Raw genomic sequence first — 72,089 nt, forward strand, 5'->3', positions numbered from 1 at the left:
TCTTACTCATATTCCTTATCAGGTCCTGGCGTGTTACAATAATACAGGGTACAGTTCAACAAGTGTTACTTATCAATGTCAAGGGAGGGGAACTTACTGATGGCTACATTCATCAATTCTTCGGTCACAGCACCTGGACCAGTCATAACCAAGTCCTGGCTGTACCAATAAAACATTTTACCGTCCGACTGCACTGCATAGGTATCAATTTGTCACTGTGCTTCCATACCCTGCATGGTTGGGACTACTGCTATACCAAATAGCTGCATATGGTCTCTGCCCAAGAGGTTTACTGGGCATTTTGCAGAAATAAGAAGTTATGTACTCACCATAACGTTCCATCTGAGTAGGTAGACTTCATTTGTCTGCAACCTTTGGGAATCGGATCCGATCTCGGATCCGAGCCGGCAATCTTTCGTAGCCTAGATCCGAGCTCCTAATTCCTCCCCTTCACCCATAATCCCCTGCCAACCCTGACTGACCTCAGATCAAGTTTGCCCATAACCAATAAGGCTGAGAAAGGAAACTAACTACCTTCCTTAAAGGGCAGAGTAAAACCTCTGGCCAAATAACATCCGAAGGTCAGGGGGAAGGAGGGTGGGATGGCTGCAGACAAATGAAGTCTACCTACTCAGATTGAACGTTATGGTGAGTGCATAACTTCTTAATCTGAAGTAGTTAACTTCATTTGTCAGCAACCTTTGGGACAGAGTCCCCAGCTACCTGGACCTCGGGCAGCCTTCATGGAAGGATGTTCTGGAGCACTGCAGAGCCAAAGGATGCTCTCCCTCTAGAGATAATATCCAATTTATAATGGCTGATGTAGGTATGAGGTGAAGCCCAAGTGGCTGCTGAACAAATATCATCCAGGGGTACTCTAGACCGAAAGGCAGCAGAAGTAGACATGGACCAAGTAGAGTGGGCACGGACTCCCTGAGGTACGGGCCTGCCAGAAATTTCATAAGCCAAAAGGATGCATTGTGAAATCCACCTCGACAAGGTGATCTTCGACACAGATTTACCGAAGTTAAATTTGGCAAAGGAGACGAACAACTGGTCGGATTGTCTATGACCAGCCATTCTATAATGTAAAAACATAGCTGTCTATGCACAGCTACAGAATGTAGTTTGTATTCTCCTTTGTTCTGATATTCAGGAAAGAAAACTGGCAGATTAATGGATTGGTTAATATTTGCCTCGGAAGCAATCTTAGGAAGGAATGAGGGATTGGTCCTGAGGTAAACCCAATCCTTGTGGAAGGTCAAGTAAGGAGGTTTTACACATAGGGCTTGAAGTTCAGAGACCCTCCTAGCTGAAGTAATAGTGACGAGAAAGGCTGTTTTCCATGACAAATGTTTGAGATCAGCTGAAGCTGCAGGTTCAAAGGGGGGAGCTGTCAAGGCCTGAAGTACTAAAGTCAAATCCCAAGGAGGCACTACTTCTTTTATTGGAGGTCTGAGTAGAAAGGTGCCCTTCAGAAAGGTCTTACATAACTTCATGGAGATCAATGGACCCAGTTCATGTCCCATGTGGTAATGAGAGATAGCTACTAGTTGAACTTTGACTGTGGAACAGCTAGCCCCCTGATGAAAAAGCCCTGAAAGGAAATCCAAAACGGTGGGCAACGGAGCTGTGAAAGGGTCCAGGTTCTGATGCTCCACCCAAATAGCGAAACGTCTCCATTTACTCCTATAGACTTTCCTAGTAGAAGGCTTGTGTGCTGCTACTAGGATAGCTTTAACTGGGGAGGAGATACTGGGAGTCCTAGCTACGAGTGGAACTGGAGCAACCAAGCCGTAAGCTTGAGATTGTCCAGGTTCGGGACTGGGAGGCCTAGGGGGTGGGAAATCAGATCCGGGAGGGGATCTAGCATCCAAGGTGGATTCACCAGATGAGACCAGAGCTAAGGGAACCAAGCTTGACGAGGCCAGAATGGGGCAATGAGGATCATTTTGCTCCCCAACTGACTGGCTTTCTGTAGAAGCTTCAGCATCAGAGGTAGAGGGGGGTAAGCATAGAGTAGACCGGTAGGCCAAGCATGCACCAGAGCATCTCAAGGATTCCCCAGGGGGATTACAAGTAGCTGTTGCATTTAGGTGTTTGAAGGAGAGGCAAGAGATCGCAACAGGGTCGTCCCCATCGGCAAATATCCACTTCGCTACCTGGGGATTGAGAGACGGTATCCCCCCGCGGGAAAAGCCCCGAGGTGAGGGAACCAAGACCCCGGGGGAAAGAGGGGGGGTTCCCTTGGAACCGGAGGGGGTTTTCCCACAATCAGAAAAAGTTTTCAAGGGCCCCTCTTCCGGCTCCAAAGACTGAACAGGTCTCGAGGAGGAATGGATGGAGACACTGGGAGGCCTTCAAGTTTCGACACCAACTGGGTGGAAACCGAAATAAGTTTGGACAGGGCCAATGCTCCAATAACTTCTGCACCACATGATCCACATCGATATCAGAGAGTTTGGAAGAACGGTCGAAGGAACCAAGACGGAGCCAACCTCAATAAGGTCGAAGGAGGGAGCTCCATCACCGGTTCCAAGACTCGAGGCTCAGGAACCGATACCAGTTGAACACTCGGCCCAAGTCTGTGGAACCGGTGATCTAACTTTGCTGAAGAGCTCGGAGCCAATGACTTGGGCTCCGACGTCTCCGATTCCTTAGAGGATTTCGATGCCTGGTCAGAAGCATCCAGAGCCTCCTGAAAAGAAGGTTTTAATAAACCTCTGTCCATGAGTTTCCTGCGCCTATCTGTCATGACCCTCCCACTAAAAGAGTGACAGATAGAACAGTCCTCTTGCACGTGCAGCGGGCCAAGGCAGTAGACGAGGAACTATGGTTGTCAGTCACTGACATTTTCTGGCCACACTGACAACGCTTAAATCCTGATTTTACCTTATCAGACATTTTACAAGAAAAAGACAAGTCCAGTATTATAGTCAAATCCGAGAAAATAGTGTCAAATCCGGTTTAAAAGTCAAATCCTTTTAAATTTAAGAAGGGTTGTAGGCCCTAAAACTCTAACCGATTAATAAGATTAACGGTACCGAGAATTTAACCCACTCAACACACAATCACTCAGTATATCAAGTTATATCAAATAGAACAAAAAAAATCCAATAAAATATAACAAATTAAGTTATATCTTAACTTTAGATGCTCGAGCTAGCTCCCAGCGATGCGAACGCAGCAGCGGCAAACTAGATCTGAGGTAAAGGCAGAGGGGGATTGTGGGTATTAGATTGTCTCGAGCTTCTTCTCGATGCAGAGCTTGCAAGAGGCTGGCACGGAGCCGAGGATCGGCTCCGAACCCATGTGTAAGAACAAACGGTGAGATTGAACACTATCACATCGATGGTTTCTTCATTGGGGTTGAGACAGATCAATCCTATTGATCTGACCCCCCTTTGTAGCCAGACTTTGTGCTGAGGGCCCCGATGGAGAGAGAAGATTTTTGTCCATTTCAAAGTTCTTAACTAGTTTGCAGTGCATCAGGTGGATCCACGAGGCTCGCTCTGCGATTTTGACTGCAGTGGGTGTCAAAAGAAGCACCCGGTATGGACCTTCCCACCTTGGTGACGTCCAATTCTTCTTTTTAACAGTTTTCACCCAGATCCAATTCCCTGGGATCACTGCCACTTCCGATGTTTTGGTTTGTTCTTTATCTGAAACAGAATTTGACTGCAACAGATGTTTAGAATTCAACAAATTTCTCATGTATTCAGCTAGTGTACAGTCAGCCTCCTGGACTGCGGGCATGAGAGGTTTCCACTGGGGTATATAATAAGCCCTTCCAAATAATGTTTCAAAAGGAGTCAATCCTTTTGCAGTCAGAACAGTTCTCATGCTCAACAGTGCCAGGGGCAGACAGTACACCCAATTCTTTTCTGTTTCTGCTATTAATTTTCTTAACTTATTCTTTAAAATTCCATTATGCCTCTCAACTAGCCCTGCAGATTGTGGATGGTATGCACAATGATTTTTTAAAGAAATGCCAAAATGCTTACTTAACTGTTGTATGGTTTGGTTTACAAAGTGTGTACCGTTGTCACTGTAAATCCTTTCCGGAATGCTGAATCTAGGGATGATTTCTTTAACAAGGACTTTCGCTAGGGTAGCTGCATCTGGATTTTTGGTCAAAAAGGCTTCCACCCATCCGGAAAACATATCTACAATGACAAGACAAAACTTCTTATTTTCACATTTGTTCAATTCTATGAAATCCATACAGATAGTATGAAACAGATATGGTGGTGTAGGGAAACTCCCTTGCTTGGGCTTTAGTGCCCCTTGTGCATGATGTTTGTTACAAATTTGGCACATCAAACAACATTTTTTAGAATAGTTTGTAAATCCATATGTTGTGAACACTCGGTTCACCAGCTGTACCATCCCCCCTGTTGAGACATGGCATTGCCCATGGCTCAACAAAGCTGCATATCTAAACAAATTAGATGGTAATATCGGTTTCCCTTCTTTAGAGATGTACAGCCCCTTTTCGAGAATTGCTCTTCATTTTACCCATCTTTGTTTTTCAGCTTTCGTAGTGAGTGTCTGCATTGTCTTTAACATTTCTAAGTCTAAAATCTCAGAGGGTTGTAGTTCCTCATTTAAAAGAAATACTTCTGAAGCTGCCTGTTTTGCAGCTGTATCAGCTCTCGCATTACCTTTTGAAATCCTATCTTGTTGCTTGGTATGAGCTGTGCATTTACAAATAGCTACTTTCTGAGGTAACTGAATAGATTCTAAAAGATCTAAAATAAACTGTGCATGATTGATAGGTTTTCCCGTAGATGTCATCATTCCTAGATTTTTCCACTGTTGCGCAAAAACATGTACAGTAGAAAAAGCATACTGGCCGTCAGTAAAAATATTCACACATTTTCCCTTTGCTAAGGTACATGCCCGTGTCAAGGCAATCAATTCTGCTGCCTGTGCAGATAAGTTATGTGGTAAAGGTTTCGCTTCTATAATCTCAGTATCAGAAACTACTGAATATCCTACTAGGTTCTGTCCTGCAGGACCCCTTTTGCACGAACCATCCACGTAGTATGTCACCTCGGCATCATTCAAGGGGACATCCATGAGATCTTTTCTAGGTAGTGTCTTTTGCTCAATCACCTGCAGGCAGCGGTGTGGTGTGCCATCTGCAGGGGTTGGGAGCAAGGTAGAAGGGTTCAAAGTCGTGCATCGTTCAATTGTCATGTGAGGTTGGCTCAACAATATAGTGATACAGGAAAGATGCCTAGCAGGGGAAAGATATGCTACCTTCTCTTGCAGTAAAATAATTGCGACTGCATGAGGCACTCTTAAAGTGAGAGGGTGGAATAAAACTACTGAGGTTGAAGCCTGTACTGCCATTGCAGCTGCAACTACCGCTTGTACACAGCGAGGTAAAGACCATGCCACTGGGTCTAGTCGTGATGAATAATAAGCAATGGGGCGTTGCTTGTCCCCATGTTGTTGCATTAACACTGATGTCATATAACCTTGCTTACAATCTACAGTTTGGAAAAAATGTTTATGGTAGTTTGGTAATCCCAGAACTAATGAGGACGCTATTAACTGTTTCAGTTTGCAGAAAGCAGATTCTGCCTCTGGTGTCTATTGTAACAAATCCTGTGCTGCCATACGCTTTTTATATATCAGGTCAGTCAGAGGTGCAATTCCAAAGCATAGTTTGGAATCCAGCTCCAGCAAAAATTAGTTGTACCTAGGAAGGACATCATTTCCTTCTTGGTAGTGGGTTTTGGTGCTTGCAAAATTGCTACTTTTCTGTCATCATCTAATGTTCCACCCTCTTTGGATATCACATATCCTAGGTATTTGACTTGTTTTTTCCAAAGCTGTAGTTTATTTTTGTTTAACTTATGTCCTTCAGCGGCTAAAAATTGTAATGGCGCTATGGTATCTTCTTTGCAATCTTGCTGGGTGGGGGCAGCCAGCAGGATATCATCAACATAAAGTAAAATCTAACTGCCTCTTGGTGGGGTAAATCCCGCCAAGTTGCTTGCCATTACTTGTGAGAATATTGCTGGACTTTCACAATATCCCTGTGGTAGTCATTATATGTATACCTTTTCCCCTGAAATGTGAATGCAAACCAATACTGGCTGTCAGGGTGTATTGGTATCGAAAAGAACGCATTGCTGATATCTACCACAGAAAAATATTTCTGTTGAGGTTTTAAATCATTCAACAGGGTGTGTGGGTCTGGCACGATAGGTGCCCTTGTTATTACTGCGTCATTTACAGCTTGTAAATCTTGGACCATACGCCATTCTCCATTTGCTTTCTTAACAGGAAATAAGGGTGTGTTACATGGTGAGTAAGGAGATTCCACCAGCACCCCTTCCCTAAGTAAAGCTGCTATAATAGGTTTGATTCCTACCTCTGCATCTTTTCTTAAGGGATACTGTCTTTTTTGTGGTCTAAATGCTGACTTTGGCATGACAGTAACTGGCCCTGCTGTAATGAATAAGTCCTACATCTGACTTTCCTGTTGACCAGAGAGTTTCTGGTATATTCTGTAAGGCATTCTCTTCCTCCTTTAATAGGAGTGCTAATCAGCTGTTCTTGCTAGACTGCAAGTGTACGGCTGGGTGGGTCTGAGTTATCCAATTCAGCTTCTGTATTTGTATTCCCTGTTCTGACAGTTCGAATTCTGTCTGTTTTTCCCATCTCGTGACTTTTTCTCCTAAGTCTGCCCATTCTATGTTTTTGTTCTTAGTTAAGCTAACGTGGTAATCAATTAGATTTATAGAGTGTAAAGAACTCCTGGGGCAATGAACAGCTGGCTAAACTGTTCCCTTCCGTGTCCCAGTACAGATTACGTAATATCAATCTGTTTGCACGATTTTTAAACAATTCTTGCTCATATTCCTTATCAGGTCCTGGCGTGTTACAATAATACAGGGTACAGTGCAACAAGTGTTGCTTATCAATGTCAAGGGAGGGGAACTTACTGATGGCTACATTCATCAATTCTTCGGTCACAGCACCTGGACCAGTCATAACCAAGTCCTGGCTGTACCAATAAAACATTTCACCGTCCGATTGCACTGCATAGGTATCAATTTGTCACTGTGCTTCCATACCCTGCATGGTTGGGACTACTGCTATACCAAATAGCTGCATAAGGTCTCTGCCCAAGAGGTTCACTGGGCATTTTGCAGAAATAAGAAGTTATGTACTCACCATAACGTTCCATCTGAGTAGGTAGACTTCATTTGTCTGCAACCTTTGGGAATCGGATCCGTCCTCGGATCCAAGCCGGCAATCTTTCGTAGCCTAGATCCGAGCTCCTAGTTCCTCCCCTTCACCCATAATCCCCTGCCAACCCTGACTGACCTCAGATCAAGTTTGCCCATAACCAATAAGGCTGAGAAAGGAAACTAACTACCTTCCTTAAAGGGCAGAGTAAAACCTCTGGCCAAATAACATCCGAAGGTCAGGGGGAAGGAGGGTGGGACGGCTGCAGACAAATGAAGTCTACCTACTCAGATGGAACGTTATGGTGAGTACATAACTTCTTAATCTGAAGTAGTTAACTTCATTTGTCAGCAACCTTTGGGACAGAGTCCCCAGCTACCTGGACCTTGGGCGGCCTTCATGGAAGGATGTTCCGGAGCACTGCAGAGCCAAAGGATGCTCTCCCTCTAGAGATAATATCCAATTTATAATGGTTGATGTAGGTATGAGGTGAAGCCCAAGTGGCTGCTGAACAAATATCATCCAGGGGTACTCTAGACCGAAAGGCAGCAGAAGCAGACATGGACCGAGTACAGTGGGCACAGACTCCCTGAGGTACGGGCCTGCCAGAAATTTCATAAGCCAAAAGGATGCATTGTGAAATCCACCTCGACAAGGTGACCTTCGACACAGATTTACTTAAGTTAAATTTGGCAAAGGAGATGAACAACTGGTCGGATTGTCTATAACCAGCCATTCTATGAATGTAAAAACGTAGCTGTCTATGCACATCTACAGAATGTAGTTTGTATTCTCCTTTGTTCTGGTATTCAGGAAAGAAAACTGGCAGATTAATGGATTGGTTAATATTTGCCTCAGAAGCAATCTTAGGAAGGAATGAGGGATTGGTCCTGAGGTAAACCCTATCCTTGTGGAAGGTCAAGTAAGGAGGTTTTACACATAGGGCTTAAAGTTCAGAGACCCTCCTAGCTGAAGTAATAGTGACGAGAAAGGCTGTTTTCCATGACAAATGTTTGAGATCAGCTGAAGCTGCAGGTTCAAAGAGGGGAGCTGTCAAGGCCTGAAGTACTAAAGTCAAATCCCAAGGAGGCACTACTTCTTTTATTGGAGGTCTGAGTAGAAAGGTGCCCTTCAGAAAGGTCTTACATAACTTCGTGGAGATCAATGGACCCAGTTCATTTCCCACGTGGTAATGAGAGATAGCTACTAGTTGAACTTTGACTGTGGAACAGCTAGCCCCCTGATGAAAAAGCCCTGAAAGGAAATCCAAAATGGTGGGCAACGGAGCTGTGAAAGGGTCCAGGTTCTGATGCTCTGCCCAAATAGCGAAACGTCTCCATTTACTCCTATAGACTTTCCTAGTAGAAGGCTTGTGTGCTGCTACTAGGATAGCTTTAACTGGGGAGGAGATACCGGGAGTCCTAGCTACGAGTGGAACTGGAGCAACCAAGCTGTAAGCTTGAGATTGTCCAGGTTCGGGACTGGGAGGCCTAGGGGGTGGGAAATCAGATCCGGGAGGGGATCTAGCATCCAAGGCGGATTCACCAGATGAGACCAGAGGTAAGGGAACCAAGCTTGATGAGGCCAGAATGGGGCAATGAGGATCATTTTGCTCCCCAACCAACTGGCTTTCTGTAGAAGCTTCAGCATCAGAGGTAGAGGGGGGTAAGCATAGAGTAGACTGGTAGGCCAAGCATGCACCAGAGCGTCTTTCGGGGATTCCCCAGCGGGGGGAATTACAATGAAGTAGCTGTTTTATTTATTTATTTATTTTACATTTGTGTTTGAAGGAGAGGCGAAGAGATCGTAACAGGGTCGTCCCCATACGGCAAATATCCGCTTCGCTACCTGGGGATTGAGAGACCACTCGTAAGGAGACAGTATGGTGCGACTGAGTTTGTCCGCCAGTATGTTGGACCGTCCCTGAATGTGCGTTGCAATAAGAAAGTGGTTGGGGGAGATCGCCCATTCCCACACTCTCATAGCTTCTCGACAGAGTGGGTAAGACCTGGTTCCCCCCTGTTTGTTGATGTACCAGACCACAGACATGTTGTCTGACTGAACTGCAACTGTTTCTGTAGGAAGAAGGCTCTGAAGTGCTTGCAACGACAACATAACTGCCCTCATCTCTAGAACATTTATGTGCAATGAGGTCTCTGTATCATTCCACGTGCCTTGGACCGCCCTGCCCGCATAATGCCCCCCCCATCCGAGGTGAGAAGCGTCCGTGGTCACCGTGGTGAGTGGAGGGGCCATGGAGAAAGGGCATCCCGCTTGGAGGTCCAGTGATTGCAACCACCATGCGAGAGCCCTTTTGCAAGCCTTGCTGAGGGGAATGGGGTGACTGAGAGGGTATCGACGGAAGGACCATTGGACTTGGAGAGTCCACTGCAAAACCCTCATGTTCAGGTGAGCCATGGGGAGCAGGGTAATTGCGGCCGCCATGGAGCCCAGTGCCCTCTGGACCAATCCCGCCGGGGGAGCCGATGATAGTAAAATGGTCCGCACATGTAGCCTCAGGGTGTGAAGTCGCTGGGTGGTTAAGAAGGCTAGTAAGTTGTTGGTGTCTAATCTGGCCCCAATAAAGTCTATCACCTGGATCGGGTTGAGAAAGGACTTGTCCATGTTGATGGTGATCCCCAGCTGGGGAGCAAGGTGGAGAAAGTAATTCCTGGCTGAACAGAGTAGATGCCTTGTTGGGGCGGTCAGGAGCCAGTCATCTAGGTATGGAAACACCTGTATTCCCTGGAGCCTCAGGTGGGCCGCTATCACTGCTAATACCTTGGTGAACACCCTGGGGGCTGAGGTGAGACCGAAGGGAAGGACCCTGAACTGATAATGACTGGCTCCTAGCCGGAAGTGGAGAAACCTCCTGGATCGTTTGTCCATCAAAATGTGGTAATACGCATCCTTGAGGTCTATCAAGCACATCCAGTTGCTCTCCCGCAACAGGGGGAGAATGGATTGAAGGGTAACCATCCAGAACTTCTCTTTGGTTACTGATAGGTTCAGTAGGGAGAGATCGAGGATTGGCCTTAGGTCCCCAGTCTTTTTTGGCACCAAAAAAAACCTGGAGTAGTAACCCGATCCAAACTGGTCTGGGGGGATGTGTTGGATGGCTCTTTTTCCTAAGAGCTGTTGAATTTCCGCAGCTGCAGCCTCCCTCTGATCGGGTGGGATGTCGGGGAGGCGTTTGGGTTGGAGAGGGATGTGAGAAAAGGGAATTTGGTATCCTCTGGATATGATGCGAAGCACCCAGCCATCTGTTGTGATGGACTCCCAAGCTGCCAGGTGCCTGGAAAAACGTCCCCCGACTGCCTCCAGAGAGGAGCAATTGGGCAACCCCTCAGGGTCGCTGGGTGGGCCAGTCAGGGAAAGCTTCTCTGGACCCACCATTCCTCTGGCCCCCTCTGCCTCTAGGGCGGCGTCCACCCTGTCCTCCTCTGCCACAGAAGGACTGGAGATCCGCAGCGGACTGGGATTGTTACGACTTCTGGAACCACATCGTCTTCTGTCCCTTTTGGTTCTTGGAGAAGGATCTCTGGGAAGCAGAGAAGCGGACTCCAACGGCAGACAACGTCTTCCCGTCCTTTTCGCTCTGGACCAAAGTCTCGCGAACGGTCTTGCCAAGCAGGGCAGAACCATCGAAAGGGGCATTCGCAAATGACGCCTTGAAGGGTTCCGCGAAATCGCAATGTCAGAGCCAGGCTTGACATCACATGACGAGGCCTGCTCCGCTGGCTCTAGCAGCTCCCTCTGTGGCGTGGGACAACAGCCGCATAGAGGTGTTAGATATGGACCTGAGAGTGGCCATCCAAGTAAAGTACAACCGTTTGTCCTCCACCGACATGGACTCAGGGGGTGACGCAGCGTACTCTTTGATAAGGTCCCACTGCAGTCGAATAACGTGTGCCATATAGTTCAGAGACCTCACCGAGAAGGTCGCTGAACTAAAGGCCCACTTCCCTAAACGGTCCATCAAACAGGACTCCATGCTCGGTGGATGGACCGAGGGGCTCTCCTGAGCTTATTCCCTCTTGGTGGCCGCCGCCACCAACTTGGCATCTACAGGGGGACCCTTGCTCCAATGGGACCTCTCGGAGGGCGGACTAAGGATCTTGTCCGGGAGTTTGGGGACTGGCTCCACAGTGTCTGGCTGCTTCCACGCCCTAGTGGTAATAAGGTCCACTAAGGGGTCGGGCGGAGGGGACACCCAAGAGGTAGATGGGCCTGCTTTGAATGCCTCCAGGAACACGGATTCATCCGAGGAAGCCTTGGAGGCAGACCACTCCCCTCTTATCCTGAGCATTTCCATGATGTCTCCAAAGGAGTCATCCTTGGGGGGTGACCTAGGGGAGCCTTCCCCTTCATCCAGATCCATGCCATCAGTCAAGGACTCGGGGGAGTCCACGTGCCTTCTCTTGCACTTTTGCTTGTGAGGGACGTCCTCGGGGGGGGCTGTCCGAGGACGTCTCACCAGCCACGTCCTATTCCAAGGGAACAACCTGGGACATCAAAGCAGGCTGTCCCTGGGGCTGGGTGATGGGAGCCGGACCCAACAGAGAGGGAGTGCGGGGCGGAGCCGTAGCAAGGACTGGGGGCCTGGAAGCACTCAACAGTGCCCTGTCCACCACATCAAAAGCCGAAGGAGAGCCGCTCTCTCTGGGATCTGAGAGCAGACCCTCACTCGGATCCGATGGATGGATCGGGGTCAGCGCCGAAGCCATCGGATCCGACGGACCAGTGTGCTCTGACCTAGACGGAGCCAAAGACACACTGATTCCCTCGGATCTGACGCTCAGCCCACGGCTCCGAGAGCCCGGGTCCGACAAAAACTGACACCTCCGGCTCCAAGGCTGCTCGGCTCCGAAGGCTCCGAACCTGGGAAGCGGGTCGGAGAAGGAACTATCGGGGCAAAGAAAGGTGTCGAGCTCCTCCCTGGAGGGGGGGGAGGCAGGAGCACTCCCATCTGCAGTTGGGCCTGGAGAAATCTTCGCATCATCCGGTCCAAATCTGCATCAGAAAGGATGCAAGTCGATCTCGACGAGGCCACCGAGGCTGGCCGGCAATGCCGCCTCGATGACCTCGACGGAGATCGGGTCTCCTCCTCCTCGGGGCCCGGTGAGAAGCACAGAGACCGGATCCGAGAAGGGGGAGACAGGGAAGCCCTGGAGGGAGAAGACCGCTTAGCCGGGGGGGCCGAAGCAGAGGCCTCGGCCCGCCGCTTGTGGTGCTTCTCCCTCCTTTTCTCTTTCCTGGCCTCCCTCTCCTCCAGAGCTGCAGCGGAAGTTTGAGTCCCAACCGGAGGGAGAGAGGCAGGAGTGGCCGCCATCAAAGCCGGGGAGGAGGCCACAGAAGCACCGGAGGCCGAAGTCGAATCCGGGGGCAAAAGTCCCGCTAGGATCAGCTTCGACCTCCGGTCCTTCAGTGCCCTGGGGTTGAATGCCGCACAGATGGAACACCCAGAGGAAAGGTGTTCAACCCCAAGGCACCGCACACACCGAGTGTGGCCATTCGCTGGGAAGAGCTTATGGCCACACTCAGTGCTCTTGGAAAAGATGGGTTTTGGGGCCTCAGACATTTTTTAAAGAAAAATCCACTTGTTAGGCCCCAAACACACAACACACAGAACACTACGACCAGCAAAGGGGAGGGAGGGTAATTTTAATGAAAAAGGTATAAACTAGGGTAGTTTTAGTCAAAAAAAGGGAACCTGACCACACAACACTCACTCGTACACTTAAGGGGATAATAAAAAATTGAAAAACTCTCACAAAAACCCTACGACACCAGGAACTCAAAAACCTAGCTGCTGACAAGAAGTGCGGAAAACTAGATCTGAGGTCAGTCAGGGTTGGCAGGGGATTATAGGTGAAGGGGAGGAGCTAGGAACTCTGATCTAAGCTATGAAAGATTGCTGGCTCGGATCCGAGGTCGGATCCGATTCCCAAAGGTTGCTGACAAATGAAGTTAACTACTTCAGATCAACAATTTTGCTTCTCTGAGTCAATCCTGAAACAGGATCAGTTATTGCAATGTTATGGGAGAGGGGCTCCCGGTACAGCTGTCCATTAGCTGCTTTTACTAGTATGTAATCAGGTGACTGAGTTTTCTGGCAGTTTGGAGGGATGTATCAGGGTTCGTGATGCCCCTGAGTCACACAAGAATTTGACTTCCGTCCCTTCTACCAAGAGTGTAACTTCTGGTTTTGTGTCCACTAAATAGAGCTCCAGGCTCAATAAAGCTAGGTCTAATATTTCATTTTCTTCACTGTCCATAACTTCCTGCACTTCCTCTCTCTTCTGTCACATCCTCTACTCCTTCTATCACATTCTCATTTGTCCTTTCTCCGTTATCCCCTTCTAGTGATTCCTGACTATAATATAGTCAGTCCTCACCCTCCTTGTCTTCCGTGGTTGCCTTCCTGTTTTTCTTGCAATCCCTTGCCAAATGTCCCTTTTTACCGCATTTAAAACACTCTCCCCTTTTCTTTTGCCCTTCAAAGTCCTCTGATCACTGATCAGATTGTTTGTTTCCCTGGGCATTTTTCTTGCCCTTTTTCCCGGACTGTACTACATAAACTTCTGCTCCATCTTCTACAGAAAATACTTGAGCTTTATTTTTCTTTTTGCTATTAAAATGCCTTTCAGCATGCCTAGCATATTGAAGTAATGACTGTAACCTGTTTGTACGATGATCTATCATGTGTTTTGTAATAAAACTGCTTATGGGTGCAATACTGCCTTTTAAAAATGCATTCTTTAACTGCTGCTCATATGGGGAATCTTGTGTTTGATCTTCAGGATCCTGCATTCCACAGTGGTTATTAAAACATTCTAATAATCTGGCATAATATTGGTCAACAGTTTCACCTTCTTGTTGGATGCATTGATAAATGCAAGTCCAGTCTGCCCTAGGCTTCCATTTCTCAGAGATGCGGTCTGTAAAACCTTTTAATCTGTTGTCTAGTTCTGTGCTGCTATGTGGGAGGGGTCTGTGTGTAGCGTCACGGGGATTCCAGTTGCCACTAATCATATGCCAATCTGGCCCCACAATTTGTCGAACTACTTTTTCTAACTCTTCTCCATTTAAATTATAACTTAGCCTCATTCCTTGTAAATCTTCTGAGAACTTTCTAAAATTAACTTTTGGATGGGGAATTCCCTCAGTGGCTTTCCGGATATCTTCCGGAGTCCAGGGTCTATATATTAGAATAGTTGGGTCCTAACCGTCTTGTCCTGCCTGAGGATTAGGTACTTCTATGAGTGGGCATATTTCTTCTTCACTCATAGATCGTGAATTCTTAACCATTTGATATAACTCAATGCCTTCATTCGAGTTACCTGCCCGTGTTCGAGACCTGGTCCCGATGGGATCTCTAATAAAGGGTTTTGCTTTTGTAATGTCTCTATTTTCAGTGACAGCAGGATATCATGGGGGTGGACTAACCTGTTCACTTGCTTCATATTCTGGTAAGGGAGGTGGAGGCGCTGACGCTATTACTAAATTATTGTCCTCCTTATCTAAAAAAATTGCTTTTGAATTATTGTTCTTTTGTTCCCTGCGGTTTACTTCCTCAATCCACCTGTGTGCCTGAGGAATTCCTAATTGGTGTTGCTTTTTTACCCGACCTTTGGAATCGGTTTTGAGCTGTTTAACAATTTGATAAGCGAGGATTTTTCTAATTTACCATCAAATTCATACTTATTAACCCATTTTGAATAGTATTTAATATTGTCAGCGCGCTGCGACTGCATGTATTTTGTGTCTTCAGTTAATGGCAGATTTTGGGGTCTTTTTGTGCAATTATTACCCATTTTGTTCTACCCTTTTGATCGTTACGTAACCTCTCTTATTTTTAACATGGTACCATGGATTTTTTTATAGTCTCTTCAGAATGACTGCCTACCTATTCTGTTTTCCCTGATCTATGACAAGACAGTACTCTTTTCTGTCCCTGACTTGTAAAAATACAGTCTTGACAAAAAACAATACAAATCTAGTCCCTGATCTAAAACAGAAAAAAGTAGATTCACCTTACCTGAGCCTTTGTGATTGATCACCTGGTTCGTGAAAACCCGTCCTTCAGTCGCAGATCAGAAAGTGGCTGTCCTCTTTTGCATGACAATTCAGTTGGAGGGCTTTTGAAATAAAAAGAACCGATTTGGTTTCTTCCCCGTAAGGTTTCAACCACTAGGCCCGTCTGATCCGAGGTGAAGTGAGTGTTTCCGGTCTGAAGGACCAATTTGTCAAAGGAAAAAACTTCAAAGACCAATTCACATAAGGTTCAGGTATGGCACCTTTTATTACTTGCAGCAAGGTGACAAAAACATGCACAAACAGGATTTTGCCTAATTACTAACAGGCAGTATGCTTCTCTTATACTGTTCTATAAAATGTTACTTTCTATGGCTGACTTAGTTAGACACAACTTTCTGTATTGTTCTACAGCAAATGTTACTCAGATTTTCTGCTGACATGTTCAGATTTAAAGCTCACTATGTGTTACATAGAAAATGTTACTTGGACTTCCTGCTGACATGACTGGATTTATGAAAAACATGTGAGAAAAACAACCTGACCTTGGGGGCTTTAGCCCACTACAAGCTTCTATTGTGCAGTTCTAATACATATGTTACATTTCAAGGTACATTTCTAGCTTAGGTACAAGTAAATGCTGATTGCAGTTCATATTTTCAAGCAGCCTTTGTTTTCATTATCAATAGCTTCTGCAGCCGTGTATTTTCTCATAGCATAAGCGGAAAATCAATAACTCTTTGCTTAAATCTCATGACATTAGTAGAAGTGATACATCTATTATTTTCCTGACACTAGCAGAAATTGAATGCTTCCCTGTAAATTTCCAAAGCATAAGCAAAGATCATAACTGCGCATATTTCATGACATTACAAGATTGGAATGCTTCTGCAGTTTGTACAGATTTATGCAGTGTGAAATAGAATAAATGTGTTAACCCTTTTTAAACCTCGAATGCACAAAGCATATTACTAATACATATTTTTCTAACACCTCTGAAGCCGGGTAAAATGGCATAAGTAATTCAGTGACCTCATAGAAAAGATCACTGAAGCAAACATTCACTTCCCATATCTATCCATAATCCTGAACACCTTGTTTGAGGATGGACAGACGAAGAAGTTTCCGCTAACTCTTTCTTAGTGGCTGCTGCTACCACCATGGCATCCACAGGAACACCTTTAGTAAGGAACTGCTTATCAATGGGTGCAGTGATAAACTTGCCGGGTCTCCTCGGGGTTGGTTCCACTGTATCTGGAGCTGACCAAGCCTTTCGAGCCACCACTAACATGAGTGGATCGAAAGGCGGAGAAACCCAGCAGGTGGAAGGTCGGGAACCGAAGGCATCCAGGAATACAGACTCATCCTCGGTAGGGGCTAGGGGAGTCCAGTTCCCCCTCTGCTTAAGCATTTCTAGGATGTCCGAGAAGGAAACATCTTCAGAGGGGGATCTCGGGGGACCCTTCTGATTCATCTAAGTCTGTCTCAGAAGTGACAGACTCAGGGGAGTCAATGTGCTTCCTCTTGCACTTCTTCTTCCAAGGGGGTTTCTCTGAATGATCAGGGGAGGCCTCGGAAGAAGAGGAAGCACCCAGTGTGGTGCCCTGGAGTGCTGGTTCCCCATGCTTGGGGTCTGGAAGAGAGCAGAGGTTAACACAGGCACTACATGGGATGGAGCCAATGGGGTCGAAGGTGGAGCTGACTCAGTGGCCAGAACACTCATCATGACATCGAAGGCATCCCTGCTACGATGCAGAGAAGGCTCTGGTTCTGAAGAAATCGGAATCCTTCTCTGCACTGAGGGAGATGGCTCCGAGGCCGATGTAGGAGCTGAGCTCAACTGCGCCGAAGCTCCGACAGAGAGAACGGGGTCGGACAAGGGTCCGATGCCACTCGCCCCCTCGGAGCCGATGAGGGAGCCTCGGCGCCCAGATTCCTCGATGGACGGCACCATTGAGGGAATTGGAGCTGACAACGGAACTGAAGGAGGCATAGTTATCGGAGCCGACGGTTCCATGACTCGAACCCCAACGAACTCCAGCTCCGAGCTCAATGGAGTTGGAGGAGGAATATTGATAGCAGTGGACGGAGCCAACACCTGTTGAGGAGGGCTGGACAGCATTTTGGCAAGTACCTGTGACTTCAGTAACCTACTGACCACTCTCTCCACATCGTAATCTGAGAGCCTAGAGGACCGAGAGGAGTGGGAGGATCTGTGACTGCGTTCACTTTGCAGCAGGGGAGACCAAGGAGCTAAATGTATGGATTCCAATGAAGGGGACCTCAGTCTCTTGTGGCTCTCTGATGGCTTCGAGGACACTGATAGAGCCAACGGGGAGACAGTCTCCTTGGTTCCAGCTGGAACCGAAGTAGTCGGTAAAGTTTGAACCAATCTCGGCTCCGAGCTTGGAGCCGACGATTTGGTCGGTTTTCGGGATTTCACAGGCTGAGCCTTAGCCAGTGAATCCTGGGGCTTGAGAAAACCCCTCAGAATAAGTTTATTCTTGCGCTCCTGCAGAACTCTTGGACTGAATGCATGGCATATGGAACAAGAGTCCTGCAGGTGCACTGCGCTTAAGCAATATACACAAGAAGTGTGACCATCTGTCAGAGACATTTTCTGACAGCATGAGTCACAGTTCTTGAATCCAGATACTTTGGATTCTTTAGACATACTCAACAAAATAACCCGTAAAATACTATACTGATTTTTGGCCAAAAGGCCGAACAGTTATAACAGAATACCACAACACTAATAACAAAGGCAAAAAAATACACAGTAAACTACAGCTAAAGATTTTTTTTTTTTTTTTTATAAGTAGGAAGCCTCTAACTTAAACGTCTACCTAACAATAAGAAAGAAAGAAGAAAGGATTAAACTAACTGTACCTACAAGAAGGGATAGGGGTGGGGGAGGGGGAGAACTCTCTAATTTAAATGAAGTCTAAGGGAAGGACTACCAAGAGACTAAACTAACACAAAGTTACAGACTACAACTTTAAACAAGAAAAATCCCAGTAAAAAGATTAATTTGACTAGAAATAGTTAAATAAGAAAGTTATACGAGCCTGAGCCAGTAAGAACCACACCTCGCAGCTGAAGCGGCAAATAAGATCTGGGTAGCTAGCGCTAGGCATCATGGGATAAGGGGTAGCCTCGAGCCAGTAAACAGCTCTTGAGCTATAGAAGATGACCAAGTGGAGCTGAGGATTGGCTCCGATCCCAACCAGCAAAAACGAAGGCGAGATAGACAACTTAACATATATATATATATATATATATATATATATATATACACACACATATATATATATATATATATATATATATATATATATATATATATATATATATATATATAAAAACCCCAAAAACAGGAGAAACAAACTGAGTCAAGAAACTCCTGAAAGGAGTAAGAAGGAGTAAGATAACCACCAGGTCCTTAAGGAGTCCTTGGATGGTGGAAGGAGGGATGGTTCGTAAAAATAAATAGCAAGATGGACAACAAACATGGAACGTTATGGTGAGTATATAACTTCATGTTATGTTGTACTATCTCACCTTCATTCTTACTTGGATGGGACAGCGTCCCTAGCACCTTTTCTCTGGGTGTCTCATGAGGGTACACCTTTAAGCACAGTGGACCCAAAAGAGGCCCTGTCCCTGGAGGCCAAATCTACTTTGTAATGAGTAATAAATGTATGAGGACTGGCCCACATAGCTGTAGCACAAATGCTGTCCATAGAAATTCTGGCCTGAAAAGCAGATGACGTAGCTAGTGCTCTAGTTGAATGACCCCTTACTTTGAATGGCAATTCTCTATTATTGAAGGTATAGGTAAAGGTGATACAATTCCAGAGCCAGTTAGAAAGGGTAACTTTAGAAAGTGGCATATCCTTTATTGCCTCAGAGAAGGAGATGAATACTTGGTCAGATTTCCTGAAATCTTTAGTCCTATGCAAATAGAATCTGAGTTGTCTATGCATGTCCAACTGATGGAGTTTATATTCTGCCTTGTTTCTATGGTTGGGAAAGAACACTGGAAGCTCAATGGATTGATTGATATTGGCTTGAAAGCAAACCTTAGGTACAAAGGATGGATTAGTTCATAACGATACCCTGTCCTTGTGAAAAATCAGATATGGCGGTTTGATATATAACACTTACGACTCTGAGATCCTTCTAGCAGATGTCACAGCAACAAGAAAAATGGTCTTCAAGGAAAGAAATTTGAGGTCACAAGAAGAAGAAGGTGCAAATGGTGGCAATGTAAGTCGAGATAGGACAAAATTTAAATCCCAAGGAGGAATTGGTTCCTTAAAGGGAGGTCTCAATAAGGAGGTGCCTTTCAAAAATGCTTTACACAACCTGTGTGACATTAAATTAGAAGAATTGTCACTAATGTGGAAATTTGAAATTGCAGCCAGCCGTACTCTAATGGTTGCTGCAGCCAAACCTTGTTGGAAGAGTTCCACCAGGAATTCTAGAATGGATTGAATACGTGCAGAAAAAGGATCAATGTTTCTATTTTGTGCCCAGTGAGAAAATCTTTTCCATTTGCTAGAATATAGTCTTCTAGTAGAAGCTTTATGAGAGGACATCAGTATGTGTTTAACTGTTGGAGTGAAATTTTGAAGCCTGACTAAATTGGAAAGTGGAGCAGTCACGCTGTCAAGTTGAGGGTGTGGAGAGAAGGATGAAGTATACCTGAAATATGTGTCAGCAGATCTGGAACTGGGTCCAGAGTCCAAGGCTTCTCCTGAAGATGAGGCCAAAGGAAGGGGAACCAAATCTCATGTGGCCAGTATGGGGCAATGAGAATCATCCTGCTTCCCAAGGATTTTGCTTTCTGGATGACTTTGGGTATGAGGGGAAATGGAGAAAAGGCATAAAGAAGTCCCGAGGGCCAATCATGTACAAGTGCATCTCTCGGTGACTCCCCCAGTGGGGGAATTAGGGTAAAGTAGCCACTGCACTTGGCATTCATGAGAGTGGTGAAAAGATCACAGCAAGGCTAACCCCATTTCTGGAAGATCTTTTCTGCTATGTTCTGTTTCAGGGACCACTCATGAGGCATCAATATTGCCCTGCTCAGCTTGTCTGCTATCACATTGGACTTCCCGGGAATGTGCGTTGCTACTAGAAAGCATTGGAAAGAAATTGTCCATTGCCAAACTCTCAGGGCCTCGCAACAAAGAAGATAAGATTTGGTTTCCCCTTGCTTGTTTGTGTACTAAACCACCAACATATTGTCTGACTGTATAGTAATCGTCCCTAGAGGCAGAGAGTCATGGAGTGCTTGCAATGCCAGAAGCACTGCTCTCATCTCTAGGACATTTATGTGCAAGTGGGCCTCGTGTTCCTGCCATAAACCTTGGACCGTTCTTCCCAGATAATGCCCCCCCCCCACTATATCTAGGAAGCATCCCGTGGTCACTGTAGCAACTGGTTGTTGTGGAACAAAGGGTCTCCCAATGGTGACATGGCTGGACTGGATCCACCATCATAAGTCCTTTTTGCATGACTCTGTTATTCTGATGAGGTGAGACATAGGGAGCTCTTGAAGTGACCATTGGGAGAACAAAAGCCATTGAAGGATTCTCATGTGCATTCTGGTGAGAGGAATAAGAAGTTATGTTCTTACCATAACGTTCCATGTTAGTTGTCTTCTTCTCGCCTTCTTTCTTGCTGGATGGGTTCAGAGCTGATCCTCGGCTCCGAATCGGCGTATACTATAGCTCGAGAGCTATTTTTAACGGCTCGAGGCAGCCCTATAACCCACAATACCATGCGCTAACTCCCCAGATCTCGTTTGGAAGCTAAGACATAGTATAAATATAATATCATAATATCATAATCCTCATTTGCAACTACGGGCTCCCTGCTAGTAACATTAAGGATACTGGGAAACCGTAACATGTTATATCTCCAGAAATGGAAGGACTCAGGGACCTGAAGTCTTTCCAAGCTAGGGGGCAGGAGGGAGGGACGAAAGAAAGAAGGCGAGAAGAAGACAACTAACATGGAATGTTATGGTAAGAACATAACTTCTTAATGTTAAGTTGTCATTCTCGCCTTCATTCTTGCTGGATGGGACAGCGTCCCTAGCATTTTAGTCCTGGGTGGCTCAATGGAACAGACTCCTGAGTATGGTGGAACCAAAGTCAGCTCTATTTCTGGAGGCTATATCAAGTTTGTAATGGGCAATAAAGGTATGTTTGGAAGCCCATGTAGCTGCTGCACATATGGCATCTAGTGGTAACCTTGCTTGAAATGCCGTTGATGTTGATAGTGCCCTTGTTGAATGAGTCTTAGGCCTAGACGGAAGTTGCCTGTGTCTCAACTCATAGACAAAGGTAATAATAGATGTCAACCATCTGGAAAGAGTAACCTTCGATACCGGAAGCCCTTTCTTTCCTGCAGCATAAGAGAGAAAGAGCTGGTCTGTCTTTCTGAGTTGTTTTCTCCTATCTAGATAATACCGTAAATGGCGATGAACATCTAATGAATGTAATTTCTGTTCAGCCCTGTTGGTATAGTCTGGGAAGAAGACAGGCAATTCAATGGAGTGGTTTAGATTTGATTCCGAGGACACTTTCGGTAGGAAGGAAGGGTTTGTTCTGAGAGTTACCCTGTCTTTGTGAAAGACCAAATAAGGGGGACGGACAGACAAAGCTTGAAGTTCCGATACCCTTCTGGCAGATGTTATGGCTACTAAAAACAGAGTTTTCCAAGAAAGAAGCTTGAGGGAGCAAGAAGCTGCAGGTTCAAAAGGAGGCAGAATCAATGAGGTTAGAACTAAATTCAAATCCCATTGTGGAGGTGGATCTTTAACTGGAGGTCTAAGCAAAAGATGCCCTTGAGGAAGGCTTTACAAAGTTTGTGGGACATAATATTTGCTTCTGAGAGCCCAACATGAAAATTAGCAATGGCCGTTAATTGTACCCTGATAGTGGCCGACGATGACCCTGAATGAAAAAGTTCCGCCAGAAAATCTAGAACCTTATGAATGGGTGCATGGAAAGGATCTAGGGACTTAGTTTGTGCCCAATGCGAAAAACGCTTCCATTTACTCGCATACGTCATCCTAGTATTGGACTTATGGGAAGCCAGAATGATATCACGAACAGGAGGAGAAATAAGGGGAAGCCTGGCTAAGGCTGGAAGTGGAGCAACCAAGCTGTGAGGTTGAGGGAATGAAGAGACTGATGCAGCTTGCCCGTGAGATGGGTCAACAGATCTGGAAGGTGTTCCAGATGCCAAGGCTGATCCAGTAGGTAACTGTGCAGAAACAGAAACCATACTTGTCGAGGCCAAAACGGGGCAATGAGGATCATTTTGGATCTCAATGCGGTTGCTTTCTGAATTAATTGCAGGATCAATGGCAAGGGAGGAAAGGCATATAGAAGACCCCGGGGCCAATCGTGAACAAGAGCGTCTCTGGGGGGATGGCCTGGTAGAGGAAAGAGTGTGAAGAAGTCGAGGCACTTGCTGTTTTGAGGAGTTGCGAAAAGATCGCAACAATTCTGTCTGCTACCGCTTGATTTAGAGACCACTCGTGAGGCATGAGGATAGTTCTGCTCAATTTGTCCGCTATGATGTTGGACTTCCCGGGGATGTGCGTTGCTATCAGAAACCGTTGAGAGGAAATCGCCCATTGCCAAAGTCTGAGTGCTTCTCGACATAGGGGGTAGGACTTTGTTCCACCCTGTTTGTTTATGTACCACACTACAGACATATTGTCCATTTGAATTGCTATAGTCCCTGTGGGAAGAGAGCTCTGAAGGGCTTGCAACGTCAAAAGCACCGACCCTCATCTCCAGGACATTTATGTGCAGGTGGCGTTCTGATTGTTGCCATGTGCCCTGGACCATCCTGCCCTGGTAATGCCCCCCCCCCCCGATCAGGGAGGCATCCGTTGTCACCGTGGCAACTGGGGGGGGGCAAAGGGTCTGCCCTGAAAAAGCTGAGGGGAAACCATCCACCAGGAGAGATGATTCTTGCAAGAAGGGGTTATCAAAATATTGTGAGTCATTGGTAGCTGTTGAAAGGACCACTGAGAAAACAGCATCCACTGAAGGAGACTCATGTGGAAGCGGGCTAATGGGAGTAGAAGAATCGCCGCTGCCATGAGGCCTAACGCTTTCAATACTAGCTTGACTTGAACTCTGTTGGACTGAAACAGGGACTGAACATTCCACCTTATGTCTGACACTCTCTGAGGTGGTAATGTTGCAGACATTTCTGTGGTGTTTAATACGGCGCCTATAAAGTTTATACATTGACAAGGTGACAAGGAGGACTTTGCAAAATTTATAGAAATACCTAGGCTGTTGCAAAGTTGAATAGTGTAATCCCTGGCCATTATAAGATGCTGCTTGGTGGTAGCGGAAATGAGCCAGTCGTCTAGATATGGAAACACCTGGAATCCTTTTTGTCTCAGGCGCGCCATGGCCACTACCAAGCATCTGGTGAAGACCCAGGGGGCTGTGGTGAGACCAAAGGGCAGGGTTCTGAAATGATAATGACTGGCTCCCAGCCGGAAGCGGAGAAACCTCCTGGAGCGCCTGTGTATCTTTATATGATAGTACACGTCCTGGAGGTCTAAGGAGCACATCCAGTTGTCTCTGCCCAAAAAGGGTAGAATGGACTGTAGTGTTACCATCCGAAATTTTGTCTTTTGTACAGAATTGTTCAATCTGCTGAGGTCCAAAATGGGTCTCCAGTCTCCAGTCTTTTTTGGTACCAAAAAGAATCTGGAGTAGATTCCGGATCCTAGCTGATCTGCTGGGACTGCCTGGATGACTCTTTTTGTTAACAGCTTTTTTATTTCTAGCTGAGCCTGACCCCTTTGTGTGGGTGGTATGTCTGGTAAGGGTCTTGGTGGTTGTACCGGAGGGGAAGTGAAGGGAATTTTGTAACCCTCGGATATGATCTTCTGTACCCATGTGTCTTGGGAGAGGGATTGCCAGGCTTCCGGGTACAGAGATAATCTTCCCCCGACTGCCTCCGAAGGCGGACAGTCGGGCAGCTTCACAGGGAAGCTGAAAGGGCTGGTCAGGGAAAGATTCCCTGGAACCCTGGTTCTGTGGACCCCCTCTGCCCCTGGTGCGGCGTCTGTTATTATTCCTCCCTCTGCCTCTAGTGGGAAATTCACCACGTGCGGCAGGCGCGACTCCCTGTGGTTTGCGGAACCACATCTTTCCACCCCTCTGTCCCTTAGGATAAGGTCTAGAAGGTGTGGAAAAATGGACTCCCACGGCAGAGAGAGTCTTACCATCTTGCTCGCATCTGGTGAGGGTATTCTTCACCTGACGTCCAAACAATTCTAAACCATCAAAGGGGGTGTTGGTGAAGGACACCTTGAAGGGATCAGCAAAGTTACAGAGCCGCATCCAAGCGTGACGTCTCAACGCAACACCTGTGCCAGCGGCCCTACTCGGTCAATCGCCTGCGTAAGAGATAAGCCACATGGAGGAGTTAACAATGGAGTTCAGGGTGGCTAGCTGGGAGTTTATCTTGTCCTGATACCCTGCAGCAGAAGGATCCTGTACCGTTTCACCCAGCTCTTTGAGCAGGTCTCTCTGAAGGTGGCTGAAATGACATAAATAGTTCAGCGATCGCATAGTAAAGGTCGCTGAAGCAAATGTCTGCTTGCCGTACCTGTCCATGGTCCTGGACTCTTTGTTTGGAGGATGAACAGGTACAGAAGGATCAGCCAATTCCTTCTTAGTGGCTGCTGCTACCACCATAGCATCAACTGAAATGCCTTTGGTGAGAAAGGACTTGTCCTCTGGTGCAAAAATAAATTTAGAAGGCCTCCTAGGGGTAGGTTCCATTGAATCAGGAGCTGCCCACGCCTTTCTAGCCACTACCTCCATTAGTGGGTCGAAAGGGGGAGACACCCAGGAGGTGGCAGGGTGAGATCCAAAAGCGTCAAGGTAAACCGAGTCATCCTGGTTTGAAAGTGGACCAATTTCCCCTCTGTTTTAGGATCTCTAGGATGTCTGAAAAAGAGACATCCTCAGAGGGGGATCTGGGGGAACCCTGCGACTCATCCAAGTCAGTGTCTGACGTGACAGACTTGGGGGAGTCTATGTGCTTCCTCTTGCACTTTCTTTTCCTAGGGGGTTCCCCTGAAACTTCAGGGGAGCCCTCAGAAGAGGAGGAGACACCCAAGGTGGGTACCCTATGCTTTGGATCTCTGCTGTCAGATATAGGAGGGTGGCCAGAGACTGCAACAGGCACTGTAGAGGGAGGAGCTGCAGAACTTAACCTTGGAGTGGACATTGGGTCCAGCACGCTCATCACCTCGAAGGCTCCCCTATCAGATACCAAAGGCAGTCCCGGCTCTGAAGGGACCGGAACCGCCCCCGGCACTGACAGAGAAGGCTCCGAGAATGATGTCGGGGCCGAACTAATCCAGAGCCGAAGCTCCGAGAGGGAGAGCGGGGTAGGACAAGGGTCCGATGCCACTCGCCCCCTCGGACACGACAATGGAGTCCCGGCACCCGGACCTCTCCACGGACGGAACCAATGAAGTGGTCAGAGCCAATGACACCGGAGCCGAAGGTGGGAGTATCGGCTCCGACATGGGTAAGGTTACGGTTCCGACAAACTCCGGCTCCGAACTCGAGAGGTGAGTCGGAGGAGAAATGGATAGCGGTACCGAAGGAGCCACAGTCTGGTGAGATGGACTCTGGAGCATTTGGGCTAGTGCCTGAGATTTTATGAGCCTACTGACCACTCTCTCGATGGTGTGGTCGGACAGCCTGGATGACCTAGATGAGTGAGTCCTATGACTCTGCTCCGATAGGAGAGGGGATCTCGGAGCCAATCGGACGGAGTCTATCGAGGGGGATCTAGAGCACTTGCGTGCTGGGGTCGGCTCCGATGCTGGTTTCAGAGTGGATACCACTTTACCCACCTCAGATCCGGATGGAACTGATGTCGGAGCCATCTCGATAATGCCAGCCCTCGACTCAGAAGCTGGAGCCGAGGGTTTGGCGGTTTTTGAAGACTTCCCCGAGCCAGACTTGGACGGAGAGTCATCAGGCTTTAACAAGCCCCTTAGGATGAGCTTATTATGCCGCTCCTGCAGGACTCTTGAACTAAACCCGTGACAGACGGAACAAGAGTCCTGCAGGTGTAAAGGCCCCAAGCAGTAGACACAAGAAGTGTGACCGTCCATCAGAGACATTTTCTGAAAGCACGAGTCACACTTCTTGAATCCCGAGACCTTAGTGTCTTTGGACATAGTCCTAACGACAGTAAACACAGTCAGTCCACACACACTCAACTTAAAATTAGGAAAGTTAAGGGAACTGACTAAAAACCCACACACACAGACACTATAAGGGGTGGGGAAACTAAGGTAAAGCCCATAGGCCCAAAGATAAAAATTAACTAGAGAAGGGAAAAAGGGCTACAAAAAGGGTTGTATGGATAAGACAATTAGAAGGGACCTAAACAGGGTAACTAGCTGGAGAAACTACCTGAAAATTTAGTTAAATAGAATAAATCTCTTACTGACCTGAGCCGGTAAAAAAAGACAACCTCGCAGCGAAGCAGCAAATGAGATCTGGGGAGTTAGCGCATGGTATTGTGGGTTATAGGGCTGCCTCGAGCCAGTAAAAATAGCTCTCGAGCTATAGTATAGGCCGAGTCGGAGCCGAGGATCTGCTCCAAACCCATCCAGCAAGAATGAAGGAAAGAATGACAAATTAACATCTAGTGTTATGGTGAAAGCCATGTCCCTAGGAGTTTCAGAATTACCTTTGGCTTTACCTTGTTCTTGGGAAGAAGATGAAGTACTTGCTGCCTGAGGGCTGAAATTCTGTCTGCTGGAAGACATGTCATCAAGGAAACAGTGTCTAGATCTGCGCCTATGAAGGTAATATGTTGACTGGGCAACAAGGCAGATTTTTGTAAGTTGACTGTTATGCCTGAGCACAAATTTGCAAAGTCACATCCCTGGCTTGCTAAAGTAGATGCTTGGTGGTGGTAGTTAGGAGCCAGTCGTTGAGATACGGAAACACTTGGAATCCCAGGTGCTTCAAGTGAGCTGTGACTACTGCCATACATTTTGTGACCACTCGGGGGGCTGTAGTGAAACCAAAGGGCAGCGCTCGGAACTGATAATGACTGGCTCCCAGCAGGAAGCGTAAATGACTCCTCGATGCTCTGTCCATTTTTATGTGGTAGTACGCATCTTGGAGGTCTATCAAGCACATCCAATCATCTTTCCCTAAGAAGGGAAGTATTGACTGCAGTGTCACCATTCGGAACTTTGACTTCTTGACAAATTCATTTAACTTGCTTAGGTCTAATATGGGTCTCCAGTCCCCTGTTCTTTTTGGCACCAAAAAGATACTTGAGTAAGTTCCGAATCCCGTTTGGTCTGCAGGAACTTCTTGGATGACTCTTTTTTCCAGCAAATTTTGGATTTCTATAGTTGATTGCTCCCTTGGACTGGGTGGAACATCTGGGATTGTTCTGATTTGTGGGACAGGGTGGCAAAAGGGAATGGAATATCCCCTGGATATTATTCTTAGTACCCATTTGTCTCTTGTGATACTTTGCCAGGCTTCTGGGTACAAAGGCAAATGTCCCTCAACAGCCTCCAGAGTACAGCAGGCATGCCTCCTTTCAGAAGAGCTGATAGGAATGTCCGCAAAAGGAATCACAGTTGCCCTGGTTTTGCAGACCCCTTCTGCCTCTAGGACGACGTCTACCATTGTTACCTCCCCCTCTGCCCCTGGAGAAGGATTCACCTCATGCGTCTTTGAAAGCTCCCTGGGATCTTTTGAACCACATTTTTCCACTCTTCTGAGCTTTAGGGTAAGGTCTTGAAGGTACAGAAAACATACTCCAATGGCAGAGAGAGTTTTTCCTTCCTGCTCCCATCTGGTAAGCATGTCCTTTATTTTGGGTCCAAAGAGTGAGGAACCATCAAAGGGTGCATAAGTAAAGGTAGACTTAAAAGGTTCTGAAAAATTGCACAAGCGCATCCAGGAGTGTCTCCTCAGGGGAAACTCCTGAACCCACTGCCCTGCTCGCTCCATCCACTGTGTAAGATATCAGCCCCATGGAAGAGTTAACTATAGAATTTAAGGTGGATAGCTGGGAAGAGACCTTCTAATTCACCCCCGCAGCTAATGTACCTTGTAGAGTATCTCCTAGCCCTTTCAGGAGATCTCTTTGTAGCCTTGTAAAGTGAGTTAGATAGTTCAGTGATCGGAGTGTAAAAGTTGCTGATGAAAAGCCACGCTTCCCATATCTGTCCATCGTTTGAGAATTTTTGTTCGGGGGATGGACAGATGAGGATGTCTCTGAGAGTTCTTTCTTGGAATCTGCTGCCACCACCATAGCATCTACAGGTACACCCTTTGTGAGAAAATCCTTTCTGGTAGGGGTTGACAAAAACTTGTTTGGCCTCCGGGGGACTGGATCCATAGTGTCAGGTGACTCCCACACCTTTCAACTGACCAAGTCCATTAGTTCATCGAAAGGCAGAGACACCCAGGAGGCTGAAGGTTGAGATCCAAAGGTCTTCAGGTACACTGACTCCTCATCAGAAGGGGTGATGGTTTTCAAGCTGCCTCTCTGCTTTAGAATCTTTACGATATCTGCAAATAAGATATTGTCAGAGGACAACCATGGGGACCCTTCTGACTCCTTGAGGTCAGTATCTGAAGTGACAGACTCATCAGGGGAGTCTAGATGCTTCCTCTTGCAAGTTCTCTTCTGAGGGGGCTCCTCAGAAGGGTATTCTGGGGAGGCCCTGGAAGAGATGAGAGGGGTTCACCCAATGGGGGATCCTGAGGCTCTGGATCTCTGCTGTCCTGTGGATGAGGTGGTGCCAAGACAGTTGCCGGTGCCTTAGGGGGATGAATGCTGGTATCCTTATTTAGTGCTGTAGAGGGAGACAGCACATTCCTCATTAGCTTGAAAGCAGACCCCATCAGCTTCGAAGATTTCCCCAGCTCTAAGGAGACCGAGGACACCCCCGGACCCAGGGAGATCAGCTCTGAGGGTGACATGGAGCTGAGCTCACCTGAGCCGATGGTCCAAGGGGTAGACTCAGAACCGAAGAAGTTCGGGCCTGGGCATCCCCCTCAGGGCTGGCTGAAGAACCCTAGCTCCCAGACACTCTGGACAGCACTGAGAGAATCAGAGCAGATGTTGGCTCTGTGATCACCGAAGGGGGTCCCGGAACCGACAATTCTACAGTAAGTGGTACCAGGCACTCCAGCTCCGAGGGTTCAGCTTGGTTCAGAGGAGGAACAACTGTGGATGTAATGGCTTTAGAAGGCTTTGAGACCTGATGGGTCGGAGCCGAGAACAATTAGGCTAGCGCCAGCGACTTCAAGAGCCTGCGCACCACCCGCTCCATGTCATCATCAGATAGGCTCCTAGTGGACCTGGAGGATAGAGAAGGAGAACGAGACCTTTCCAAAATGGGAGATCTCAGAGTAGGGGAGACTGGTGGAATGTCAGTGGACCAGCTCAGAGACATGGCATCTTGTGGCTCCAAAGACCTTGGGGACGAAGAACCAGGCTTGTCAGTGATGATAACCTCCGACGGTTCCGAGGGCTATGGAACTGAGGAGGTAGATGTCTTAGCAACTTTAGACAATTTTTCTGGAGGCGCCAACTGAGCTGTAGAAACAGGTGATGGTCTTTTGGAAGGTTTGTCCCTCTTTGAAAAAGAAGAGGATGAAGAAGAAGAAGCACTCTGTACAGCTTCCTCAAAGGTTGGCTTCAAGAGCCCCTTGAGAATCAATTTGTTTCTCATCTCCTGTAACACTTTTGTACTAAAGGAGTGACAGAAAATACAATCCTCCTGTAAATGAATAGCCCCTAGACAGTATATGCAAATGACATGTCCATCAGTAATTGACATCTTTTGTGTACATTTTTGACATTTTTAAAGCCCGAAGGCTTACGGTCTCTCTCTCTCTAGAGTCTTTAGACATGATAGAAGAGCGTTCCCAAAAATAACTCACGACTTTTCAAACTGTGATATACAACACACTCTAACTAAACAACACTGCACTTCTAAGTAAAGATAAATTTGCAGTCTAATCTAATAAACACTACACATCTAAGTAAATATAAACTTGAGAAACTTTGACAAGAGTAGCACTAATGCCTCTAACTTAAATGGACCTAGATATCAAGGAAAACACACACTAACTACTAAAACTACTAGCCCTCTAACTCATACGGGCGATTAGCTCTCTAACTTTAATGAGCTAAATATCAACTACTGCTAAATATCAACTATTGAAAAAGGGGAAATAAACAGACACCACTACAATAAATTATGGGATACAAGGTCTGCAAAAAAAAAAAACAACAGCCAAATAGCATCAACCAACAGCAGAGGGAGATAAGGTTAGCTACACGCTTAATCTAACTATTTAAACACACTAGGAAACACTATAAATGCAAAACTATTAGAAATTTTAGCTAATAGAGTGAAAAAGACAAAAACTTAGCCATGGCCAAGAAGGGCACATCCAACCTCGTAAACAGGCAAACGAGATCTGGGAAATTGCACCACTGCATCATGGGATACCCACCTGCCATGAGCCAAGTTTGAGACTTCCAGCTGTGTATTCAGCTGTTTTGGAGCTGAGGATCAGTTCCGAACCCATCCAAGTAAGAATGAAGGTGAGATAGGACAACATAACATCTTTGTTTATATGGATAAGGAGTCTGTTCCACAGCAGCAGTATCCTCTGTGAGATATAACTGTCCCTCCAAACTGTTCAGTTGATGTTGCAGAAAAGGATTTATACCCCTAGGCTGAGTATTTCTGATGCTATTTGACTTGCTGATATGCAGTAAATTTATGAGTAATGGGATGCCATGAATGCCAAACACAAGTTAGCTCTTAGCAGTCTATAGGCTACAGAGTATACTGACAGGGCTTTTAGTCGGTCTATGTAGGACATGTTGTTTAGGCCTTGTATCCTTTTAGTAAGCTATCTCTGTGGGCATTCCAGTTGTTACATGTGTCTGGACAGATACATGCCAAAAGGGGCATTATATTCAATGATTAGCCTAATGAGGGCAGAGTGGGGGGATGATAATGACATCCCTAGACCTAGACACAATTCCCTGATTTATAAGCTATGCAGTATGCAGTATAGAAGGACTTTCTTACAACAATAGACACAAGTTGGTCAAAAGTTAGAACACTATCCACATAAGTTCCCAAATCCCAAACAACTGGTTCATTTCTTAGGGGAATATTGTGAATGTGGTATTTCCCTGGGGCAGATGACTCTCCAAAGGATACAGTAATGTATTTTTGGCATTTAGTTTCAGTCCATGATTTTGGCACCAGTTATTTATTTGAGACAAATCTTTCTACAGGATGGCTAAGTCATTTGGGGATTCAATGAACCCTGGTTGACTCCACTGGTGACTAGTCTCTGTATGGAGGTAACTCTCTCTCTCTTTTGATGAATTGTGCCTATCTTTGAGTCAGTTAGCACATAGACATAGAGGTTTATTCCCTGTTTACTTAGCTTTTGTACTGTGCCTGAGTGGGGAACTGTGTCAAAAGCTAAGGCCAGGTCAAGGTCCATGTGTAAACTTTTACCTTCATCCATTGCTTTGATGACCTTTTAAAAAAAATCCACCAGGTTATGTAAGCATGACATGCCCGTGTCAAATCCAAACTGAGGAAGGTCCAGTGTTTGGAGGTTCCCTATGTCCTAATGCCATTGAAGATGCATCCAGAAATATTGTTAGACCAATTGAAGCGTTTTAGCTTTTGATGGCCCTTTTAGGACTTAATCTTGTATGATAGCTGGTGGAAAGTCAGTTTCAGGTATATCTTATGGGGCAGACATAGGGGTAGAGAAAAGTTAAGTTAGAGCTAAATTTATTGGCCAGGAGATTCACTATATCTTCAGCCTAAATGTAGGTAGCATCTTCAACAATCAGCTCAGTGCACTGCTGCATTGTGCTTTTGAAATTATGAACATAACCAAAAAATGCCTTTTGATCGTCTTTGAGTTAAGTAGCTATATTAGCTTCAAACTTGGCTTTGGTAGATTTTATTAAGCTCCTGAGTTGTTTATTTCAGTGTGACAAATACTCTAATATTCTTTTCCTTTTATTATAAAGCTTGCTGATATTATTTCTAGGGTTTGCCTTGTACTTCTTCCTGTGGAGTACAGCTGTATCTATGCAGCTATTTATATGATGGTATAGTCTGGTAGTGGTATTCACTTCTGCATATTCAGTGGAGTTAACTGGGTTTCAAGGGGATTTGAAGCTTACCAATGCATCACGTAGGAGTAGGTAGTTTGTCTTAACATTACTTTGGGTGGAAGGAATCTCTGGTTTCAGTTTTACTTAGAAGGAAACTAATTTATGGTCAGACTTAATAAGTGATGAAGATATGCAGGGGATGGTGCCAGATGCTCCCATATTAGTCAGGACAAGATCCAATATGTTATTTTCCCTAGTGGGTACTCTGACTAATTGTCCCATGACATTTGTATTGACAAAGTCCCGGAATCTCTGTGCTTGTTCACTAGTGGTGGTATAGGTTTCCCAGTGTACAACTGGATAGTTTAGATCACCTAGGAAAATGGTATAGGTTTAATATTGAGAGATTCTTGTTCCTGTAGATTGGTGTTGTGGCTTCCTTTTGTCATAGGGGGAGTTCTACAACTAGCTAATATATGGTCAGTGACCTTTCTGATAGTTATTTGTATGTGAAAAAGCTTTAGTGCATCATGCTGCTTTACCAGCATTGATGTGAGTCTCTACTGGAAGTAGAATGAGACACCTCAACCTTTTTCCCTTCCTGCACAGTAGCTACTTTAACCATGTGGAAGGTGTTATAGCCCTACACAGCCAGAGTGCTCTCCACTGTTTTAAACCATGTCTCAGTCACTACACAGACATCAATGTCTTCAAGAGTAATAAGGGCTTGTAGGAAGTGCAGTTTCTTATTCAGGCTCTTAGCATTGATTATTAACACCCTCATATGTTCCTTTGCTTGTTTCATTATGTTGGTAGGTTTATCAGGTTGACATTGCTTAAAAAAGGCACTATGAGAGTGGACCCTCTTTGCCAATAACTGAAACCCTGGTGGAGAGTGATGCAGGCCATCCCTGGTGAAACTGCACGGTCTGTTGATCATATCCTCCCAGGCTAACAAATACTGGACGTCCTTTGAATGACACCAAAAACCTAAGTCAATAATTGAAGTCAATTATGTTTTTCTCATAATCTGGCATCATCCTCAGACATGGTAGAATGCTGCTCAATGCTAGGCCTAAACCTGCTTTGGATGCAGTATGAGAGCTCCTTTCTGTCTCTCTTCATATAATCCAGGGAGGTACATTCTTCAACTACTGTAGAGTCTCAACTTGTTACATGATGGCACTTTATTGGGATACCTTGACATGAAATCTACTATACGCTCCTTCACTTTTTCATTCCAAACTGTAATGTTTGCAATAAGCTTTCAATTCTAAAAGCTGGTTTGGATCTGAGATTACTGTATATAACATCAACTGGCTTGTCCGTGACTAATGAGAAATGGTAGTCATGCAAGTACAGATGGAAAAACGTGCAGTTTCATACTATATCTAATACTCCTTTTCTCTTTGGGAATAATGTTTTTCAATATAAATAAGTGAGTCACCATTGTAGGCAATAGCTTTTAGATTATATCTATTTTTAATGCTAAAATAGTGCTCGAGAAAGCGGATTGGCACCTACAGCAAGCAAAAACCTTTTTGTTCTCAATGTATGGCATAACTTGATTAGACATTCTGTCATATAATCCTTACAGTATTTTGTTATAATCCTCAGTCCAGATTCACAAAGTATGCATGTGTGTGTGTGTGTTTTTATGGGTTGCTAAGTGTCTTCACGACTGTTGAAAAGTCGCTGATGAATGTTTTACTGCATTTAAACATCCAAAGTAAACTGGTTATATCTGTAGGATCCTTATTAGCAATGCAATGCTTTCTTTATGGGCCCACCATTTTTGAATAGAGTATGTACTTCTTTCTGACATGTATTCATTACTCTCCCCAGGTGTGTTTCTTAAATTCATAGTTGTCCCTATTTACAACCAGTTCAGTGTTAAACCTTTAGAAAACATTTTGTTTTTGTCTTGTTCTTACTGTGTTCTGTCATATGCAATAATGTTATCAGTAATTTTTCTCATATCTTCTTTACCTTTTAGTATCTAGAAGATGACATTTTGAAAATTCTCTTCTGCAGATTTGACTTATAATATAAGCCTTTTATATCTTCTTAACCCATTACATAGTTTAGAATGTTGTTTATCATCCTAACTGGAATTAGCTGTAATGGCGATGAGCAGATTTAGGGTTTAGCTTTCTGAATATTTTAACCCGTCACTGTCCCTGGAAATGATGTTGTGTCTTTCGGCTTTTCCCGGTTAGGGGTCGCCACAGCGGAACTCCAGTCTGCTAATGATTGGCAGTTGATTTTTACGTGCTGATTTGCCAGCCCTAACGCACAACCTTCAACAAAGGTACGCCCATTCACGCATGTCTCCACGCAGAAGACGCTCTAGCTGAGAGTCGAACCAGTCAGCGTCTTACTGTGAAGTGACAATGCTACCGCAACACCACCACCGCGGATTTGTCCCTTGAAATAGTATTATTAATCATCCTCACATCAACACAGATTCCCACTTTATCTGGACTTTTTAGTATTACAACTGTGACTAATGCTGGTCTGGTAATCCTTCTATTATGTCAGCCTCTTTTGATTTATCTACCTCTTTATCAGCTTTGTCTCTTGTATGGGAAGACACTCTTTTTGGGAAGTGTACATTGCCTTTAGTGTTGCATCTATATTTAGCTTGACATGATAGTATTTCAGTTTCTCTTTGCACTGAAATATGCCTCCAAACTCTTCTTGCAAATTGTGTATGGTATATTTGTGTAATATATCATTGTTTAGAAAAGTATGGACTGCTAATGTTAGAAGTATAATCTCTCCCACAATTTTTAGCGACACATTTATGTACTTAGAGGAGTACTTATTCTTGCAAGACTGCTATTCTTATGGAAATAGTCCCTTCCAGATTTTCTTGGAATGTTCTTATTTTGGCTGTTGTTTATATTTTTGTAATGTCTCTTACTGCGTAAGTGTCACTGAGTTTATATTATGTTTATGCTTCTGTTTCTGATCCTTTGGCCTGTTCCATACACATCACCCAATCCTACCATATTCTAAAAACTCTTTCACTGTAAAGTTAGGTTAACTGACAGCTAGTTCCTTCCATATACTGGCAACATGCTTATGGTTAAAATTGTGATAATCCAAATTATGCTTAGCTATGCAAGTTGTACAATGGAACTTCTTTGTGTAATGTAATGGACCCGCATCCCATACAGAACTGGTTCTGTATCTTCTGCTCAGTGCTTGCCATTACAGACTACAACACACCCTTAAATCTGATCAGCCTCTGTAATCTGCAATTGGTTGACATTATTATCTTCCTTATTTAGTATATTTCATGTAAATCTGTGACTTTCTCCATTTAACTTTTTGAATGTATACATTTCAGAATGAATATTTATATTTGACTCAAAATAATTGGTAAGTTTTGCTTTGATATCAGAGCACATATCTATTTTACCTGTGGTATCTTACTGTCCTGTACTTTTTCAACTACTGTCTGTGAAATCAAAGTTTTAAATCTAGCTTTCTAACATTTTGGATTAAAATAATTTTGTTCACTCAACATCAAATAGTGGTAAGGCTGTTGCTGCAGTTATATCCTCAAAGTGTTATTTTAATAAAATTCTTTTAGTTAAAAAATGTATTTCTCTAACTACAGTAGCTCACTGTGTGCTCCCTAGGCTCTGCTTGAGTAATACAGTGCTGCAGTACTATGATCAATTATGAAGCTTTGTTAACTGACAGACTCAGTTATTTTGTATTACTTCATATACAGACGACCTGACTCTCTCAACTGTATACAGTCCATATAGCATTAACTTTTTGTTCTGTTCAGTGAAAAAAAAAATACTTTTAACACGTTTAGAAATCTACACTAGGACATGAATTTCTCTTCTGTTATGAACTTAGTAGTTTCTCATTTTGATATAGGCAATGTTGTCTGATTGGTACATTTAAAGGGAGTTAACCAATTACCCTTGACATTATGAAACAATGTGGTCCTAAGGCAACTCCAATCTCAATTTGTCCAGCTCAGCTTATCCACCACATAATTTTGCTCTGATGGAATGTAGGATGCCTATAGAGTGAGATTGCACTGTGAAGCTATATTCCTGGCTAACATGGCTATTACAACCTAGTTCCCCCTTGCTTCTTGATTTACCACATGGCTGTGGCATTGTCTATAACAGCTTGAAGAAGTCCAGGGTACTAAACATAATCCAAATAGTTGAATGCCTTGATCAAGGCAAGCATCTCTTTTACAGTTATGTACATCAGCCTAGACCTCTAGACCTAATGAAACCACCACAACCTGAAAGAACCACTTTCAATAAACTTCCAAGTAGCATTGTACAATGAAAAAATGTCAGAAAACTGTATGTCTGAAAGAAAAACGACTCAGCAAATAATAAATAAACACTTTATTTTCCTGTGAAAGACAAGCTCTTTGACCTTAGGTGTCTACCTGATCCCCAGAAATACAATCCTGTGTAAAGGAGTCAAAAAAAACTTTTAAATGTTCTCTTGGAACTCCAGCTTGTGTAAGACATTTCTCACCCAAGTGAGAGATTCCTGACAATTTGAAAAAGACTCTGCACAGATAAGCAGGTCACCTAAATATGGAAAAATGTGGATACTCTGTAGCTGCAATGATTAATAACGGGAGCTAGACATTTTGTGAATACTTTGGTGAAGTAATAGTCCAAAGGGTAAGTCAGTGAACTGATAATGTGATCCACACAAACAAAACTATAAGAAACATATGAAGTCTGTTTGAATAAAGATGTTGTGATAAGCATCTTTTAAATCTAGTGATAACAGGAAACTTGAATGAGGAAGAAGAGGTAGCAGGTTGTGAAGTGACATCATTTTGAACTTGGGCACTATCACAAACAAGTTTGCATGAAGAAAGATCCAGAACTGGTCTCCAATCATTTCCTTTCTTTAGCAAAAAAAAAAAGACATCTTTGACAATTTGGGAAGGAAGATCTGGTTCTATCACTTCCTGAGGGAGCATGTGTTAAAGGATAGAAGGGAATGACAGGGTCTGGTCTGGGAGATGAGGAATTATTCCTTGAAAAGGAGGAATTTCCTCCTATTGCCATCAGTAACCTTGATGAATGATCTTCAGAACCCATTTGTCTGAAACTATCTGCTAACAAAGAAAAAAATGGAGATTCAAACTTTCTGGAAGAGAAAATGGACTGCTGCGGTGGGAGTGGGGGCACAAGATCCCTTAAGCAGTCATTCTGACTTATTAGACTGTCCTTGGTAACGAGGGTTCCTGAATTCTTTCTACAGCTATCCCCGCCACTACTACTTAATGCATTTACTAGCATTTTGTTGAGACTGTTTATTTTGTTTTTTCCAAAATTGGATGAGGGGTCTAGAGAATCCCTGGGAAAATTTGGAAAAGGAGGGGAGAAAATTCTTAGAGATTTACTGTACCAACTTACTCCTCTCACCATACTTTTTGATAACCTCTACAGAGCAGAGGAGATGAACCAAAAAGTAAATCTATATCCAAAGGAGAATTTACAATCAAATTTTTCACATCATTTGGGATATTTTGAGAATGCAGCCAGGCAAACCTCTTCAAAACAGTACCAGTGGCCATTGCCATCAAAGAAGTATCATCTGAGTCATACACAGACTGGAAACTATAAGTGGTGACTTGTACAATGGAAGAAACTGGCAAGCTAGCTTATTTAAAGCAGTTTTTCCATCACACAAGAAACTACAGACAAAACATTCCTCGTACTTTCACAGTAAGTCAGTATAAACTTTAACTTATCAGCCTGACAATTCAAAATTCTGAAAATCAAAGCTACAGAAGCATAACATTTGTTCCCTATACTTATCAATAATCTTCACATCCTTGTTAGAAAGAGTAGGATTGGATTTAACCAAATATTTAGCTGCAGTAGTATTAACTACAGCTATAGCTAATGGGTGAGGTTTGGGAAGAGTAAATAAAACATACAAAATGAGGACCTTTATACATTGTGTCTGCCTTTATAAGAGCAGCAGGCTGACTAACAGGAACATTGCAGGCAATAACACACACAGAGCTGAAAGAATTGAGGGAATGGGTGAAGGTTCTAAAAATTCCTAATGTAACAGCTCATGGCATTCACTGAAAACACTGTCAAATTCAGGAAACAGTCTCAGAGAAAGCAACCCCCGCCCACACACACACACACACACACACACACACACACACACACACACACTGGGAGAATCAGAAATTGGCATCCCCTTTGAGTATGAATCACAAACTGAGGATCAAACCCTACATCTGTCTCTTCATCTTCTTGTTCAGATTCAAAATCTTGAATCTCTTCAGAAAAAGAGGTATCCCCAGAAACAACCTTATAGGAAAGGTAATATTGTCTAAGGACACTTGAGTAGGAGCAGATATATGTTTAGTTTTTTTCTTTCTTTTTGACAGGAAAAATGGGGCCAATAGCATTATTAATGGCACCTTCCCCAGGGAAGGGCACAAAATTCAGATGAAAAAGGAAAGTATTCCCTGCATCCTCTCCCAGGACTAACAAGAATGTCTCTCCCTTACCCACTGAGGGGACCCTAACAGCCAAACAGGATCTGGTTAACGCCCGGTTCATAATGGCTGTAGGTGCTACCCAAGAGGGATCCAGGGTAAAAAATGAGTGGTCTGAGAAACAAGCTATGCCACAGTAGAGTCACTCACCTGCAGCTGGGGCAAACTGCTAGGCTGCTGTGGTGGCAAAGGCTGTTTACATAACTTTTTCTTTTTGTGACTGGAAGAGGGACCAACCCATTGGACCAGTGATATGTTCCATGGTCATGCAGTAAATGGTGCTTCTTTCTCAGGGAAAACAAGCAGCAAAATTCAGTAAACATTTAAAGTCACATTTCTTTTGCACAAAAACACAGTAAAAAGCACTTTAAAACACTTTACTAGCCCCTCTCCCCCCCAAAAATCTGCAAAGTTTCTTTAGAGAAAAAAAAATGTTTTTCAATTACTTTAAACAACTTTTATACTGACAGGAAACAAATGTGGTCCTGTTTGAAAGTACATATATATTTAGCTTAAAAATAAATTTGCTAAACAGGAAAGTACAAAACAACAAACAATTTTTATAATGTGGAGGGGTTTTCCCCAAAAGAGACTTATTTGTCCAGCAAAGGAACAGCAAAAGCCAACCGAACGGTGTTCTCTTCAATGGCAGGAAAGCTCTGAAGAGCTTGGCACCCAAACATGTATTTTTAGTCAGCTCAGTTCAAGCTGACTAACAATTTGGGCACATGGAAGGTGCACTGAAATTTTGCCAACTTATCTTTAGAATATAAACCACATAGCTAAGGCTATTGCAGCAGTTTTCAATAAGTTGAAAATCAGCAGCTCATTTCTAAGCAGTCAGAGAATCAGTCCAGGGGACTGAAGTCTGGCAGGGCAAAATTAGAATATTACATTTAAGTATATAAAATTCAATTTCAAGTTTATCTCAGTGATTAGAATTTAAGCACAGAAAAATAAGATAAATTAAAAATGATAATAAATAACAGCAAATTAATAAATTGCAAAGATAAAAATGTTGTAGATGTACTGTAACTATTATTTCAACTAAGCAGAGTAAAGCACTAAATTACCTGTATGCAATGTTTTGTATGCTCCTTTACCTTAAGTTACCATAATTTAACAGAAAAATCATAAAAAAATTGCAAACTGGAGTGCCTTATTTTTTATCTTGTTACTTCAGCAACTGAATTGTTAACATCCCAGCAATTGACCATAAATGACAATGGATAACATAAAAATGTCAACCCTTTAAATACATAAATCATAAACTAGTTGCACAGAAACAGGAACAAATGTTTTATTTATAACATAAATAATCAAGAATGCATACCATATCATAATAAGGAAGTCTTGAATATACTCCTTCAAATTAATTTCTTTGTATAATTTTCTTAAACTTTTCTCAAACTGCTTTATTGGTCCAGTACAACCCTGACCATATGGATAGTCTCTATAACTCCATTGCTTTTTTTCCCCCTAACAGGGTGACAGCAATCATACTGCAACCGTCAGGTATTTCTTTGTGTATGTATGCACCTATCAGCACCTCTGTCCCCCCATAGACAGTGGGAGATGTGGAGTGACAGCTCCTTAGATGGCTCTGCTTTCCTTTTATGCAAGAACTTCCATGTGTACTGTGCCACACCCTTCCACCAGGGAGAGGGTAGTAGGCATTGCTTCATCATAACCATCAGCTACGCCACTGTTTGGGCTGCTATTTCAGCCTGGGATAGCGGAGTCATATGCAAGGCTTTATCTCTCTGTGGCATGGAGCTAGAGATATCTTTTGATATTTAACAGGTATAATAAGAAAGATTTCTTTCAATAATTTTATAATTTATTTATTAGCCATTTGTTTACCAGGATGCTGCATCTTTTCAGTGGAGGTCCGGGGAGACAGGCTGTTAGTATAATGCACATAAAAAAGCAGACAAGAAAATTTACATTGATTTTAAGTAATTTATAAGAAGGAATGCACACAGTAAAATATAAATAGAGATTTAGTAAAGAAAATACATATCAATAGAAACACATTTTTGTAGGCCATGAATAAAATGCAATACAAGAGTAAACCAATGGTTTAAAACAAAACTTGGAAGGAATGAAAAGGTAAAGTCGTTTGTCACAGTATGCTTTTACAAACTGAGTTTTAAAAAAAATTAAGTAATGTGCTTGTGGAAGTGACAGCCATGCAGCAGTATGCAAAAGAAGCAAAGTGAAAAGACAGGACTTTGAGGCACAGCACCATTGAAATAGATAGAGGTGTCAGCATAGGAAGTGGTTGGATTAGAGATGGAATATGGCAGAGGGTGAAACAGATGATTAGTAGATAAGCTAAGTGAGAGGAATAACTATGTCCAAAATCTAAAAAGAAAGGCCTAGCTTTGTGCCAAATTAGTAGTGTATGATACCACTTATACTGAACCTGAGGACATCGTCAACCTGTTAGTAGACAGGTAATGAATACTTCAACCCCCCCCCATCAACCATACCCCAAAGCATACTTGTCACCAGTACTACTCAGTATCACCAAAGACCAGTTCATAACTGCACTCTCCAAGGCCAAAAACACAACCTCTATGGGACCGGATAAAATCCCAGGTTGTTTACTAAGCAGTCTAAAACAAGAGTTAGTGGTACCACTATGAACTGTCTTCAACCACAGTCTATCTAATGGCTTGTCCCCATAGAGTGGAAAACAGCAACTGTAATTCCCTTGCACAAAGTGGGTAGTCAACCAACCCAGGAAACTAGAGACCAATAAGCCTAAACAGCCTTATCTGTAAGGCCATGGAAAGAATCATCATGGACCTCATCAACAACCAAATTCTTGATTCAACCCAGTTTGGATTCATCAAGGGCAGATCATGCCTATTAAACCTGGTGGACATACTCGAGCATGTCACCTAAGCCCTAGATGAAGGCAATACAGTACATGCTGCATATCTCAACTTGGCAAAGGTCTTTGACATAATTCCTCACTCAGGCATCACTAATAAACTCATCCAGCTGGGGATTAACCCATATGCCATTAGATGGGTAACCAAATGGCTCACTGACAGAAAGCATACAATCAAAGTTGGAAATTTTACCTCTACAAGCAGACCTGTTACCAGTGGTGTTCCACAAGGTTCTGTGCTAGGCCCTCTACTGTTTGGAATCTATTTCTCAGAAATAAAAGCACAAATAGATGGCTGTTTGCTTACCAGATTTGCTGATCAATGAAAACTGGGTGCAATCACAGAAACCCCCAGCAATGTCAACATTCTACAAAATGGGCTCACACAGATAAATGATTGGTTCCAGAGCCATGGACAAACTCAGCACAAAAAAATTCATCATCATCCCCTTTGGCATGGGAGAAATCCCTGCAAATTACAACTGTAATAATAGCCCATAGTTCAAGCCCAGTGGTAAGAGATTTGTGAACACATGTTGATAGCAACCTTAACTTTGATCACCCTGTGTCCACAATGGTAAAGATGACATTCTACATTGCACATTTCATATGTAAAGGCATAGCATATAAAACTAAGGAGGTTATAACTCCCTTGCACTCGGCCCTCATCAGACCAATAATATAGTACAATGATCCCTTCTGTATCTACCTTACCAGACACCTGCAGCACCTGGAGAGACCACAGAGGTTTCTCACAAAGAAAATTTGGGGCCTACAACACATGACCTATATGGACAGACTGAAGCCCTTGTCAGTGTACTCTGTCTTGTATAGACTGTTTACAGGTGACTTGTGCCTGGCCTACCGATGCTCAAGACAGTGCATGTGTGTTTATAAACTGGAAAATATATATTTATCTTATCTTGATGTCATATGCTTCTAATACCTTTACATTATTATAAGTAATTATTAATATTTGAAATTTGTTCTACCCCAAAATGGGGCAGAAATAATTATATAATTTGTTTTTGGCTTAGACTTGTCTTTCTCACATTGCCCTCTGTCTCTCCAAAAGATGACATTGAAAAGCAATTTTCCTTCTGTGTATTATTTCCATTTAATTATAATGACAGCACTCCGAAAAATCACTTATTTTCAGAATTGCTAGTCAAAGCATTAATGACTATTTTCTAGTAAGTCTTTCAGATTGTTCCTTGTCACCTTTTATACGCAGTGAAGCAAGCCCTTTCTTTCAACTGCAGAATGTACTTAAAATTGTTTACTTGGGAATTATTTAATATCAGTGACTCCATCAGATACTCCCACTGTCAGCTAATGGTGAAAAATTTCCTGAAATTCCAGCTTTAGTTTTTCACTTATAGGTTTATAGGTTCTTGCAAGGCTATTGACCCTAGACCATCCTTATAAGCCTAACCTTATACTCCCATGAACATTTTTATCCTTGAATTTAAATATGAAATAACCTTGAGCAATGGAACATTTGCATTTTAATCTTTTCCTTAGGAACAATGTTGCTACATTTATGACAGCTATGATTACGCTACAAATTCTCAAAGACTTAAGTTTATGACTCAGTGGGAGGGCAAGAGATGAAATACCTCGCCATATGGACTTTTCCTTGGTAAAAAAATTTAAACTGTGATGAAAAAGTGAGTGGCATTGCGATCTGTCTCCTGGTTTCACAGCTATCAATCAGACAGATTCCAAGCATTAAAATGTCAGTCTAATTACTCCCCTTTCCTTCCTAGCTCTGTCAGCATACTCCAAGGATCTGTACTGGGCCTGCTTCTGTTACATAACATATTCAAAAATTACATAAACACTGCTTCTAAATGTGACATCTCAATCCAATATGCAGATGACTAAACTCTAGTTTTCTCAACCCATATCCTATCTCAAGTACAACGTCTGACCCAAGAATCATTTACTTCTACTAAATCCTTGCTAGTCTACTCTCAGCTTACTCTAAACAATAGAAAAGTACTGTGATTCATCCCAAAGTAACACTCTAAAAGCAAACAAGCTTCAAAGGCACGGCCCTAATGTCACATACAAAAAATGCTAGGAGTTAGCATAGATAGCAGTATGAAATTTGACCTATATATTCAATAGGTCATCAAAAAGAGTCCTCACAAACTCGGCCTGCTATACAAATTTCAATACTACTTCACAGATACTTACAGGAAAAAATAGCATCTTCCTACCTACTTTTAACTCTCCAGGATACCTCTCCAATATTTACTAAACTAGCTAATCTAGAACATTGCTACAACAGAAAAGAAGATCTGCAGGCAATAAGTTTTACAAATCACATCATTACAGGGCCCTTAGCCAACTGAACTGGTTGAACTATCCTACCACCTCACTTTCTCACAAGTACTTGTATCGCAAAATCTGGTATACTAATCAAACAAGTGTCCAGCTCTACAACATATCCCCCAACACTACTACCCCAAGAGGACTCTACACTCAAAGGACAACTATTTTCTCCTCAGCCACAAATCTTACAATACAACTGGAGAAGCTATATACTCCAAAGACTCTCCAGAATCTGGAATTAATTATCTCCCTCTTCCACTCAATCTCACAAAAAATCCACACACACATGCAACCATATACTAAAACAGTTTTTGGGTATGTTCTTATTCTTCCCCAGGATAACTCCTCACCTCTATTTGCGATCATGAAGTTTATATTCCATATCTACTTCTCTGACAAATGTATCTTTTATGTTTTCCATACATATTGCATGCGTTATGCATAACTTCCTTTTAACTACATTGCGTTCCATTACCCTGTAGTCGTGAACCTAGAACTGTCGACCCAAATTAAAAAAAAAATGCTAATGCTAAAACACTGCTGACATTATGTTTTAATGTTGTTTAATAACATTCCTTTTTAGATATTCTACATTTTGCATTCAACCATTATGAACTTATTGGGATGTAGTGTTATTCATTTTAACTTGGTTGGAGCTTTCAATATTTAATTTTACTGTATCTATTTCTATTTTCTACTTAATCAGTAGAGCTCTTCTCCACAGGCTTCCACTGAAAAGGGGTTATATGCTCAGACATGGCCAGTAAACAAAGGCAAATAATATAAAAAAACAAAAACTACATAAAAATGAGACACTACATCATGTTTGCACAATTCAAACAGCTGAGTATTCAAAAAAATTATTCTCCTTTCCCTCAGTAATATGCAACTGAAGAGATGATATATACAAGTTCAGGAGTAGAGGGTTTGTCGCTGCATATATATATATATATATATATATATATATATATATATATATATATATATATATATATATATATATATATATATAATTTTTTTTTCATCTGTAAAATTGTAATGAAAGCAAAGAAGTTTTTTTGAACTGTTGTGATCATGGAAGTAATTTCTAAATTATCATTTTCCAGTATTTCATAGAAGAAGCTACACATTCTAAAGTGATACTGCTTACATATAGCACTGTAGATGTACATGTCTAACTATATATGGCTATATCACAAAATAACACAGCTCTACACAACTGCAAAGATTTGCAACCTGTTATAGACAGTATCTGTGTGCTGCATGCACTTGCAAACAGCTGTCAGTGCTTCAAAACCCAAGTTCTGCAACTCAGTTACTGCTATCTACATATTATATTTTCTTGTTATCAGATAGATACTATAGGTTCATACATAAATACTAGGCAATTGGTCTTCAGACCATTTTAAGTCTAGCCAAAAAAACTATCTAGCTATTTAGAACTAATATCACACAGACAAACAGTGCTCAGAATACTACATACTTGACTAATATAAAAGCTGACATTTGTAGGACTCCTACATCTTAAGTCATTGATGAGCCCCATTACAATAAAAAGAATCCTATATGTTAGAAATAAGTAGCATCACTGTAATCTGCCATTGTCCATAAACCATCACTACTCATCAACCTTGGTGAACAGTGTCACATTATCAAAGTATTAGCTATTAGCTAAAGTTCACAGCTCTCTGGATGAAGCTGTATATGACACAGGATGTACTATGTTGGACAAATGAGTGGAGTAAAGTAATGTCTAACATACCTATATGTATATGTGTGTGTATATATATATATATATATATATATATATATATATATATATATATATATATATATGTGTGTGTGTGTGTGTATATATATATATATATATATATATATATATATATATATATATATATATATATATATATATATACACACACACACACACACACACACACATATATATATATATATATATATATATATATATATATGTAAATGTATGGATGTATCTTAAAATGTAAAAAAGAGAACCTATTTTATGCAGGTGTACAAAGCCTCCACACCCCCAAACCCCTACAGCCTACAGCTTATACAGATCTACTCTAGGATCATGCAACAGTAGAGAAATGGCAAATTACCACTGCCAGATTTTTTTTATATTCTGAGTTTTAGATATTTTAAGTCACAAACATATATGTGTATGGATCCACTTAAATAATTCGAAATACCATAATATTGAATTTCATAAACATGAGACAAAATATCAGAAATACACAACTACACATTCTAAGAAAGCCGAAACTTTGAAACAATGATGCAAGCAATGCGCATGTCCAGAGGGCACCAGAGGATTTCAGTGGACATACAGCAAACAGAAAAACAAATCTCTACATTAATAAATATAATTAAAACAAAAAACTTTTCCAACATTTTTGCAGGGGGGCAAAATTATATATACCAACTCAGAGATCTTACTACAGTGGGAAAGTGTTAATTTCCTAATACTCACTGTATCACGATCTCTATTTACAATCAGTAAACAAGAAAACATTCTCTGTTACATATTTACACTGAAGATGACTTTCTGATTTTACCACAATTTCCATTAAAATCCTCAGTGCCTTCTAGACATGTGCATCGATTGCTTCATAGGTTCATAGGAGAGTACTAGGCTATTGGCCCTAGGGCCTATATAAGCCTAGCCAAAAATGTACCCTGGCTTTCGACACCCAAGAAAATTATTTTCCTGTGCCCCTGTCGAGCAGATCCACAGATCCCTGGGGTGAATTTCCTATCTCCCATCCAATCATCAAGATTTTTCTTGAACAGTGCTAATGAGGAGCTCTATTTGACATAGATAGGTAGTCTGTTCCAGAGTATGGGAAGTCTCTGGGACAGGAATCTATCCCTCCAGCATGTTCTGTTTATTGTGGTGATAAGGTTTAGGTCCCTAGAGTGTGTAGCTCGAAGGGACTGGGATTTCTTTAAGTGGAGCATGTCCAACAGCTCTGGGTTTGACATAGCTTTGTATGTTAGGCAGAGATCGCCTCTGAGTAGGCTATATGCGACGGAGTAAAGTTGGAGTTTTTTGAGACGGTCTGCAATAGGGCATCTGTTTGAGGCCAGTAATCCTCTTTGTGAGGTATTTCTGTGGACTTTCCAGTTGTTGTAGATGTCTTGTGAGGTACATACCAAAAGGAGCGTTGTACTCTAGAATGGGTCTAATGAGTGACGAGTACAGGGGAACAATGACCTCTTTTTTTCTGGAAGAGAAACCTTTTGTTATGAGGTGAGCCATGTAGAAAGGATTTCCTGACCACTGTGGCAATATGATTATCAAAGGAGAGGCTACTGTCCACCTGTGTCCCAAGGTGTCTTATCACATTTCCGGCATTAAGTAGACTACCAGCTATGTGATAGTTCATGGGTACAGAGTTTTTACCAAAGGGGATGACAATACACTTTTTGGCACTGAGCTTCAGGCCATGGCTTTGACACCAGACATCTGTCTCAGTGAGGCCCTTTTGTAGTATGTCCACATCATTAGGAGTTTCAATTATGGCTCCTAGTTTGCAGTCATCTACAAACTTTGTTAGCCAAAGACCTTCTGTGTTAGCCTGTACTTCAGAGAAGTAGATACCAAACAGGACAGAACCCAGGACTGAACCCTGTGGTACTCCACTTGTCACTGGTCTGAAGTCAGATTTGGAGTCTGCTACTTTCACAGTGTGGGTTCTGTCCATGAGCCAGTTGGCAGCCCATCTTGTGACATAGGGATTTTACCTAGTTTAGTGAGCTTATCTATAATTCCAGAGTGGGGGATGGTGTTGAAAGCCTTGACAAGATCTAGATAAGCTGTGTGACCCACCTTACCCTCATCTCTGGCTTTGGTGACTGCTTCAAAGAAGTCAATCAGGTTTAGGAGACATGATCTGCCTTTTACAAATCCAAACTGGGTAGGGTCCAGAGTTTGGAGATTACCAATGTCTTTGTTTATGAGTTCCATGATGATACGTTCCATGGCCTTGCAGACCAGGCTCGTCAGGCTAATGGGGCAGTAGTTCCCTGGGTCCATCGTGGCTCCCCCTTTGTGGTGTGGGATAACTGTCGCGGTGTGCCATTCAGTGGGTACAAAGCCTGAGGTGAGGCTATGACTGAACATGGTACTTAGGTGGGGTGCCAGTTCATTCTGTAGTTCGTGTAGAACGCAGCCTGGGATATTGTCAGGTCCCATGGATGCTGTGTTCTTGGCTTTGGAGAGAGTGATTTTACCTGTGCAGCCGTGATTACAAGAACTTTGCATTCTTCCGGTGTAGAGATGGGCCCTCTAGGGGGTGAGAGGGGGGTAAAGTTAGCACTGAACCTATCTGCCAGGATGTTGGCAATATCAGTTGGTTCTGTATATTTAGTGCCATTGTGCTGTAACTCAGAGCAGATCTGAGTGTTGCCATTGAGATTCTTGATATATAGAATGCTTTGTGGTTGTCCTTAGAGTCAGTGGCAATTTCATTATTTCAGAGGTTCAGCTTTCATAGAATTCCTAGTTGTGTATTTCTGATATTTTCATTTCATGTTTATGAAATTCAGTCTTATGGTATTTTAAACTACAGAAGTAAATCCATGTCTATATATTTTGTTTAATGCCATCTACTTTGGATATAAAATAAATGTAATGATAATATCACAAAATAACAGCTGCTGTGTTAAATAAGGTTTACTGTCATGTACTCAAAAACACCAAACCTCAAAACTTCCTACCACATTTGACCCAGGAACAAGTATTTACCATGGGTCCAGATGGGGGTAAGGCTGGACAGCTGATAATATCAGTTTTTGACATTGCAGCATTCTCAATGTGGGATTTGTGAAGGTGGACTCAACCACCTGTGAGTTGAATTAATGAGAGTACACCGTTAAATACAATTGCATAACCTAGTCACCATAATCATGCTTTTAAAATGTTATCTATTGAGTGAACACAGTGATACTCTCAGTTGTAATAAACATATTATTCTTGATTACTTGTTACCTAATTGTAAAAATGGCTATAATTAATACCTAGCATTATAGATGTGATACAGAGTAACTGCAGTATTGTACTATACAGGTATTACAAAGTTATGTGTGACTTGGTTTACAGTTACAATTATACAATACAGCAATATGCATAATGAATATTACATTTATGTATATTATTAACTGCTAGTCACATTGGTGCAACAGGAAGCACTGCTGCTTCACAAAATTCTCTAGCTCATTCTCAGCTGGGTGCCTTCTGTGTGGAGTCTGCATGTCCACCCTTTGTTTTCACTGGTTTCCTCTAAGTGCCCTGCTTTCCTCCCACATTATAAAGACATGAATTAGGTATACTGGGGATACAACTGTCCTTAGTTATGAGTGCATACATGAATGAAAGAACTGGCAACCAACTTCCATTCCCCCTTTGCCAAGTAAACTCCGCAAATAGCAGTATCCATCCAAATGGGTCAATGTAGGAGTTGACTGCAGCTCATAAGAGAGCAAGGGAGTGAGTCTTTTTTTTTAACTCTGTGCATGTTTGTTTACAGTATTGCTACTGGATAATGGATGTTGGTTTGGATACATACTAATGTACTGGAAATGTGCATTACAAGAACAGTTTGTTAATACAATATTGTTATATTGAAATCTACAATTATTTGATGTAATGTACAGGTGATGGATTTATTTTATCAATTCCTTCCTCAATGTTAATTTGACCTCTGTATGCACCTACATATAATGTCTTTACCTCACAGCAATGATACAAAGTTTTGTATAATGCTGCTTTTAGAAATTATTTCTTTTAATGATATCATCAAGAAACATATTCATTTATTCTTAAACTCAAATGTATGTATATGTTTTTGGATAGTTTTCATAAAGTTAGATGGCCTAAACATTGATTTTGTTTTCTACAGAACACACAAAAATCCAATTAGAATATCCCACAAAATACAGGTAAAATCCTGTGTATCCTAGGCAAAGTTTATTGCCATTGACCTAGCACTTCAACCACACTATTTAAATAATCAAAGAATCCAAGTAAAATCTCAAAAGTTAATTAACCAACCAATCATAAGTTAAAGTTTAATTAAACACTTATCAAGGCACTTCCTAGTTAAGCCCTTCAGATGCTAGAGTAGCAAAATGTAAAATTAAAATGTTTTTTAATGTCTGTAACAAAGTATGTCTATATTCTAAACTGCACTTTTTCATTGGCCAAATGCATCTCATTACATAAAACCTGAATGTGGACAAATCTCTACTACTGAGTTCCACGTAAAAGTGTCTAACAACACTGTTATTTTCCTTACAATTTTTACTGCCTTTTAATATGTTTCAAAATCTGAAAGGTCTTTTTCCTCTATAAACCTTTTTACAGGCACAAGCAATACTACATAACACAAATGATGAGGAGCAATTGATAAACGATTTAATTTAAAATTTCTCACCATTAATAAGGTAGTATATAGTAGTATGGTAATATGTACCCAAGCTAAGCCTGAAATTGGTCAGTATTGATCAGTGCAATATTCTAGTAAACCAATATATGCAAAAAATAAATAAACAAACATTCCACACATTCTTGCAGACTGCATAATGACCACAGGCGAAGGTCTCCTGTAGAAAAGTGCTCATGGAAACTAAGGAATCAGTTAGAAAGTAACCATAAATGAATCAAGATTTAAAAGAGCTGGCTAATAAACTTAGTAAACCCCTAGCTTTTGAGACAAATGAGCTATATCTAATTGGAAAGAGGCAATTATAAAACTTAGTTGTAAAAACAAAGGTGAATCCATTGATATCGGCATCACTGACTCACATTATCCAAGGCTAACTGGCTATCTCTGTAAGCCAGAACCAACCTTCTTCTTGGCTCCCTACTTTTCAAACTACTCCATCAAGGCACCCATCTCCTCTAGCAATGAAACACATTACAACCATCCCAACCAATAACTATCTGCCAAGGCTGCAAGTGGTCCTACACTCCAAACCCCTTCAAGCACACATCATAGTTCTTACAATAGTTTCTCAGTATTTGTTCCCAGACTGTTGCATTTATTCCCATACAGTCTCACCAAGGATACAAGCTACTTTTAATTTGGACCTCTTTTTAAACAGTCCACTAAAATAATATAAATGCAAATGTCAGAATGCTGGGCTTATCACTTAATTCACAAAAGTTTCTTATAAATGTAATTCCTCTCATATTATTTATATCTTTGCTACCTTAATTCTTCATATAACCTGGATGATTCTGCCTTGTGTAAATATGTACACCATATTTCTGTTTGTAAGCACATTGTTGCCTTGTCTTTGTTCACCTATAGTCATATTCTTTGAAAGATTTTTCTTATGAATGTTTTGAAGCCACCTAAGATGAACCCTCATGGAATCCCTTTCATTCATACCTTTGATACCTCTGTTCTTCACTGTAACATGCATGATTCAGCATTATGCAACTATGTAGATAGTATCACTGTTTTGTTTACTTTGTTTGCCTGTGATGCCTTTATATAAAACATTGTTGTCATTAATGCTTCAGTATAACTTGGGTTCGCCTGTAATTAGTCATGCTATGAGCAGTGCTGTAACTTTGTAACCAAAAATGTAAATAAATTAAAAAATAATAATAAAAATAAGCCAATTAGTTTGCTATCATGGACTAAAAAGTCTTGGATAGATATAGTAATAATACTGTTAATATGTTATAGTAATAATGCTATTATGCTATAGTAATAAGTTTAAGGCAGCTAGTTAGAGTGTCAAACAGCACTAACATCATAGCAGTAGCCAACATCTAGCCTTCACCCTAGACACCATTCAGGTCACCCCTATAAAAGCAAGACCCTAAAACATAATAGCCCAATCCTAACATAGGTCTCGATAACATGGATTTTCAATATTCTAATGTCTCTGTGGCCAGCTGGGTAGATGTGGCAGCCAGAGATAATGTAGCAATTGTTTCATGTACTTAGACAACCTTTTAATCCTTAAAGAAACTAACACAGTATGCAAGAGATGTACATACATAACCTTCTTGGAGGGAAAAGTCTTATAAACAAGGTTGTCAAGAACACACACTAGTACTACACACATACTACTCACCACACACATAGATCTTCACACATACTGCTCACCACACACACAAAGACTTTCTTATGCAGTGGCACTTAAAAAAAATCTCTCCAAACCTCAAAGACCTCCTAAGCCATCAAACTGTAATGTCTACCCTCAGGAATCATTACGGCACACACCAAAAGCAATACCTAACACCACACATAAGCCTACACCCTCTGATACCTCCAAAAAAGCCCAGAGGGAAAGCAAACACTTTACCTAATACTCTTGTTATAAGGGATTCTATTGTACAGTACACAGATCTCCTCTCAACAAGCTGGACAAGGAGTAGATAATGGTTAGTTGCCTATCTGGTGGTATGAGCCACAATATTACACATACACTAAAGTCACTGCACTACAGGTACCAATAAGATACTATCATAGTCCATGCGGGTGTAAATGACCTAAGTTGTAACTCACTGAACTATATAAAAGAGACATTATGGATCTCTATGAATATGTGTCACAGAAAGGTACATGACTTGCATTAAGCAGTATTTTACCTTCAACAAGGATGATGCCCCAGTATAAACAGAAAATGATGTTTTTTTAATAATTGGCTTAGTTTCTGGTGTCACTGCAGTGGAATACAATATCTATCAGCATGGGAAGACAAGATTTTACACACCACTTTGTTTTTCCAAGGATGGTCTACACCTGTTCCCCCTGGGCTTTTGGCTAAAACATTTCCATCTCCTTAGAGCCTTTTTAGGCAGTGTCAAAATTATACAACTGCCAACATAGCAAAAAAAAAAAAAAACAAAACCAGCCTTAAGGTGTTACTGCTCAATGCTATTAGCCTAAACAAGAAACTCCACACCTTACAAGCTCTCCTTACTGAGGAGAATGTACACATTTGTGCTGTTACCGAGACTTGGTTTAAAGCTACAAAAAGTACTCAGACAGTGGAAATCTACAGTGCCTTCTACAAATATTTAGACCAACAGCTGCACAGAAAGGAGCCAAGGGTGGAGCTATCTCAATCTGCAGCAAATATAACTCTAGGTTGGTTAAACAGGACAATGCCCTAAAGTTCATCCATGTCCAAGTTTCCATAGACAAGGCCTTTACCATGTCCTGGCCAGTTACAGTTCACCCTGTCTGACCTACAAAGCTCAAAACTCATACCTAGATCTACTAGAAGCATTCACCATCCAACCAAATAGCCTATTCATGGGAGACTGACTAGTCCTCTTTAGACTAGGAAATGTACACTGCCTCTAACAAAGAGGCAAGGTGTTTCCTGGACTTTATCCACACAAACAAACTAGACCAGATAGTGCACTCTCCAACTACAGTATCAAGTGTATTGAACCTAGCACTCACCAACATGGGACAGCATTGCACCTCCCCAACAGCCTTCATTGGTGATGCTGGATCACAAAACTGTCTCCCTCAAAATAAAAATTTAACCCAGAAAATCCAACTAAACCTGTAACAGTTAAAAACTATTCTAAAGCAAAATACATCCTATTAAGCAACAGTTTGTTAAAATTCATGGCTCCCCAATCCCCAAGAACACAGCTATTTATGCAGAATTATTTAGTGAAACCCTATACAAACATGTAAATGGCAGTACTGAGGCTGCTGTACCTACCAGAAGTAAGCCCAGATCTAACACCAAAAACAAACCTCAGCAGTGGAATCTTTACCTTAACAGGGTATATGCAACTCTCGAAGAGACAAGAGCTCAATGATTCAAATAAACAAGAAACTAAGTGGTCTAATAAAGTGCATGGTCCATTATGAAGTCAAGATAGCCTCCCTGGCTAAGGACAATCACAAGGTTTTATTCAGCTATGTCAGGAATTTTAAGGTAATACTCAGCAGTGTGCAGAACTGGTGGCAAATGGCACAACCTTCTCTAACCAGGGTGACATAAATCTATTGGCTGATAAATTTTGCTCTAACTTCACCCCCATTTCTCCCCCACTTCCCCCTGTGTAATCCCTTCTAACATATACCCTCCAACTATCAACAGGGAGCAGGTCCTGGAAGTACATGCTAAGACCAAGAACACTGCTTCAGTAGGCCCTGATAGTATCCCTGGCTGCCTCCTAAATAGCCTAAAACATGACCTAGTAGTACCACTTTAGGCACTCTTCCACTACAACCTCAAAACAAGTTATGTGTCAGGTGAATGAAGGGCTGAAATGGTCATCCCTTTTCAAAAGGGTGGACCATGAGCTGACCCCAAGAACTACACACCCATCAGTCTGACAAGTCTAATATTCGCAAACATGGTCATGGAAATGATCAACGAGGATATTGGCAACTTACAGACACTGGACCCATCCCAGAGTGGCTTTTCTTTCTTTATTTATTTATTTTTAATTTGGTTTTAAAACAATAAATTAACAAATCAATTATAAAGCAAACAACTATTTACATAGTCTACAGCTGATCAGTATATCAAAGTTATACATAAGCAATTATTATTTTTCAAGCAAGTCTTTAAGTTTAAGCCAAGATTTATAGGAATGTGCAATATTAGATGTTCTCATCTTTATAGTATGCAATTCATTACTGCAAAATATTTTTGCATACTAATAATTTTAACACTAGAGGGGGTAATTTTACTTTTCCAGTTTTTAGTAATTACTTTTCTGGCTATACCAAGAACAGACCAAAGAAGAGGCACTTGGGTTTTGGAATTATCTCAGGAATCAGTGCATTAAATAAAACTACAGATTTAGAAATATTATATCTATCTGACCATAGAGCTTTAACAAAGTTATTAATTACTTTCCAAAAAGGGGTGATGACTTCACATTCATATACCACATGCATCCAATCCACTATTATTTCAGAATCATATTTCCAGCATTTAATTCTGATTTATACATAATTGTAACTTTGTTAGGAGTGACAAAAGCTGTGTGTAAAAATTTCCAAGTGAAAATTTCCAATACAATGAAGATACAGTTTTATCTGTAGATTTTAATATTTTCTTGTAATCTTCAGACAAGTCCTCATTATTAATTTCTGAGGAGTAGTTCCAATAGGAATTGTCTAAATATGAGAAATCTAACTTAAAACTGTTATAAATTTGTGACAAATACAATTTTTCATTACATTTCTATTGATATTTATCCAATAAACAGGGGAATGATTTCTTATCCAGTTTAAATATCTTAATAATCTCATGTGTTCACAAATTTCTAAATATTAATAAAATTAACCAATTCTCAGAATCTTATTTGAATTTGGACCTTACATTTTCAACAGTATATATATCAGTACCATTTAAGAATTGATGCCAATAAATTCAATTACTCTGTTGTTTCAATACTAACATTTTGTTGACATTATATGTTTCTAAGCAGTCATATGTATGTGCAATTGGAAACATACAAAATGTTGAGTCTTTAATTTATCCAATAAATTGGGGAATGATTTCTTATACAGGTTAAATCTTATTAATCTATTGTGTTCACAAATCTCTAAATATTAATATAATTAACCAATTCTCAGAATCTTAGTTGAATTTGGACCTTAAATTTACAACAGTATATATATCAGTACCATTTAAGAATTGATGCCAATAAATTAAGTTACTCTGTTGTTTCAATGCTAGCATTTTGTTGACATTATGAATTTCTAAGCAGTCATTTGTATATGCAATTGGAAACATACAAAATGTTAAGTCTTTAATATAATGGTTAGAATATATGACCTTTTGGAAAGAGGAAATTATGTTATTTAAACAGGGAATTTGACAAGAGAGATTGTAATTCCATTTACGCAAAAAATCTTTTAATAACCAGATAAAACTATTAGGGACTATTTGTTTATGACTGGTTTTGATATATTTATTTACTAATAATATTTTGTGATGTATATTTCCAATTTGAATCATAAAATGAATGTATCCACAATGCTATAACTTTTACAACTGTTGAAGAAGGATATAATTGAATATCAAAGAGTCCTATTCCATCAGTATCCCAACCTTTTCTGTGCCAATCAAAGGAAACTCTTGGTTTATTAGGATGCCAAAAAATTAAGTAGAATATTATTCATTTTCATCATCATTTTTTTTGGTAGAGATAGTACTAAAGATTGTAAGACAAACAATACTTTAGAGTGAATTGCCATCTTAATACGCATTAATCATTCTTGCATGGTAAAGAAGAATTTTTTCCAGTTTGCGACTAAATTTATATTTTATCAACAACTTGTTGAATGTTTGTTTGTTTCATTTCTTTACTATTAGACAATGATTATATCAATGTATTTCATTTGATTGCTATTTCAATAGAAGTTAGAATATTTTTGTGTAATTTTTAAACTTTTTATTAATATACTTGTTTTATTATGATTAAATCTTAAGTTTGAGAATTCTTCAAACTGACTCATAGAACTAATTATATGTTCTAATGAATCTCTGTATTTCCTATTGTTAGTAAAATATCATCAGCAAAGAGTCTAATTTTTATTACAAAATCTTCTTCTATGTTGATACCATTATAATGTTCTTATTGGATATAATACTATTAGCAAAGGGTTTTATAGCTAATCCAAAAAGTAAAGGTGATAATGGGCAGTGTTATTTTGTGCCTTTTTGTAATTTAAAGGAATTAGAAAGAAAGGAACATATTTTAATATAAGCACAAGTTATTGTATAACTTAGAAATTAATGCAATTAGCTCAGTGAGAAATTATACACCAAGTGTTTTAAACAGGTGCGACCAATTAAGCGAGTCAAAAGCCTTATCTAAATTGAGACTAATGACAGAAAGTTCTTTTTACTTTTATTTGCATAGTTTATCAATGTATGTATTCTTACATTATTCTGCACTTGTCTATTTAAAATAAAACCCAGTTTGACCATTGTTAATTAGTTTGAGTAGGAGTAGATTCATTCTTTTAGATAAAATGGACATGAGCATTTATAGTCCACATTTAAAAGTGAAATGAGTCTGTATGATGAGCACTTTGTAGGATCCTTATTTTGTTTTAAAATAGGTGATATAAGGGAATATTTCCATGATGGGGGATTCAGCAGTTCTTTTTATTTCTCTAAAGACCTTATCTAATGTTTTAGCTGCATCATCTGGTAGTATTTTTTATAGTTCTGGTATAAGACCATCTAAGTCCTGTGCTGCCTTACTTTTTTTTTATTTTCTTTTTTATTTCATATTTTATTTCTATTAAAGTGAATGGTCTATCATTTTTTATCTGTTCACATGTTATTTTATTATTTATATTTTCCCTTAGAAAAGTTTCAACTATATCATCTAGGTTATTTGTATTATTATTTATATTGTCATAAAATGTTTTAAAGCACTCAAGAATACCTTTAATATTCTTCATCCCTTATTATTTATATGTGTTATGATTTCTTTGATACTATTTATTTTGTTAATTTTCTTTGATCTAAGAGCAGGTTTAGGCACGTTTAAAGGACTTAATGAATATGCTTGAAGTTTAAGTTTTTTCCAGGATTATTTGAACTTTGTAATTTAGAATTTCAGCATATTTTGTATTTACATTTTTAAGTTAAGATGGACTGATAATATCATTTGGTTTTAGATTTAATTTTAGTGTATCTACTTTGGCCTGTAGTGTATTCAATTATTTGCCCATTCTCTTGTTTTACTAATATACCAGCTTGTAACTCTTCAGTTTAAGTAAGCCTTTAGTGAATCCCACAGGGCAATGTCAGATACTTCACCATTCATGTTTATTTCCAGGAAATGTTTGATCTCTTTAACATTCCAATCCTTGAATCCCTTTATTTTAATAATGTACATTGGTAATCTCCTGTGATGTATTAAATTGTCAGTTTTTACAATAATCTTAAAGCTTATAGCATTATGGTCCAATAATGGACATGAAACTATTGAAACTTCTCCAATATATGATAACAGATTGTTTGAGACACAAATGTTATCAGTATTTGTTTGTGTTCCACATCTGTATGATTGATGGGTAAATTCAAATGAGTTGGTTTTCCTTAGCTCATTTATCCTTTAAATTCAGATTTACAAAACTTGTTAATTGTTAGGCTAAAGATTTGATTCTCAGTCTTCTATCTGCAGAGCAATCTTTGTCTGCCATTATTTTGCATCTTCATCTCCAACCCCTGGAATCCAATAAGAGTTCACCAATGTATGTAGTTTTCTTTTCCATTCAATTGTAACAATGCTTAACATATTATTTTTATCAACATGGGTGTCTTTTACTTTAGGCATTACTGGTGAGTTCTTCCATAAAATGAGGGTACTTCTTCTTTTAGTTCGAAAGTCATAATCTGCTAAAATCAAATAATTTAATGAAAATTTATTTACATCTTTATTAAGTAAATGTGTTTCCTGTAGAAATACTATTTGATCTTTATGCAATTGCAAGTGTTTGAACAGACTTCCCCCTCTTTAATGGATTATTCAATCAATTATTAACAGATATGCTTTTAAAATCAAACATTTATATAAGAGAGAAAAAAAAAACACAAGTATAATGAAATCACATTTATATACAGAACTTATTATATATGTTATATATAACAATATGAAATCTTCAGGGACAAAACTTTTGAAACAAATGAAGTATTACCTAATGATATAACCCTAAAACATTCAGCCAAGGACTAACATATTCTTAGTTTGCTGAAAAAAATAAACAAACTACCTCTCAAAATTCTCCATTAGACTAGCAATGCTTAGCTCTTGCTTCTGATTAATATTAATGAGTCTCATATTTTTAGTATGCATCACCTTAAAAAACTTATCAGTGAGTTATTATGAATAAGAACAGTTAAACAGGTGTTCTTTATTATAAGTTGACCAAACTGAATATCTCTACAATCATCTTTCCCTGTACCTTACATTATCTCCATGGTCTACTATAGGGAGGAAGTCAGTTGTTATTTTCATATTTATTCATTTATAGGTCAGGTGATGTATTGTTTTTTCTATTTTATTTACTAAGTGTAAAGTTGTTCATAGGATTGTAAGTTGATAAATCACTTTGGTTTTTCTTAAGGGAAGGTCTTAACTACTTAACCTGGTAGACTTCTTAGTGAGGGTCACCATGGCTATGGATGAGGGGAAAATGGTGCATACTGCATGCTTTGACCTGGCCAAGGTACTTGATACAACATCTCACTCAAGTATTGTTGACAAACTGACAACTAGGCATAAATCCCTGTATAACTCACTGTTTTGCCAGCTGGCTCACAAACAGGGCCCAAGAAGTCAGGATTGGTGAGACGACCTTCACCAAGAGACCAGTCACCAGCAAAGAACTCCAGTGCTCTGTGTTGGGCCAACTCCTGTTTGGTATATACTTCTCGGACATCAAGGTAATGTCAAAGGCCTCTGGTTTAGCAAGTTCACAGATGACTCTAAACTGTGAGCTATCATACATCGCCCCATGACACCAATATCCTACAAGAGGGTCTAACAAAAACAAAAGAATAGTGCAAAAGCCACAGATAAAAACTCAATGCAAAGAAATGCATTATAGTTCCCTTTTGGGAAATTGTCCAGCCAAGCTAATTGCTTCAATGATAAGACACTCCTTTGAGATGACCCGACAATTAGGGATCTGGGAAGATATGAAGACAGTAGTCTGGCATTCAACCAATATGTAGCCCAGATAGTAAGAAAATCATTTTATGTTCCCCATCTCATAAGTAAGGGTATGGCATCCAGATCCAAAGTAGTAATTGTACCACTTTACTCAGTCCTTATCAGACCCATCATTAAGTACAAATGCCCATTTTGGCATGCCCCTAACCAGACACTTGCAACAGCTGGAAATCACTCAAAGTGTCCTCAACAGGAGAATCCAGCGTATGAATACCCTGTCCTACACAGATCGCCTTAAGGTCCTGTTTCTTTTCTCAGTCTCATACAGATTAATGAGCATTAATCTATGCCTAGCATAAAAAAGTATACTCAGATCCAATTTTGATGCATCTCATACACATCCATAAGACAAACAGCCCCAGTGACACTAGATTCAAGGACTTGAACTTTGCCTGAGACATAAATAGAACCTGCTGGAGGGAATGATCTGTATCTCAGAGGATCCCCTCACTATGGAATAAGCTCCCCATCTATGTGAACCAGAGTTCATCCCTGAACCTATTCAAAAGAAACCTTGAACACTGGATGGGAAGTTGCAAATTCACCCCTCTGTCTGCCCCCCATGTCTCTGAGGACATTACCTTGACAAGCACTTGGGTATTACAAACACTGAAAAACACGCATTTATTGCATCAAGATTTACCATGACATGTAACGTGAATTTCTAAAAGCATATTGTGAATGCATTTAAAACATACTACAGGTGGTTGCAATTTATACAGACTTCTGTCAAGCCTATGATTCTATACGGCTAGAGCTGGTAAAATTTGACTTAGAATCTTCTCTCAACACTTGAATTTAAACTTTGTTATATAACAGTAAATGTACAGTGGAAATTGATGGAATATTATATGAGTGGCATACAAAAGGGATCTCCAAGAGATCTCTCCTTGCCATTACCTGTTTATTTATTTATTTAACATTTGTTGACCAGGAAAGTCCGACTAGGACAGAGCCTATTTTCAGCAGAGGCCTGGGGAGAAATGCTCCAGATGCATGTCTTTGGAATGTGGGAAGAAACCGGAGAGCTGGAGGAAACCAATGCGAACACAGGAAGAACATGCAAACCCCACACAGAAGGCACCCCAGCTGAAAATCGAACCAGAGAACCTCTTACTGTGAGGTGAAAACATTAACTGCTGTACCACTGCTCCATGTGTATTTGTCAGATATTTGTTTTGATGGAATTATACTTTTAAATAATCTTTAAGCAGAGAACATAAAAATTGGAAAATTAAAAATGGAGATTATCTATGTACTTCACAAAAATGTTTTAGTGAACCTATTCAAATGGGTCTAAGAAACTACAATGAAAATTAATTTCACAAAAATAAAATGTATGACTTTTGGTAACAGGCAAAATTATAATCATTTAATTAATGAGCAACGTATTGAAATAATTATTTCATTTGCAGAGGCGTGACTCTGACAGACAACTATACATTAATACTCACATAAGTAATATCTATTAATGGGTATTATAATATTAGGATGTATTTGTACATATCTTACATCTAATTTAAAAAAAAAAACAGATGATTACAATGTTTAATTCCATTATCAGATCCAAGTTGCAATATGCAGTTCTAATTTGGACATCGTGTTATTGAAAAAGTTACAAAGGAGAAATAAAAATGTCTATAGAATGAAGAACATGCCCTGTAACAAAAGACTTAAACTTTGAACTTAATCACACTGTCATTCAGATTAAGGGGAAATCTCATCTTTTTGAAAAGCCAGTAAGGATGCTTTTCTTTTTTTAATGTTAATCCTTCTGACAAGCGGGTAAAAAATTGCTAAATGCATATAAAAATAATGGATCACTAAAATTTACTTCACTGGATGGCTGCGGTGCAGCAGAGGAATAAGTTCCTGACAATGGTCTCAGGGACCTGAATTCAGTAAGCAGCTTGCATGTCTGATGGAGCAAGGGTGAGTGCGAGTGAGTGAATGAGGGAGGGATGTAGATGTCTCTCCCTGCTCTGGTGACACCTAACAGAAGCACTAAGTATTATACTCATAGAGCATAGACCTGTGGAGCACATGCTGTCATAGTGCATATACATGAACCAGGAAATACAGCACATGCAGGTTCTCTCCCTGTAGTAACAGCAGAGCTTGGCAGTGAGTTGCCAAGGAGGAGGGAGTACTTTATCAGAAGAGGGTGGTAGTCTGCTCCACAGTCCGAGTAAACTGATGTGCTTCCTACCACCTGATTCTCACAGCTAGGGAATGGATGGTCCAAGCAGGCTTTCTGAGCAGGAACAAATACCATTCGGGGTCTCACCTACTCAAAAATGCCCAGGTACAGAAACCATTAGGAGAGGTCCTGTGGAAAGCAAGAAAAAATACTTTGATGAATATGTTATAAATCCAATGAATTCTCATTCAAGCTATATTAAGGAGTCTGAGATTTAAATATCTGTAAAATACAATATTATTTTGCTATTTTATAGCTAAAAATAGAAGTTATGTTCTTACCATAACGTTCCATGTTAGTTGTCTTCTTCTCGCCTTCTTCTTGCTGGATGGGTTCGGAGCCGACCTCGGCTCCGACTCGGCCACTCTAAAGCTCGAGAGTTGGTTCCACCGGCTCGAGGCTCCCCTTATATCCCACAATGCTAGGCGAGAGTTACCTCAGATCTCGTTTGTAAGCTAACCCCAGCTTATAACAGAAACAGTATAACTGTGAAAACAGAATCCACCTCTAACAACAGGAAGAAGAAGGGTGACCTACATCCTGAAACAAGAAATATGCATAATAGCATATAGCTAAGAAAGAGGTGGTAGAAAGAGAGGTCACGATCACAACTCCTCTAGGTCTGTCCAGGCCAGGGGAAGGAGGGTGGGACGAAGAAGAAGCGAGAAGAAGACAACTAACATGGAACGTTATGGTAAGAACATAACTTCTATATGTTAAGTTGTCTATCTCGCCTTCATTCTTGCTGGATGGGACCGTCCCTAGCACCTTGTCCCGGGTGGCCTAACGGAACAGACTCCTGAGAACAGTGGAACCAAAATTAGCTCTATGCCTAGAAGCTAAATCCAACTTATAATGGGAAATAAAAGTGTGAGGAGTAGCCCAAGTAGCGCTGCACAAATGGTGTCAATAGGCAGTCTGTCTTGGAAGGCTAGAGAAGTAGCCAAAGCTCTGGTGGAATGGGCTTTAGGCTTATTAGGCAGTTTTTGTGTCTAATCTCATAAACAAGGGTAATCAGAGATGTTAGCCATCTGGATAAAGATACCTTTGAAACTGAAAGTCCCTTTCTGCTTTCCGCATAGGAGACAAACAGCTGATCAGATTTTCTGAATTGTTTCGTCCTGTCCAAGTAGTACCTTAATTGACGATGAACATCCAGACAGTGTAATTTTTGTTCAGACCTATTTGAATACTCCGGAAAAAGACAGGAGGTCAATGCATTGGTTTAGATTTGATGTTGAAACCACCTTAGGCAAAAAGGACGGGTTAGTTCGTAAGGAAACTCTGTCCTTATGGAACACAAGGTAAGGAGAACGACAACTGAGTGCTTGAAGTTCTGAAATTCTTCTAGCTGATGTGATAGCCACCAGAAAGAGAGTTTTCCATGATAATAACTTTAAGGAACATGAAGCTGCAGGTTCGAAAGGGAAAGAATCAAAGAAGCAAGAACTAAATTTAGGTCCCAAGGAGAAGGAGGATTTCTTACAGGAGGTCTGAGAAGAAAAACTCCTTTCAAAAAGGCTTTGCAGAGTTTGTGGGACATTAGGGCGGATTCAGAAATACCCACATGGAAATTAGAAATAGCTGCCAATTGAACCTTAAGAGTAGATGGAGATGAACCTGCATGGAAGAGTTCAGCAAGAAAATCGAGGACTAGTTGGATGGAAGCGGTGAAAGGATCTATGTCCTTTCCTTGTGCCCAATATGAAAATCGTTTCCACTTACTCAAATAAATCTTTCGAGTGGAAGATTTATGGGAAGCTATCAAAATATCTCTAACAGAGTGAGATAATTGAGGAAGCCTGGCTACGGTTGGAAGTGGAGGAACCAAGCAGTGAGGTTCAGAGAGGGAGGGCGATGAAACTGACCCGACTGATGGATCAAAAGATCTGGAACTAGGTCCAGATTCCACGGTCGCTCAAAAGAAATCGATGCAGAAAGGGGAACCACACTTGTCGAGGCCAGTAAGGAGCAATGAGGATCAATGAGGCCTTCTGAGCGATAGCTTTCTGTATTACTTGAGAGATCAGTGGGAAAGGAGGAAATGCATACAGAAGTCCCGCCAAACTTGGACTAGCGCGTCCCTGCTGGGTTGGCCTGGTAAAGGGAATAGAGTGAAGTATTGTCTGCACTTGCTGTTTTGGGGAGTAGCAAAAAGATCGCAGCAAGGCTGACCCCACTTGAGTAAAATCTCTCACTACAGAGTCTTTCAGAGACCACTCGTGAGCCATCAGTATTCCTCTGCTCAACTTGTCCGCAATGTTATTGCACTTCCGCGGGATGTGCGTTGCTATCAGAAAACGCTGAGAAGAAATCGCCCATTGCCACAGTCTGAGTGCTTCTCGACACAGGGGGTATGATCTGGTTCCGCCTTGTTTGTTGATGTACCACACTACAGACATATTGTCTGTCTGGATTGCAATCGTTCCCAAGAGAAGAGAGTGTTGAAGGGCTTGCAACGCTAAAAGCACTGCTCTCATCTCCAGAACATTTATGTGCAAGTGGCATTCGTTTGGCTGCCATGTGCCCTGGACTGTCCTGCCCTGATAATGAGCCCCCCACCCGATCAGGGAGGCATCCGTTGTCAGAGTAGCAACCGGAGGAGGTGGAACAAATGGTCTCCCCAACAGGAGCTGGGGGGAAGACATCCACCACATGAGATGCTTTTGCACGCTGCGTGATCATAATGGTGTGAGACATTGGAAGTTCCTGGTATGACCATTGAGAAAAGAGCATCCACTGAAGGATCCGCATGTGGTATCTGGCCAATGGAAGGAGGGTATGGCGCTGCCATGATTCCCAACACCTTTAGAACTAACCTGGCTTTGGCTCTGTTGTTGTTGAGAAGTAGTGATACCAATTTTTGAATGTCTGATATCCTTTGGTTCGTTAGTGTTGCAGACATGTCTACAGTATCTAATTTTGCGCCTATGTAGGTAATAGTACGACAAGGCGACAAAACAGACTTTTCGCAATTTATTGAGATACCCAGTTTTTGACAGACGCGAAAAGTGTAATCTCTGGCCATCAGAAGGAGATGCTTGGTGGGAGCTGTGAGGAGCCAGTCGTCCAAATATGGAAACACCTGGAATCCTTGTCGTCTCAGGTGAGAAGCTACCACTGCCATGCATTTGGTAAACAAAAGAGGGGCAGTGGTGAGACCAAAGGGCAGGGCCCTGAATTGAAAATGACTGGTTCCCAGCCTGAAGCGGAGGAATCTTCTGGAGCGTCTGTACATTTTATGTGATAGTACGCGTCCTGAAGGTCTATAGAGCACATCCAGTTTCCTTTTCCCAATAGGGGAAGAATGGATTGCAGCGTGACCATCCGAAATCTTGTTTTCTTGACCGATCTGTTCAAGATACTGAGATCCAAAATTGGTCTCCAGTCCCCTGTTTTCTTTGGAACTAAAAAGAACCTTGAGTAGATTCCGGATCCTAGTTGGTCTGCTGGCACTGGCTGAATAGCTCTTTTGCAAGCAGTTTTGAAATTTCCAAAGCTGCTATATCCCTTTGAGCGGTGGGACATCTGGAAGGGATTTTTTGACTGATTTGGAAAACGAAGAAAGGGAATAGAATAACCTTCGAAATGATGGACTGTACCCATTTGTCTTGTGTCAAGGATAGCCAGGCTTCTGGGTACAGTGACAATCTTCCCCTGACTGCCTCCGAAGATGGGCAGTCGGGCAACACCTCAGGGATGCTGAAAGGGCTTATCGGAGAACGTTTCGATTGCCCTGGTTCTCGGACCCCTCTGCCTCTAGGGCGACGTCTACCATTGTTGTTCCCCCTCTGCCTCTGGCGGGAACCGACTCTGTCGTCAGGCGAAGTCCCTTGGGATTGTTTACGGAACCACATCTTTCCCCCTTCTGGCCTTTGGGGTAAGGCCTAGAAGGAGTAGAAAACGGACTCCGACGGCAGAAAGGGTCTTGCCATCAGTCTCGCACCTAGTCAGGGTTTCTTTCACTTGTGGACCAAAAGAGATGATCCATCAAAGGGAGTTCGTGAAAGACGTCTTGAAAGGTTCCAAAATTGCATAGCCGCATCCAGGCGTGCCTACGTAAGGCTACCCCTGTTCCTGCTCTGCTCGCTCCATCGGCCGCATAAGAGAGGAGGCGCATGGAGGAGTTGGAAAGAATTAAGGATAGCCAGCTGCGTGTTCATTTTCTCTTGAAACCCGCAGCTGTAGGGTCCTTCAGCATTTCACTCGCTTCTTTGATCAAGTCCCTTTGAAGACAAGTGAAATGGCACAGGTAATTCAGCAACGCATAGTAAATGTCGCTGAGGAGAACATCCGCTTCCGCACCTATCCATGGACCTAGATTCCTTGTTAGGTGGATGGACAGGCACTGAAGGATCAGCCAGTTCCTTCTTTGTGGCGGCAGCTACCACCATAGCATCCACAGAGACTCCTTTTGATAAAAATTCCTTGTCTGATGGAGCTGTGATGAATTTGGAGGGTCTCCTGGGAGTGGGGTCCACTGAATCAGGAGCCGTCCATGCCTTTTAGCAACCACCTGCATGAGGGGGTCAAGGGGGACACCCAGGAGGTGGAAGGACGAGAGCCAAACGCCTCAAGATACACAGATTCGTCCTCCGAAGGGTTGAGGGCTGGCCAATTTCCCTCTGTTTAAGGATCTCCAGAATGTCTGCAAATGAGACATCTTCAGAAAGGGAACGGGAGGAACCGTCAGAATCATCCAGATCTGTGTCGGACGTGATAGACTCAGGTGAGTCAATGTGCTTCCTCTTGCACTTCCTCTTCCGAGGGGGCTCTTCTGCTAAATCAGGAGAGGCCTCGGAAGAGGATGAAATCCCCAAAGGGAGCTCCTGAGGAGTTGGCTCTCTGCGGTCCGGGATGAGGGAGTGAGTCGATTTACCCTGAGGCAGCATAGAGGGAGGGGCTGACGGAGCCGACTGTGGAGTAGAGCCAGGCTCTAACACACTCCGCATGACCTCGAAAGCACCCCTGTCAGGCAGAGCCAGAGGTACCCGCCCGAGGAGCTAAGGACCCCTCGGCACCGACAGTGATGGCTCGAGGCCGATGTCGGAGCCGAACTCACCAGCGCCAAGCACCGAGAGGGAGAGGGGTCGGACAAGGGTCCGATGCCACTCACCCCCGGAGCCGACGAGGGAAGTCCGGCGCCGAGATTCCTCCATGGAAGAAAACGGAGCGACGACGGAGCCGAAGACAATTGTCTCGGCCCGAGGTGACCACAGTCTTGGTTCCGACGACCCGGCTCCGAACTCAAGAGAGTCGAAGGAGGAAAGAGTTGATGGACGGGGCAGGCACCGACTGATGAGTCGGGCTCTGAAGCATCTGGGCTAGTGCCTCAGACTTGAGTAGTCGACTCACCACCCTCTGAAGGTCATGATCGGACAGCCTCGATGACCTAGAGGAATGAGACCTTTGGCTCCGTTCAGACAGCAGGGGAGATCCTGGAGCCGAATGAACGGAGCCAAGAGAAGGTGACCTAGACCTCTTTCTGGTTGTCGGCTCCGAAGATCTTGTCAGAGCCGACACGGGTACCTCGATAACCTCGGCTCCGGCCACAGAAACTGTGGACTGAGTCTTATCGGCTCCAGCCGGAGCCGATAAAGGCAAAGGTTGAACAACCTGAGGTCTCGGCTCAGAAGCCGGAGCCGAAGACCTTGATGCCTTGGAGGGCTTCCCTGTTGAGACAGACAGGGAATCCTCAGGCTTCAACAAGCCTCTAAGAATAAGCTTGTTTTTTCTTTCCTGCAGGACCCTGGGGCTGAAGCCATGGCAAACAGCACAGGAGTCCTGCAGGTGCAAAGGCCCCAGACAATAGACACAAGAAGTGTGAGCGTCTGTCAGAGACATTTTCTGACAGCACGCATCACACTTCTTGAACTGAGACCTTTGTTTCTTAGACATAGCCTAACTGGTGAACACAAACACACACTCAAACACACCAGTTATACCCTGTCAAAATAACTACTTTAGTAAAAATAAAGTACAATAAAGTACAATAAACAGTAGTTTAAACTACACAAACACTCCCTAGGGAAGGGAAGGCCCAAGGCCCAAGGGAAGAACTAAAAGTTCTTTTAAACAAAAACGGAAAAATTAGGTCGGGATAAAGTTCAATGAACTACACTAATTAGATAATAATTAAACTAAAAAAGGGGTAAAAAGAGTAACTTTTAATAGAAAAAGCTTAAACTCACCAGGAACCGGTAGAACAACCAACCTCGAAGCTGTAGCGGCAAACGAGATCTGAGGTAACTCTCGCCTAGCATTGTGGGATATAAGGGGAGCCTCGAGCCGGTGGAACCAACTCTCGAGCTTTAGAGTGGCAGGTCGGCTCCGAACCCATCCAGCAAGAATGAAGGCGAGATAGACAACTTAACATCTCTGTTTTAACTTAATCTACCAATGTTTTAATTAAATTCATTTAACCTGTGCACTACTACTTTTATACTTTTTTGATTAAGTGAAAATCCATATATACATTACATGTATTTCTTTGTACCATTAAAACATATGTTTTCTGTTATTACTTCTATACCCCACTGCAGTATCCTTGTATCTGTCTCATGTAAATTGTACTGCATTGTTGGTGTACTGCGACACTAATTATCTAATCATGTAACATTGTTACCTTGCGACCCAGGTTGTGACCAAATAATCATCTTCAGGCCAGTCCACTTACCTAATTAACAAATGTAAAATAAATAAATTGGAGCAATACATTTCTAAGATGATGGAGGGTATTTACAGTTATACTACTTACCTGTATGCAATACATTTGTATGTATGGAACTGTCAGGTAAACTTGCTCAAATAGCATGTGAAAGAAAAAGGGATTCAGTAATCAGCTTGGTAAGTATGCAGCAGAAGAGTAGCACTGACCAATTATTTTTTTTTTTGTTAACAAGTTGAACATTTAGTGAAGCTATATAAGTATATTTTAAATCAAAATAAATTAGAGTCATCTTCACTTTCTTCACACTGGCTCATACCTCATTGTCAATCTAGTCCCCAATGTGAATATAATTTATTATCCAAAAAGTAGTCTTTGTAAACTTATTGAGAGATTTTTCTTATATTATCCCCAGGTCATACCTCTACCAGGAATCTAGAGGTGATAGTTTGAGAAACTCATTGAAAGTCAGAACATGCAGACCTCAACCTTGTTGCCCTTGTAAACTCTCCCTTAGGAAAAGATGCCAACAAATATATAATATGGTAACTGTTTTCAGCCGCAGTTTGAATATTTACCCATGATTACTTGACACAAACTTACAATAACAGTAATATAATAAATGTATGGCTGTGTTTGTAGTACGATGACACACAAATATAGTGTATGCTTTGGTATACTTTTCAGGAATACAGCAAATATATTTTTCTCATACTTTACAGGTACACAGTGCTATTAGCATATCTGAATGAACACTGCAAAGTTATATTACTATGCTAGAGTGAATAGTGTAGTTGTCTAAGTTACACTTACTCATAGCAATAGATGTTTGAATTCCTTACTACTGCAATAGTCTTTAGGCTATATGGGTTGTTTCTTGCCCAAGACACAACAACTGCAAATGGTTCCAAAAGCTCTGTCTCCCTCCCAAACTTCACTCTGACTACAGACAGGTCCTCCCTGAGGAGTAAAAATCAGCACTCAGAGTGGAAAATTGCCAGGACTTTCTTGCCTAATAGTTAAGAAGTATCCTTATCCTGAACTAACCCAGCAAGAAATAACCCAATAGAGCACTACAGGGTGTCCAACCTTTTGGCTTGCCGGGTCCGTATTGAGTGAACAGAAATTGTCTTGGGGCCGCATATAAAATATATCATATAGTTAACTCTTTCGCTGCCACGGGAGACCAAAGTTGACCTCCTGGCTGTACTGTAGGTGCATTCGAACAATTAATAAATGAAATGAATGCCTAAAATTTGCCTTAAAATTCTAATTCTCATTCTGATTTTAATTCTCTAATCTAACAGTTAACTCTAACATCTTAGTTAATATATAGATTTTTTTACAAATAAACAGATATTCACTACAGCACTAGCATTTCTCACTGGGAAAACCACTTCAGCAGTCTATCTACATACAATGTCAACATTAGCAGTCCTACAATACTGTAATCCACAAAAATAAGCCAACAAATTTGCAATAAAGTAAAGAATTCACATTACTGACTTAGAACAATTCTGAATAAGCTACAAGAGGGTCTCACCCAAACAAATGACTGGTGCCAGAAACATGGCCTCAAGCTAAATGCCAAAAAAATGCACAATCATCCCCTTTGAGGAGAGTGATGTCCCCACAAATTATCACATTAATAACAATGTTGTAAGCACGTAATCAATCGTGAGGTGCTTGGGCACCGAGGTTGATAGAAACCTGACTTTTGACCACCACGTTGTCTCCGGTGTACGGAAAGCTTTTTACATGGCCCACCTCATTAGTAAGGGTATCTCATCCAGGGACAAGGAGGTCATAACATCCCTGTATTCTTCCTTTACAAGAGCAATTATTGAGCGCAACACCCCTTTTGGCACGTGCCTCAGCAAAACACCCTGCCAAAAGAAAGACTACAACCATTTCTGACAAAAAAAAGGTCAAATGACTAATTCACTTAGTTATCCAAACAATAAGAAGAAGAAACAACACCACCAGGTAAAGCACTCTACTCAAATAAAAAATGTCAAATGAAAAGTAATGAGTGCACCATAGACTGTGGCATCAGCTTCAATAAAATCCCAGTGAGATTTCCTTTTAAAACAAAATTCACGTTTAATGTTGAAAACAAACAGACAGACTGCAGTTTGTTATACAACGCTTCATCAGACATAAAAAACAGTTCTTGAGTGCCTCATTATAAACACCTACGTATGATGACATCATAATATTCTTAAAGAAACAAGCATATATAAAAATATATAGAAAATATATCTATATATCCAAACAGATTAAAAAGCTTCTTGCTTTCCTCTGTCTCTCACTGGCCCCTGTAAATGTCATCACTGGTTTGCTTTCCAGGCTAAGAAAGATCCTGCCTTAAGAGACTTTCTCCACCTCAGAAAAAAGAAGTTATGTCCTTACCATAACATTCCATGTAGAGTGTTCATCTCGCCTTTGTTCTTACACATGGATTCGGAGCCGAAGCTCGAGACCAGCCCATATCCCATAATCCTCCCTGCCATTACTCAGATCTAGTTTGCAAACAAACCAGTCCAAAGGCTCCAACACCTGCGGTGCTAGAAGTAAACATTCTCTTCAGCCATTCAGAGACACTCTCTCACCATAGCAATAACTAATGGTCTAAGCATATATCCCATGACACACGGGACCATATACCCCGGAAGGGGTCAAGACACGTCGATCAGACTCTAATCCTACCAGTTCTTCCAAACACGTGGGGGGGGAAGGGAGGGAATGTAAGAACAAAGGCGAGATGAACACTCTACATGGAACGTTATGGTAAGGGCATAACTTCTTTATGTAAGAGTGTTCAATCTCGCCATTTGTTCTTACACATGGGTAGCATCCCTAGCTCCGTAACCCCGAGTGACTCATGGAAGAACGTTCCTAAGCACAGTGGAACCAAATGATGTCCTATCCTTAGAGACCTTGTCCACTCTATAATGAATGATGAAAGTATGTGGTTTAGACCACGTGGCTGCTGCACAAATAGTGTCCAAAGGCAAATGAGCCGCATGAGCTAAGGAAGTGGAAACGGATCTGGTAGAATGGGCCTTAGGTTTGGTGGGCAAGGATTGCTTTGATTTAGAGTGTACAAATGTTATACAGTCAGCAAGCCATTTAGATAGTGTACGTTTAGTAATTGCCATGCCCTTTTTATTGTCTGCAAATGCGACGAAGAGCTGATCCGTTTTCCTGTAAGCTTTGGTCCTATCTAAATAAAATCTTAATTGC

Source organism: Protopterus annectens, chromosome 16.part0 (genome assembly GCF_019279795.1).
Source record: "Protopterus annectens isolate FY-2018-M chromosome 16.part0, PAN1.0, whole genome shotgun sequence".
Classification (NCBI taxonomy): Eukaryota; Metazoa; Chordata; order Ceratodontiformes; family Protopteridae; genus Protopterus; species Protopterus annectens.